The following is a 71,754-nucleotide window of genomic DNA, read 5'->3' as shown; positions in this document are numbered from 1 at the left end:
TTGGCGAGACGACAACGATGCTACGATGAAGATCAAGGTGTCGCGCCGGTGACGATGGTGATCATGACGGTGCTTCGGAGATGGAGATCACAAGCACAAGATGATGATGGCCATATCATATCACTTATATTGATTGCATGTGATGTTTATCTTTTATGCATCTTATCTTGCTTTGATTGACGGTAGCATTATAAGATGATCCCTCACTAAATTATCAAAGTATAAGTGTTCTCCCTGAGTATGCACCATTGCGAAAGTTCTTCGTGCTGAGACACCCCATGATGATCGGGTGTGATAGGCTCTACGTTCAAATACAACGGGTGCAAAACAGTTGCACACGCGGAATACTCAGGTTAAGCTTGACGAGCCTAGCATATAACAGATATGGCCTCGGAACACGGAGACCGAAAGGTCGAGTGTGAATCATATAGTAGATATGATCAACATAGTGATGTTCACCGTTGAAACTACTTTATCTCACGTGATGACCGGACATGGTTTAGTTGATATGGATCACGTGATCACTTAGAGGATTAGAGGGATGTCTATCTAAGTGGGAGTTCTTAAGTAATATGATTAATTGAACTTAAATTTATCATGAACTTAGTACCTGATAGTATCTTGCTTGTCTATGTTGATTGTAGATAGATGGCACGTGATGTTGTTCCATTGAATTTTAATGTGTTCCTTGAGAAAGCAAAGTTGAAAGATGATGGTAGCAATTACACAGACTGGGTCCGTAACTTGAGGATTATCCTCATTGCTGCATAGAAGAATTACGTCCTGGAAGCACCGCTGGGTGCCAGGCCTGCTGCTGATGCAACTGACGATGTTAAGAACGTCTGGCAGAGCAAAGCTGATGACTACTCGATAGTTCAATGTGCCATGCTTTACGGCTTAGAACCGGGACTTCAACGACGTTTTGAATGTCATGGAGCATATGAGATGTTCCAGGAGTTGAAGTTAATATTTCAAGCAAATACCCGGATTGAGAGATATGAAGTCTCCAATAAGTTCTACAGCTGCAAGATGGAGGAGAATAGTTCTGTCAGTGAGCATATACTCAAAATGTCTGGGTATAATAATCACTTGATTCAACTGGGAGTTAATCTTCCAGATGATAGCGTCATTGACAGAATTCTCCAATCACTGCCACCAAGCTACAAGAGCTTCGTGATGGACTATAACATGCAAGGAATGGATAAGACGATTCCCGAGCTCTTCGCAATGCTAAAGGCTGCGGAGGTAGAAATCAAAAAGGAGCATCAAGTGTTGATGGTCAATAAGACCACCAGTTTCAAGAAAAAGGGCAAAGGGAAGAAGAAGGGGAACTTCAAGAAGAACAGCAAGCAAGTTGTTGTTCAGGTGATGAAACCCAAGTCTGGACCTAGGCCTGAGACTGAGTGCTTCTACTGCAAGCAGACTGGTCACTGGAAGCGGAACTGCCCCAAGTATTTGGCGGATAAGAAGGATGGCAAGGTGAACAAAGGTATATGTGATATACATGTTATTGATGTGTACCTTACTAATGCTCGCAGTAGCACCTGGGTATTTGATACTGGTTCTGTTGCTAATATTTGCAACTCGAAACAGGGGCTACGGATTAAGCGAAGATTGGCTAAGGACGAGGTGATGATGCGCGTGGGAAATGGTTCCAAAGTCGATGTGATCGCGGTCGGCACGCTACCTCTACATCTACCTTCGGGATTAGTTTTAGACCTAAATAATTGTTATTTGGTGCCAGCGTTAAGCATGAACATTATATCTGGATCTTGTTTGATGCGAGACGGTTATTCATTTAAATCAGAGAATAATGATTGTTCTATTTATGAGTAATATCTTTTATGGTCATGCACCCTTGAAAAGTGGTCTATTTTTGTTGAATCTCGGTAGTAGTGATACACATATTCATAATATTGAAGCCAAAAGATGCAGAGCTGGTAATGATAGTGCAACTTATTTGTGGCACTGTCGTTTAGGTCATATCGGTGTAAAGCGCATGAAGAAACTCCATAATGATGGACTTTTGGAACCACTTGATTATGAATCACTTGGTACTTGTGAACCGTGCCTCATGGGCAAGATGACAAAAACGCCATTCTCCGGAACTATGGAGAGAGCAACAGATTTGTTGGAAATCATACATACAGATGTATGTGGTCCGATGAATGTTGAGGCTCATGGCGGATATCGTTATTTTCTCACCTTCACAGATGATTTAAGCAGATATGGATATATCTACTTAATGAAACATAAGTCTGAAACATTTGAAAAGTTCAAAGAATTTTAGAGTGAAGTTGAAAATCATCGTAACAAGAAAATAAAGTTTCTACGATCTGATCGTGGAGGAGAATATTTGAGTTATGAGTTTGGTCTTCATTTGAAACAATGCAGAATAGTTTCGCAACTCACGCCACCCAGAACACCACAGTGTAATGGTGTGTTCGAACGTCGTAATCGTACTCTACTAGATATGGTGCGATCTATGATGTCTCTTACTGATTTACCGCTATCATTTTGGGGTTATGCTTTAGAGACGGCCGCATTCACATTAAATAGGGCACCATCAAAATCCGTTGAGACGACGCCTTACGAACTGTGGTTTGGCAAGAAACCAAAGTTGTCGTTTCTTAAAGTTTGGGGTTGCGATGCTTATGTGAAAAAGCTTCAACCTGATAAGCTCGAACCCAAATCGGAGAAATGTGTCTTCATAGGATACCCAAAGGAGACTGTTGGGTACACCTTCTATCACAGATCCGAAGGCAAGACTTTTGTTGCTAAATTCGGAATCTTTCTGGAGAAGGAGTTTCTCTCGAAAGAAGTGAGTGGGAGGAAAGTAGAACTTGATGAGGTAATTGTACCTGCTCCCTTATTGGAAAGTAGTTCATCACATAAACCGGTTTTTGCGACGCCTACACCAATTAGTGAGGAAGTTAATGATGATGATCATGGAACTTCAGATCAAGTTGTTACTAAACCTCGTAGGTCAACTAGAGTAAGATCCGCACCAGAGTGGTACGGTAATCCTATTCTGGAGGTTATGCTACTAGACCATGACGAACCTACGAACTATGAAGAAGCGATGGTGAGCCCAGATTCCGCAAAATTGCTTGAGGCCATGAAATCTGAGATGGGATCCATGTATGAGAACAAAGTGTGGACTTTGGTTGACTTGCCCGATGATCGGCAAGCAATTGAGAATAAATGGATCTTCAAGAAGAAGACTGACGCTGACGGTAATGTTACTGTCTATAAATCTCGACTTGTTGCAAAAGGTTTTCGACAAGTTCAAGGGATTGACTACGATGAGACCTTCTCACTCGTAGCGATGCTTAAGTCTGTCCGAATCATGTTAGCAACTGCCGCATTTTATGATTATGAAATTTGGCAAATGGATGTCAAAACTGCATTCCTGAATGGATTTCTGGAAGAAGAGTTGTATATGATGCAACCGGAAGGTTTTGTCGATCCAAAGGGAGCTAACAAAGTGTGCAAGCTCCAGCGATCCATTTATGGACTGGTGCAAGCCTCTCGGAGTTGGAATAAACGCTTTGATAGTGTGATCAAAGCATTTGGTTTTATACAGACTTTTGGAGAAGCCTGTATTTACAAGAAAGTGAGTGGGAGCTCTGTAGCATTTCTAATATTATATGTGGATGACATATTGTTGATTGGAAATGATATAGATTTCTGAATAGCATAAAGGGATACTTGAATAAGAGTTTTTCAATGAAAGACCTCGGTGAAGCTGCGTATATATTGGGCATCAAGATCTATAGAGATAGATCAAGACGCTTAATTGGACTTTCACAAAGCACATACCTTGACAAAGTTTTGAAGAAGTTCAAAATGGATCAAGCAAAGAAAGGGTTCTTGCCTGTGTTACAAGGTGTGAAGTTGAGTAAGACTCATTCTCCGACCACTGCAGAAGATAGAGAGAAGATGAAAGATGTTCCCTATGCTTCAGCCATAGGCTCTATTATGTATGCAATGCTGTGTACCAGACCTGATGTGTGCCTTGCTATAAGTTTAGCAGGGAGGTACCAAAGTAATTCAGGAGTGGATCACTGGACAGCGGTCAAGAACATCCTGAAATACCTGAAAAGGACTAAGGATATGTTTCTCATTTATGGAGGTGACAAAGAGCTCATCATAAATGGTTACGTTGATGCAAGCTTTGACACTGACCCGGACGATTCTAAATCGCAAACCGAATACGTATTTACATTGAATGGTGGAGCTGTCAGTTGGTGTAGTTCTAAACAAAGCGTCATGGCGGGATCTACATGTGAAGCGGAGTACATAGCTGCTTCGGAAGCAGCAAATGAAGGAGTCTGGATGAAGGAGTTCATATCTGATCTAGGTGTCATACCTAGTGCATCGGGTCCACTGAAAATCTTTTGTGACAATACTGGTGCAATTGCCTTGGCGAAGGAATCCAGATTTCACAAGAGAACCAAGCACATCAAGAGACGCTTCAATTCCATCCGGGATTTAGTCTAGGTGGGAGACATAGAAATTTGCAAGATACATACGGATCTGGATGTTGCAGACCCGTTGACTAAGACTCTTCCACGAGCAAAACATGATCAGCACCAAGGCTCCATGGGTGTTAGAATCATTACTGTGTAATCTAGATTATTGACCCTAGTGCAAGTGGGAGACTGAAGGAAATATGCCCTAGAGGCAATAATAAAGTTATTATTTATTTCCTTATATCATGATAAATGTTTATTATTCATGCTAGAATTGTATTAACCGGAAACATAATACTTGTGTGAATACATAGACAAACAGAGTGTCACTGGTATGCCTCTACTAGACTAGCTCGTTGATCAAAGATGGTTATGTTTCCTAGCCATAGACATGAGTTGTCATTTGATTAACGGGATCACATCATTAGCACTCGATCGTTTAGTATGTTGCTATTGCTTTCTTCATGACTTATACATGTTCCTATGACTATGAGATTATGCAACTCCCGTTTACCGGAGGAACACTTTGTGTGCTACCAAATGTCACAACGTAACTGGGTGAATAAAGGTGCTCTACAGGTGTCTCCGAAGGTACTTGTTGGGTTGGCGTATTTCGAGATTAGGATTTGTCACTCCGATTGTCGGAGAGGTATCTCTAGGCCCACTCGGTAATGCACATCACTTAAGCCTTGCAAGCATTGCAACTAATGAGTTAGTTGCGGGATGATGTATTACGGAACGAGTAAAGAGACTTGCCGGTAATGAGATTGAACTAGGTATTGAGATACCGACGATCGAATCTCGGGCAAGTAACATACCGATGACAAAGGGAACAATGTATGTTGTTATGCGGTCTAACCGATAAAGATCTTCGTAGAATATGTGGGAGCCAATATGAGCATCCAGGTTCCGCTATTGGTTATTGACCGGAGACGTGTCTCGGTCATGTCTACATAGTTCTCGAACCCGTAGGGTCCGCACGCTTAACGTTTCGATGACAGTTATATTATGAGTTTATATGTTTTGATGTACCGAAGGTTGTTCGGAGTCCCGGATGTGATCACGGACATGACGAGGAGTCTCGAAATGGTCGAGACATGAAGATTGATATATTGGAAGCCTATATTTGGATATCGGAAGTGTTCCGGATGAAATCGGGATTTTACCGGAGTACCGGAGGGGTTACCGGAACCCCCCCGGGGGTTAATGGGCCATAGTGGGCCTTAGTGGAGAAGAGGAGAGGTGGCCAGGGCAAGGGCCGCGCACCCCTCCCCCTAGTCCGAATAGGACAAGGAGAGGGGGCGGCGCCCCCCCCTTTCCTTCTTCTCCTCCTCTTTCCCCCTCTTCTCCTAATCCAACAAGGAAAAGGGAGGGAGTCCTACTCCCGGTGGGAGTAGGACTCCTCCTGGCGTGCCCCCTCCTGGCCGGCCGCACCTCCCCCCTTGCTCCTTTATATACGGGGGCAGGGGGCACCCTGGAGACACAACAATTGATCGTTTGATCTTTTATCCGTGTGCGGTGCCCCCCTCCACCATAGTCCACCTCGATAATACTGTAGCGGTGCTTAGGCGAAGCCCTGCGTCGGTAGAACATCATCAACATCACCACGCCATCGTGCTGACGAAACTCTCCCTCAACACTCGGCTGGATCGGAGTTTGAGGGACGTCATCGGGCTGAACGTGTGCTCAACTCGGAGGTGCCGTGCGTTCGGTACTTGATCGGTCGGATCGTGAAGACATACGACTACATCAACCGCGTTGTGCTAACGCTTCCGCTTTCGGTCTACGAGGGTACGTAGACAACACTCTCCCCTCTCGTTGCTATGCATCACCATGATCTTGCGTGTGCGTAGGAAATTTTTTGAAATTACTACGTTCCCCAACATGCATATATTGACAGAGGTGTTCGGGTAAGTATACATGCACCATGGGTTAATCACCTTTTATTTGCTGACGATAGTCTCATCTTCCTTAGTATCAAATACCCAAAGTGCAGACCAGCTCAATGATATTCTTCGGATTTATGCCGAGTGCTCGGGTCAGGCAGTTAACCGGGAAAAGAGTTCTATTTTCTTCAGTGCAAACATAGGACAACCCATTAGAGAGATCCTCAAAAACTCTCTCGGAATTATGGTGGAAGCGTTTTCAGAGCGCTATCTAGGGCTGCCTACTGCCATTGGAAGATTACCAGTGGCACCTTCAACCATATTGGTGATCGTGTGCGCAACAAGATAGGTGGATGGTCAGAAAGGAACCTTGCGTGCGTAGGGAGGGAGGTCCTTATAAAATCTGGTGCACAGGCCATACCAATCTGCAGCATGAGCTGCTTTTTGCTGACAAAGAAAGTGTGCAAGAGTATCACGTCCCCCATGGCTAAATATTGGTGGCATAGCTCCCTCAACAAAAGATCTTTGCATTGGATGTCCTGGGACAAGCTGACTGTGCCAAAAGCCAAGGGGGGCATGGGTTTCCGAGACCCTGAAGTGTTCAATCTCGCTATGCTAGGCAAACAGGGCTGGCGACTTTTGACAAACCCGGACTCCTTGTGTGCTCGGGTATTAAAAGGCAGATACTTCCTGCAGACAGATTTCTTACACACCACGGCGCCAACCCGGGCTTCCGCTACATGGAAGGCCATCGTGGCTGGTCGGAAGGCGTTGGAAGAAGGCTTGATTCACAGGGTTGGCAACGGCACCACGATCTCAATTTGGACAGACCCGTGGATACCAAACACCACATCCCTCAAGCCTAGCGGACGCATTGGAGATGCCCCGCTTACAAAAGTTTCAGAACTGATTGATATTTACACAGGAAGGTGGAATGTGGATTTAATTTGCCAAAATTTTACTCCCCCTGACGCGGCAGCAATACTGAATATCCTTCTACGGGTGGCGGGTGGTGAGGACACTTTGGCATGGGCTTTGGAAAGGTCAGGACACTATACTGTCAAGTCGGCGTATCGATCTCTTATGACTCGTAACGAGCTTAGTTCTCTAGAGGAAGGGACGGTAACGGAGGCATCACCGAACAACAAACAGTTGTGGACTGCACTTTGGAAGCTAAATGTCCTACCGAAGATCAGAGTATTCTGGTGGAGAGCTCTGCGCGGGATTCTACCAGACTCTGTGACTCTACATCACCGGCACATCAAAGCGATGGGCCGTTGTGATATCTGTCAAGCTACAGATGAAAATCTGAAGCATGCACTGATGACTTGCACGCATGCAAGCATGTTCTGGGCGGCAGCTAGAGACCGTTTTGACTTATAGTTACCGAGGCTGCACCAAGACACCTGAGCTCGCGACATCACACTAGACAAGATGCTCTCTGATGATGCGCGGTGCAAGATTATTACCATCATGCATTGAATTTGGACTTCGAGGAACAAGTGGACACATGATCAGGAGGGGTTCGATCCTGCGACGGCCATGAAGTGGGTGCAGGAGACGCGTCTATTCTTGACGCACCAGGCCGACACACTCGGACGGCAGGCCAGTGCTGGCGTCCCCCGGAAGCGGGATGGATCACCATTAACACTAATGGGTCAGTGTTTGACGACCAGCCCAACGGAGGGGCGGGGGGTGCACATTCCCATCTGGCTTTCCAAGGCGTGTGGTGCAAACCTTTGCCGGGAGTCTCAGACCCCTTCATCACCGAGCTACTGGCTTTCCGGGAGGGGGTAATCTTTGCTCAGCTCTGAGGTTACTCACATGTGATAATGGAGGTTGACTGTCTTCACTTGGTTGATCTCTGGAACTCGCGAGGCAATTCCAGATCGATTGCATCGCCTATCTTTAGAGAATTATTGGACATTGTACCACATTTCATTTCCTTTTCGGTTTGACATGTCGGTAGGAACTTGAATGTGCCGACCCATCTTTGTGCCCAGCGTGCCTGTACGCTTGATGGGACGGACAGTTGGCTAGTTGTTAGCCCAGATTTCCTACGCGCTAGCCTACGGGCGGACTGTAACCGACTTTTGTTATTCTGAATAAAGTCCTAAATTCGCTGCAAAAAAGAATACAACAAATACGAAACATATCCCTCGTCGATAGCCTCTATACTCCAAGTAGCACTTCCGGCTAGTACCACTAACAAAAAAAAGACACATCCGTGACATTTTGGGCCAAACGAATTTTTTTTCTGTCATACATATGACACTTCTATGACGATAATTGTGACAAAACCCGGTATCATCATAGATGTGGTGGGCTCCTACTTCTATGACAAAAAATCATGAAAAAAAATGGGCTTTTCATCCTGGGCGGGCCGGAGACGCAGCTGCATGACATTCTTTGGGCCGTCCATGACGGAAAAAAACCGTGGTAGAAGCGAGGGGGAGGAAAATTTCGGGGAGTTCCCGGTTACGGTGGGAGGTCGGGGGCCGAGCGATGCGCGTTTCTCTCGTACACGTACGCACGTGTGTGCGAGGCGTTGGCTCTAACTGAACCCGAGCGAGGCGTTGGGCTCTAACTGAACCCGAGCGATTGCACTGCAGGCTACGCGTTACTGAACCCGAGCGATCGATCGATGGCTGTTAACTGAACCCGATCGAGCGATTCCTTCGCTACTGCTGCTAACTGAAGCCGATCGATTGGATGAACAGTGAGCGTTGCCGGGGGGGTTGGATGAACAGTGAGCGGTGGCGTTGCCTCTCGATGAACAGGACCCCGTGGTATGGAGGGCTGGATGAACAGTAGACGGTGGAGGGGTGGTTGAACAGTAGCCGGTGGAGTAGCGCGCGGTGGAGGCTGGATGAACAGGAGCCCGTGGAGGCTGGAGGAGGTCGACGGTAGCCCGTGGAGGCTGGAGGAGGTCGACGGTGGAGATGAACAGTATCCTGTGGAGTCCCGTTTTGCGGTACGCCACACCCCTCCCGATGAACAGGACCCCCGTTTCGACCGTAGGAGGTCCGTTTCGTCCGTTTTGCGGTACGCCAAACCCCTCCCGATCAACAGGACCCCCATTTCGACCGTAGGAGGTCTGTTTCGTCCGTTTTGCGGTACGCCACACCCCTCCCGATCAACAGGAGCCCCGTTTCGACCGTAGGAGGTCCGTTTCCTCCATTTTGCGGTACGCCACACTCCTCCCGATCAACAGGACCCCCGTTTCGACCGTAGGAGGTCCGTTTCCTCCGTTTTGCGGTACGCCACACCCCTCCCCATGAACACGACGCATTCCGTTGTCTCCCCATGAACACGACGCATTCCGTTTCCTCCCCATGAACACGACGACGACGATGTTTCTCCGTTCCAACCCAACCATGTACACGAGCCCTCGCCGTACGTATGCGCGAGTAGGCGTTCGAGACCCTGCCCGTATGTACGTACGTCGCCGTATTTGCTTTCTTGCACCCTGACCGCTTTACGTACGTGTACATGCTACGTGCGTGCCTCTACTACGACACGTACGCGCCTCTACTACGACACGTGCGCGCCTCTACATCGATCAGTATATATGTACGTACACGTTCGCGACCAGAATGACAACGCTACGTACGCTTCGACCAGGTGGGTCCCGACTGTCAGGCACTTTCTTGCCTGCGAAGATGTAGCTGGTGGGTCCCAGCAGTCAGGGGGGCGAATCATTTTGGTTTTTTGCCCGGACGCACTTCCTTGCGTGCGAAGATGTAGCTGGTGGGTCCCAGCAGTCAGGGGGGCGAATCATTTTTTTTGCCCGGACGCACTTCCTTGCGTGTGAAGGTGTAGCTGGTGGGTCCCAGCTTTCAGGGGAAAACATTTTTTTCACGAAATACGGTGGCCCGTCCGGTAGGTCCCTGCTGTCAGGTGGAGGAATCATTATTTTCCGCGTAATAAGGAGGCACTTCCTTGCTGCCGCCGTGGACCCAGCTGTCAGCCTCTCCACGTACAGTCCACGTCCGATGGAAGTCGTTCCTTGACTACGTTGACCACGCCGCGCCGAGAACACCAGGGCGGTGGACGACGGCGAGGCCTAGGAAGGGGACGACGCGGAGCCGGTGAAGACGCAGCAGTGGATGCCCACGCGGAGAGGAGTATGAGGGTTCACTCGTTCGGCTGCGGTGTGAGGCTGCCGTCGCCGCAGGGCCTGGCCAGCGGTGGGAATAGTAGGGGGCGGTGAGGCCTCCGCGGCAGCACAGCCGGCCACGGGAGGCAGGAGCAGGCGGCACGACCGACGCTGCTTTGGGCGGCTGGAGCAAGAAGACCAGAGGTTGAAGAAGCACTACGGTCGTTGGATGGACATCGTACGATCACTGGAGCTAGAATCGTTCATATTGACTAAGTTGACAAAGCCCTCCATCCCCATCAACTTAGTAGGCCCACAAGTCAGCCTCCCACCAAGGTGGGTCCCAGCTAGCAAGGGGAGTATTCATTTTTTTGTGGGTAATAAGGAGGCACTTCCGGTGGGTCCGAGCTGACAGCGGGGGGAACGTTTTTTCACGAAATACGGTGGCCCGTCCGGTGGGTCCCAGCAGTCAGGGGGGAAACGTTTTTTTCACGAAATAAGGTGGCCTGTCTGGTGGGTCCCCGCTGTCAGGTGGAGGAATAATTATTTTGTGCGTAATAAGGAGGCACTTCCTTGCGGCCGCCGTGGACCCAGCTGTCAGCCTCTTCACATACAGTACTCTTCCGATGGAAGTCGGTCATTGACCACGTTGACCACGCCGCGCCGAGAGCACCAGGGCGGTGGACGACGGCGAGGCCTGAGAAGGGGACGACGCGGAGCCGGCGAAGACGCGGCAGTGGAAGCCCGCGCGGAGAGGAGTACGAGGGTTCACTGGTTCGGCTGCGGTGTGAGGCTGCCGTCGCCGCAGAATAACAGGGGGTGTGGGTGAGTGGAGGGATGGCCTGGCCAGCGGTGGGAGTAGTATGGGGGCCGTGAGGCCTCCGTGGCAGCACAGCCGGCCACGGGAAGCAGGAGCAGGCGGCACGACCGGCGCTGCTTTGGGGGGCTGGACCAAGAAGACCAGAGGTTGAAGAAGCACTATGGCCGTTGGATGGACATCGTACGGTCACTGAAGCTAGAATCGTTTATATTGACTAAGTTGACAAAGCCCTTGGTACCCTCCAACTTAGTAGGCCCATAGGTCAGCCTTCGAAACGGTGCGCCCCAGATGTCAGGGGGAGGAATCATTTTTTGGGCGGCCGAAGCTAAGAATATCCGAGATTGAAGAAGAAGCACGACATCCGTTGGATAGACATCCAACGGCCACTGCTGCTAGAACCGTGTGTTGACTATAATAAGTTGACAAAGCCTTGCATACGCGTCAACTTATTTTTTTAGGGGACGCGTCACTTAGTAGGCCCACAAGTGTGTGGCAGAGAACTTATAGCCCATTTGCGTTTTGTAAGAATGTACAGCCCATTTTTGAATTCTAATGGAATTTACAACAGCCCATTTACAGTTTGTTAAAAGTACAGCCCATTTTCTAGCTAGGACAACGATTAATAATTTCAACCAACCGTTGAAGACAGAATTCAATAAAATTTCCCACATTTTGATGGGATCCGAAATATTTTTATCCCGAAATTTCTAGTCAGATTAAATATAAATTTGTATTACGTAAAAATCCAACGAAACATTGCGCGCGCAACAATGAAAATTTAAGATTTTCAAAATCCATAAATAATATTTTATAAACTAATTTCGTGTTTGGTGCATTTTTTATAGTTACTGCCCAGTTTTTATAATTACATCCCATTTATTATTTTTAAAGCCCATTTTCCTGTTAAGCCTAATGCATCCCTCCTAGGAAAGATTTGCAGCCCAGCGGGGCGGAGAATAACAAGTTGACCTTGCCTGGGTATTCCTCAAAAAGACGTATAGCTGGGCTAGCCATTTTCATCTTGAAAAAATTAGTATCTGGGCTGGATATCTGGCCTGGGCTAGACGGGCCACAGCCCGCCCAGTTAATACCCTGCTCTCCTCTGAACAACAACGAAATCATCGCCAAGAAAAACTCTGCAGTGCTCACGCCTCAAAAACACAAATACTGCTCGAGCTGCTTGGTCCCAGCTGTCGGCCGCACCTTGTGCAATTCTCTCGTTTATATTGACTACATAGGTTGACAATGGTGTGGGACCGTGATGTCAGGAAACCAGGAGAAAGCAAAAAAATATAGTTGTACATAATAAGGAGGCACTTGCGTACGTACGGCTATGGCCCTAGTGGGTCCCTAGTGTCATCCAGTCAAAATAAAGTCATCTCCTGAATCCTCATGTTCGTTGACGATGTTAACAATGCTCGGCGCCACGGCGAGCGCAACAACTCGAAGGACAACGGAGAGGGCCTCGCGGGCCCTACGGATGGTCTGATACAGCGCCCGCTGCTCATTCAGGAAGCCAGGATCATCGGACACCTATGAGCACCTTCGAGAAACTGAGACGGCATGAAACGGTAAGGCCGCGCTTGGGAGCTCTGGTTTATTTCAAACCTGTATTAACATACAAGTGTAATTTACTCGTCATCGGAAACAACACGTAAAATACAGGCGTAATGAAACCGAGGGCCCGAGGTCTGTAAGTAAAACCGGCGGGTTACGCGTGTAATTTGAGAGACCAGTGTATATTTTACGAGCACTGCTATATGGACGACATTACCAGACGATACATGCACGACGTGCGTATCATGCCATCCATGGGCAAGGCTGAAACAGCAGCTAACGGCTGGATTAGCAATCGTCCGAGTGTCGTTCAGCGTTTTTATCGTGTGTGAAGTACTTCCGATATTTTACTAGTCGAAATCGACCAACCAAGCGCCTTCGCCCGAGACCATCTGCTTTAATTTACAAGCGTCAGTTTTACAAGCGGTTTTGGTTGGAAAACGACGATCCAATCACGGCCTAATATCATGAGTTGGTCGGAAGATCATATGGTTTCACGTCTAACCTACCCGACTTGTCGTATAGGCTATGAATGAAACATCAGACGATGAACTTCTTAAGCACGGAAACAACAGAAGAGGATGATCTTCTTAACAAGCAAATCACTGGCATTAGATCGACATGCAAAACAATACGAAGCATTATTCTCAGGAGGCACGGTGAACAGCTCGTGATGCCGCATGCCACAACATTCCAAGCTCAACTTTGCAATCAAACACAAGGCCTGGCATTACATAGACAATATTCAGAACAAACTCTTAACACAGGAATATCTCAGCAGAGTAACTATTTACTTCTAAACTGAACATAGGAATAGGAAAAAACACTCGACGCTGCTCACAGCAAGGGCGTCCCACTCAAAAATATCAAATGCATGTCTTCTGGCTAACATCAATGAGCAAATTTTGACAAGGTTTTCCAATTCCAATATATTAAACTAACGTCTTCTTGCTAACATCAATGATTAAACTTTGACAAGCTTTTCCCATTCAAAATATGTAATGCCTATGATCGTGGAGTCCTGTCGTAGCTTCTTGTACTTGTTTGGGCACTTTTTGCCCAGGGCACTCCACGTGTTGTTAAATTGCCAATGGTCTCTGCAGACTAGTCATGTCACCGGTGTCTAATAATACTCTGTAAAGCTTCTCGGTCATTCCTTCTGTAATGTAGCGCAAACAGTGACTGCTTCTTTCTGCAAAGTGGAACGACCAACTGGACCCAGTAATGCAGCAGTTTGCCTTGGACACATTGGCTCCTTTTGTGCAGTTCAACTAAAATCGAAGTCGGAATAAAACCGAGCTTTAATTTTGATATCCCTGTAAGCAACAATAGGTATAAGGGAAACAATTACTGAGAAATAACGGTTGATGACTTGTACTCCCAGAAGAAAAGCATCTACTGATCTACTTTATCTTAATGGGAAACAAAGCAGGAGAGTAGCAATTCTCCATCAGTGTGATTCATTCATATTGACTGAGACATTATCTTAACAATGCCTTGTTTCAACATGTATAAAGAACGACAAAGCAGAAAAGTACCATTCCTAAAACAATGCAACTGATTCATTTTAACAGAGACATTATCTTAACAATACCTTGGTTAAACATGTAGAAAGAACTACAAAGCAGGATAGTACCATTCCTAACAAGTGTTGCAGTTTTGAACTAAGATTCAGTAGTTAATTAATTCTGAGAGTGGCATTGCTTAATTTTACCAGCGGCATTAGATTAACGAAAAGCATAAACAGTTCCAGGGGAGAGTGGGCGCAACAACAGTATGTGCTTCCATCTACTTATAAAGGGGGTGATGCAGAGTTTGTTGTAACAAAGCAACAAGCATCATGTCTGGGTTGGTCCCATTTTTGTTCACTACTTAATGGGAAAAGACAGCAATACAATAGCTTCAATTCAACATTTATTTAAAACAGTACCAATACAAGTAGCACAACATCTCAAAGCACACTGCACAATCATGTGGATGAAGGCCTGTACTGACCTTTCATGAGACGGACAAGATAAAATACGAATCTGCCAACACGAATAGGAAATCCAATCTCGTTTTGTGCAGTTGCACTGAAATCAAGCAAAGTGTTTCGCGTAGCGAAGCAAAATGTCGCAATAGCAACAAGTTGAATAGATATCCCTGTTTAAACAGAGGCAAAAAAGGAATCAATTACTGGCTAATAAAGGAGGATGAAACATGCGGCCACAAAAATGGTAATCCCGCCAATCCCTAACAAGTGTTGCAGTTTTGAAATAAGATTCAGTAGTTAATTCTGAGAGTGGCATCAATTACTGGCTTATAAAGGGGGTGATGCTGAATTTGTTGTAACAAAGCAACAAGCATCATGTCTGGGTTGGTCCCATTTTTGTTCACTACTTAATGGGAAAAGACAGCAATACAATAGCTTCAATTCAACATTTATTTAAAACAGTACCAAAACAAGTAGCACAACATCTCAAAGCACACTGCACATCATGTGGTTGAGACCAAGATTTGAAACAACTCGCCACGAAGACTGGAAACAAATCTCGATCTCCTTTTGTGCAGTTCCACCAAAATTAAGCAAAGTCACCGGTGTGACATTCAAGTTGAACTGCACAAAACACTCTTAAAACATAAGTGTTTCGAGTAGCGAAGCAAAATGTCGCAATAGCAACAAGTTGAATCGATAGCCCTGTTTTAACAGAGGCAAAAAAGGAAACAATTACTTGCCGATAAAGGAGGATGAAACAAACGGTGACAGAAAGAAGCATCTAACTTATCTTGGATGGAAAACAAAGTAGGACAGTAGCATTTCTAAAACGGTTGCATTGATTCATATTAACAGAGACATTCTCTTGAAACAACATTCGTTAAAAAATGTAATTTACTTTTAACAGTGGCATTGCTTCAATTTTCCGGCGGCATTCTTAGATTAACAACAGCAAAATAGCTGTATGGGACATGCCAGCACCATGTGCGTCCACACGTATAAATGGGTGATGCAGAGTATGTAGCCAAGCAGCATATATGCGCTGGTCCCATATTTGTTCTCTTTGAACCTTCTTCCTATGTGAGGGCAGCAAATCTAGTCCTGCACAAACTACCCGACCCCCAGTTTCTTTCCCTTTTCAACAAAGAGATCGGTTCCTTACAGATGTGTGTACTGGGTTACCCCCTTTTTCCCTTTTCGACCTACAAAGCGGCTGGATAGCCAGTCTATACTACTTTCCGCCCCTCCTTTCCTCATTGAACCACGTCCTAGATTCTTGCTCCAGCCCACCGCACCCTTCTTTCCTCTTTGAACCAAGACCTAGATTCGACTACAGATCGAAAAAGATCCACATGCAGCTAGAGCAACGACGGTTTCAAAGAAACTTATACCTTAGGGTCGTCGGGATGTGGCAAGGCGTGCGGCGGGAGGCCGGATCTGCCCACACTACGTACGGCAGCGAGGAAGAAGGGGTCGGTGGCCCTCCCGCACAGGCGCTGGGTGAAAGAGAACAGCGCAGCCGGCAGTGGATTGCCTCCCTCGCCGAAGGCGATAGAGTGAACGCTGCACCTCCTCCCCTTCCCGGTGCGACGGGATACGGACGCCTCCTTCACCAGCTGTGAGGGGGGAGAGAGAGACAAGAGGCCAACGCAGTCTTGTTTAGATCTGGTGAAGAGAGGGTGAGAGACTGTGAATATAGCAAACCCTAGCAAATGAACGCTGAGCCTCCAGCGTGTAACATATATGGAGAGGGTGAGAGAGCGAGACGCGAGAAACTCTATCAAACAAGAGGCTATAATGGAGTAAAAAAATCTCTCCATAGCAGTGGTTTTAAATAGAATACGCGCGTTCCCGGAAAAAAGAAACGAAAACTGGCGGACAATTTTTTAAGGGTCTGTCTAGGACACATCTAGATGTGACATAGTTATGTCACATCTAAGTTGATGTCCACTCTGTTTGTGGTCTATTTTTTTCCTAGTTTTTTTTGTTTCTTGTTGCTACATTATATACTTGTGGGAGCTTAGATGTGATATCCTTAAATAACATCTAGATGTGAATTAGACAAACTGATTTTCTAACGTACCAAGAAAGAAAACTCGATCAAAAACACGCCCCCGCTTCCAGGTCGCGAGAGTCGTCGCGCACACACACATAGACATAGACATGCATATCCGTGTTTACGTAAAATTCCATTTCCATCTCCATCTCCAATCATATTTGTCCAACTGGCACATTATTTACGTTGTTAATTATATACGCAGCAATATTAACGTACAACATCTCTTGTTTGCGCACGTCCGGACCGCTGCCACGGCCGGTCCTGACCAACCCGAACCCTCTTCATCACCCGCGCGTGCTTCCCGCCCGAAACGGTCAGTGCCGCATTCATGCCCGGCCAGAGCGGACGCGACCTCTCACTGGCGCCGGCATTGAAGCGGCGCGCCGGCCGAGAGAGCGTCGCCCGCGCCGCTTCCGGGTGCACGCGGCTGCTCCGCGTTCAAAGGTCGCAATAGCCGGCTACAACATGCATGTAAAAAGTTCTTGGGAGTCCGTGCTACAGCTAGCTGTCCTCCCCCAACTCGTCAATCTCTTCCAGTAGTGCTAGTACTCCATGGCGCGATCCATCGACAAGCAGGCGGGAAAGTTATCGTATACTCGGTTTGCGGTGAGTGGCATGCCGAGCGACCGTGTGGGGTCGAGCCGTGGAGGAGGGTGAGACACGAACACGACAGACGTGATTTAAACGTTGGTTTTGCTCGATGGCGCGATCCAACGAAACGAAACGTTGGTTTCTCTCCGTTTCCATTTTTTCTCCGGAAAAACGGAAACTTTCCACTCCATTTTCATTCCTATTCCAAGGTTGCCCCGTTACAACATTCCATCAAATACAAAGGAAAACTAACACGCATGCTGATGCATCTCAATGATTCACAGATCATAGCCAATATTTACTTCACAACTAAAGAAAAAAGTTGTGAGAGCGTGTACGAAAGAAAAACTACTGATGGGGTCACTACGACTTAAACCCTAAACCCTAAACATGATTTAATTTCCTGGCCAGGTAGAACCTGTCGAAGGAAAGACGGCTGGCACCCTCGGATCATACGATGCTTTTGTGCAGTTCCACTAAAATCGACCTGAGCATCCCTGATGGCAAAGATATTGAAGAAGTGTGATTAGAATAATAGTACTGGCACTAGTTCATGAGACATAAACTCATCACAAGTAGAAGCCGGTAGAAGTAGAGAAAGATCGACATGGAGATGGAGCTACGGCAGTGGAGCAAGCCGGCTCCAAAAGGAAGATGGACTACCTGGGACGTCGGGCTGTAGCTAGAAGGGCGGTTGGGACGCGGCATCGGCCCATACCGCGGTGACCCCCGATTGGGACGCACCGACTGTGGGTTTTCTCCCTCGCCGATGTCGACCGCGTCTACGCAGAACATTGTTCCCTTCCCCCAGCTGCGGGATCAGGCCCGTCGTTCTATGCTTGTGAAGAGAGCAACCTAAGCAAGCAGGCTTGTAGCTTAGGCTCCTGCTAGTGTATATATAGTGGTTTTCTTTTTCTCTCCATATCAACCATTTTATATTGCGTACGTGTCATTCAAGAGTGAAATGATGGTTGCTTCTTCCGACTAACTTACTGTGTGATTTGACTGCTCCTTAGTGGCCCCTACACGTACTCCCCCTACGTGTATGCAACAGTCACACGTACACATGGACGCAAAAACGCGCGCGACGCCCTAATGCATGCATGTCCGAGCACACGACGGAACACACACGGTCACGCTCAAGTGCTCAACCTACACGTGCATGCACACACATACTCAGTCAGGGTGAGCTAGTGACCGTATAAACACCGGAAAATATATATATTGAGCGCAATGAGCGTATTATGAAGTCCACTGACCGTATTTTTACAAATATACAGTGACAGACAGTGTATTTATCTCGTTTGAAATTAAGCCATATTAACCGGAGAGGAGGCAGTATGGACTAGCATTACTTTGCTGTGTCCCGTCAACTTGCCGAACGAGGAGAAGGTTGCAGGACGGGAGAAGCTTGCGCGCGGTGGCTCGCAGGACAAGGAGAAACTTTTGACTAATGCAAGCTCTCCCTCGCTCAGGCGGTGGACGTGCAACAGTTAATTCGGTGTCAGATTGCCAGAAGCATACACTATACTACTAGTGCTATTATTGTTCGACTTCCCGAATAGGCGAACAGCCAAGCGCAAAGTTTACTAGTACTACTACTATAGTCTATAAAGGTACGTACTATACTAGTACTAGGAACCGGATGGAGGAGCGTCTGCACTCTTATTATAATTTTAAAATGTGATAAAGCAATCTTCAACACATTTGGTTCTCTTCGAGGGTTCTCGCATGTGATAATGGAAGTTGATTGCATGGAACACTCGCCACAATTCTCGCTTAATTCTGGCTCATATCCTGTTACAAATAGTAGCGCTCGGTAATATTTCCTCTTTTTTTGTTATTCAGCATGTAAACAGGTCAGCAAACCTTGCGGCGCATCTTCGTGCGAACCGTGCTTGCTGCACTTTGAATGTGGCCGAGAGCTGGCTTGATGAAACACCTCGCTTCCTACTTCTTTTTTTGCGGGGTACCTCGCTTCCTAGTGACCAGTGTCTTGGCTGATCGTCCTAAGAATGCTTATATATGAATAAAGCTCTCTCATTTACCCGCAAAAAAGATTAAGCCATATTAACCGGAAAGGAGGGAGTATGGACTAGCACTACTTTTTGGTGTGTCCCGTCAACTCGCAGAACGAGGAGAAGCTTGCAGGACAAGGTGAAGCTCGCTTACGCCTTTTGACTAATGCAACCTACCCTCGGTGGACATGCATCAGTCCATTCGGTGTCAGATTGTCAGAGGCATACACTGTAGTACCCAACATGCGGAGTACCATCATTGTTCGACTTCACGAAGAGGCGAAGAGCCAAGCGCAGTAGTACGAGTAGTACTACTACTAGAACCGCATGGTGGAGCGTCTGTACTCTTATTTTTTATCTCTGATAAAGTACACGTTTATTCCGGAGAAGGGCGGAAAACGGCAGCCCAACATGTAATGAATGATATCGATCAACCAACCATGCTCGAATATATCTTGGCCTCCGTGCGAGCCCGTCTGTGTGTTCTCGCTCCTCGTCTCTCTCAAGGAACGGCGGGTTGGCTCTTTGCCGTCAATTGAGATCGGTTTGCTCACACTCCTGTCCCACATGTCAGTGATATGCCAAGAGGAGGTGCGTTGACCGACTGGCCATACGCGTACTTGGTTTTGCACCTTCATACTACTCCTCCCTCCGTCACAGTTTACAGGGCGCGCTTCATTATGATGCATTTCTCTCAATGCATTTCCACCACCAGAGAGACTTTAGACGCGTTTGGTTTAATGCTCAATTAATTAGGGCGTGGTAACCGCAATCAAGTCCACAATTTTCTCTCCATGTACTGTACTACTACGGAGTGGAGTAAGTGCATGCATGTGTGTACCCGGGGTGGAAGCACTGCATGCATGTGTGTACGCATTATTCCCTCTAGTAATAGACGCCGTGCTATAACTACCAATGCTATTTTTCAGGCCGATCGCTAGTCGCCTTGGTCCCACAGATTTTTTTCTTTTTTCTGAAGCGCGCTGTATAAACAGTGACGGATGGAGTAGTATGAGCGGATTCAAAGAAGAGCGTATTGATGGTTGCTTCTTCAGAGCAACTTACAGTGGGAAAGGTGGGGCTTATGATTTGACTGCTCATTACTCACTATTAATGCGGCGCAACGACCGGGCTGAGTCTCCCATGCGGTTGTGCACTACCCCCTCGGTTCTTAAATATACTCCGGAGTATTTGTCTTTCTAGAGATTTCAACGAGTGACTACTCAAATATTTGTCTTTTTAGAGATTTCAAATGGACTGGCACATACGGATGTATATAGACATATTTTAGAGTGTAGATTCACTCATTTTGCTCCGTATGTAGTCACTTGTTGAAATCTCTAGAAAGACGAATAGAATATTTAGGAACGGAGGGAGTACACATACGAAGCAAAATGAGTGAATCTACACTCTAAAATATGCCCGTTTGAAATTTGTAAAAAGACAAATATTTAGGAACGAAGGAGTATAATTTTGTGCATGGCACATGGACCCGGATGATGAAGAGGCTTCTGGCAATGCTATCAAGCTTCCATCATTTGTTTACATAATTGACGTACTATACAAATAATTTTCCAGCGACATGAAATTGTACAATGGTGTGAGCTTTCAGCTTTTGTTTCGCGTGTCTTGCCATCGATGCTCTTTCGGAAACAATAAAAAACTAACTTCCTTGCTAATGCATGTCAATTATTAGCAGATCAGAGCTAATAATTACATCACAACTGAAGACAGAGTTGTGAGAAGGTGTTAAATTAAAATTGATCCATGCTTTCATTGGCAGCAACGTCCCCCCAGCTCTGTCTAAATCAACAAGGCATGTTGGGAAAAAAGTAGCTGTCTGGAGCATGCAACATTCCGATCATTTTGTGCAGTTCCACTAAAATAGAGCTGAGCGTCCCTGTTCCAAAGATATTAAGTGTGATTACGATAATAGAGGACTGCTGATGAAACAATAAACACACAAATAGAAGCCGGTCACCTTTGCAGTCTCTCTTAAGACTAACTAGTTGGAGAAGATTAGGCTCGGAGTTGGATGAGGAGGATAGAGCAAAACCAATCTCCTTTTGTGCAGTCGCACTGAAATGTAGAGACGTTGCCCGTGTGACATTTTAGTACAACTGCACAAAACACTCTTAAGAAAAAAGTGATTTGTGCAGTTCACCAAAAGGTCGCAATAGCAACGAGTAGAAAGGAAACAATTACTGGCCAATAACAGTTGATGACACATGCGACGACAAAAAAGAAGCATATTCCTTGTCCTAAGGGAAGATAACAACACGGTTGTGTTTGTCTAAAACAGTGTGAGGACGAGAATGCAATATGCAAAGTATGCCGGACGAGCTACGTTTTGGGCAAAGAACTATGGAAGATCCACATGCAGCGACATGGGAAGACGGGCAGTGGAGCAAGGCCGGAGGGGATACCTGGAGGTCGTCGGGATGTAACTAGGTGAGCGGCGGCGGGTGGAATCTGCGAGCAGGTGGCGTAGGCCCTGCCGCGCCGGAGCTTGGTCAGAGAGAACGGCATGTACCGCAGGTCGGGACGTGCTGCCTCGGCGCCGTCAAACGGAGAAACGATGCACTTCCTCCCTTTCCCCCGGCGGATGGGATGCGGCCGGATCAGTGACCAACGGTGAGAGAGAGAGGCCACCGCACTCCCTTTCCCCCGGCGGACGGGATGCGGCCGGATCAGTGACCAACGGTGAGAGAGAGAGAGCCCACCGCAGCCTTGTGTGAGATACTCTGAAGAGCGACAAACCAGGCAGGCAGGCTCCATTGTATATAGTGAGCGGACTACCTTTTTCTCCATAAAAATCGTTTTATATTCTGTGTACGTGCCATTGAGCGCTATAACTTTATTTAAAAATAACGCGGCAACGCGTCAAGTCGAACTTTGTTTCGTGCACGCGTGGTACACGACCTCCCTAGGTAAACAACCGCTACAGGCGTTCAAATTAGCACGTGGGCTGCCATTTCGTAAAGAAATGAGCTCCACCGTGTACCCGCGCGGGTGTGGCTGGGCACGAAGCGTGAGTACGTGCACGGTGCACCTATTCTCTTCTTGTATACGTACACCACCTACGTGGGGTTGTGTGAGAGATACAACCTAGAGAGATATAGTGTGTGGGTTCTTGAGAGTTTTTTTGGGGGGGGGGTCAATCAAAAAATGTAACATATGCAATGTGTGTGAAATAGAGTCCTGGATATAACATATATATAGAGGGGGCGATCCACGAGAAGAGAGTGGAGGTATCATCGGCTTGAGGTGTCCATAGAATCGAAGAGAGGGATGATGTGTGTGTGTGTGCGCGCGCGATCGATAAAGAGTGCCATCGAATTTGTGTGTGCCCACGTCAAAGATATAGAGTGGCTGGCCTACTGGAACGTGAGAGGGGACATGTGCAGTTTGTCTCTGTGGCATGGATACCTACCTGCAGCGCTCGACTATCGGTGTGTGGTGGGGGAAGAGGGAGGCCCAATTAACTATAGAGGTACAATGGCTGGTATATGTGTGGAGGAGGAGAGAGGCCTACCTCATGTATTAAGGAGATCGATCTGCCTCATGTATTAAGGGAGATCGATCGGCATCCATGCATATGTGCAGGAGAGGAATAAGGTTGGGAGAGAGACAGAGCTAGAGTGTTGGAGGGGGTGGTAGTGGAGTTGCTTCTAACAAATGGTGGGATAGGCTTGCTAGACAAACGGAGGGCACGCCCGCAATATCAATAAGAGAGGAGATGGCTGCTTGTTGTCTGTGCACGTGCGTGTGAGAGACGGGTCAGGAGGCATGCACGAATGATGAGGGGGGACGATGTGGCTGTGGTAAGCAGACGTAACTACATAGGAAGATCAATCGCCCTTTGTTAGAGAAAGGAGAGACATAACTTGTGAGGTACGTCGATCGATGGGGGGGTAGTTAAAGTCGATCTAGGTATATGTTGGGAGATCGATCGGTATACATGCATGTGTGTGTTAGAAGCAAATGAGGCACGAGGAGAAGGATAGAGAGAGAGGGATGCATGTAGGAGGTGGTACGAGAGGCATACTATATCGAGGGGGAGGAGTGTGCGAGTACGAGAACGATGAAAAGAGTGGTGGGAGTGAGGCATGGACGGTGACAAGAGAAGAGGGGAAGCTTGTGTTTGTGCTAGGCACACCTGGCTAGAGAGGCATATCGATCGATGTGTGCCGTAAAGAAGGAGCTGGGGGCCTACACACACCGTGGGTGAACGACCTAAAGTGAAAAGACGAATTTGCGCGATGGAGCTAGAGAATGCTGAGGGAGGGTGAGAGGGATGCGGGCGTGTGCATGCACAAGAGAAAGTTAGCGCTAGCTACAAAGATAAGAGGGTTGTGTGGGTGTAAAAGACGAATAGAGATCATATATACTTCATTATAAAAAGCGAATTCGGATATTTGAAGAATTTATCATAGTGTTTCAAACCGACGCATGTGTGAATATATATAACGGTGATACACATGGTGTGGTTATGAACATGTTATACTACATTTAATATATTTTATCTCTACTCTTATAAAAAATGGAGTTGTTGATGATGGTGTGCCTGCCATCCTGCATTATAGGCCGTCCGATTTATATCTGGCGGATAGCAAGGAAACTATGATGGTTGAAGTTGGCAACAATCATGATTGTAGATTCTTATTGAAATAGAGAAACGAATTCAAATTTAGTTCGAATTGCAGCGGTAGTATAGACATTTGGAATGCACTAAAATGTTGGTATGAGTAGGTTACATGCATTATACAGCAAGCGAAAAAATTTAATCGGACATAACATGGATTCATACTCCCTCCTTCCATCTATATAGGGCGTAATGAGATTTTTAAGACCGCCTTTGACTATTGACAAGATTAATAGTACATGACATGCACAATGTGAAAATTATATCATTGAAAGAACCTTTCACAGACGAATTTAACGGTGTGCTTTGTGTAAGTTGCATGTCATATATCATTGCTCTAATATTTGGTCAAAGTTAGCATCGAAAAACGCATTAGGCCCTATATAGATGGAAGGAGGGAGTAGCTTTGAATAGCATTTGTATAGTAAAACGGGGCAAGACTCTCTCTTTGTGTGGTGTGAATAGTTTTATTTTTTTCGTTTTCTTTTTGGTTGAGGGAAGTGCGAATTGATTTGGTACGTACAAGTACAATATTACTACACGTTAGGCTTGTCCCTAAAATTCAACCCGCGTCTTGTTATATCCCGAAAATTCAGATATCGTGCTCCCAAAACTGGCGCCTTCACAACCCGCGCCTTGCTATCCCGAAATTACAACGCGCGCGAAAACTCCCTCCAGCTGCCAAATCCCGACACGCGAAATCCCCCTTCTAACCCTGAGCCGAAAGGGCCGCTAGTTCAAATCGGTGGGGGGTACTTTTGTAACACACCCTACATTTTGGACAAGCGCGTCCCTAAGTCATGCTTCACCCCCTCCCATCGCCCCCTTTTCGCCATTCGAAATCCCAGGCCGCCATAACCTCTCCGCTCCAGCCGCGAAACCCCACCCTCCTCCGTCCGCCACGTCACCGCTGCCCAGCCGGAGCCTCTTCCCCGACGACGTCGTCCACCGCAACAGCTCGACGTCCCTCGTCCACCTCCCCGGATGAGGATCCGTCGTCCATCTCGCCGTCCCGCCGGTTCAGCCGCCCCGTCCTCCACCTCCAAGGAGCTGCTCCGACGATCGCCTCGTCTATCGCGGCTGCTCCATCCCCACAGCGCCGCCTTAACCTGCTCCACCGGAACCGCAGCATCCTCACCGACTCCTCGGACGAAGCCGAGGCCTACTCGGCGCCACCAAAGAGGTTGTACACTCATCGCATCGCACCTTCTCCTTAACTCGACCTCCCGGCGCCGACGGTGCTCCATCCCGCACCCCCATGGAGCGGCTACCTTGAAGCCGGCGCCGCGGGCGACATCTCCACGGCGGCTCTCCCCCAGTGCGAGGCCCCTTCGGCGGCGGCGTCCATACCAGCCGGATCTGCTGCTGCTGCTCCGGCTCTCGCTCGCTCGCTCGCGCTGCTGCTGCTCCGGCTCTCGCTCGATCGCTCGCTCGCCCAGCTGCTGCTGCTGCTCTCCCCCTCGCTCGTGCTGCTGCTCTGCTCCGATTAAGCCACACTTCAGTCGACTGAATCGACTTTTGGGTCAGTCGATTTTCAGGGGTTGGGGGGGCTCGCCGGAGTTAAGGAAGAACCACCCGCAGCGGGGACGGGGGCTCGCCGGAGAGGTACCCCACTATCTATCTTAGGGTTCAGGGTGGGGGCGGGGGGCCTAGAGGGCTGGCCGGGGCGGCGGTGGCGAGTTGTTTCGGGGCGGCGAGGCGGCGCTGGGGCCGGCGGTTCGGCCGGTGGTGGCTGGCGGCTCAGGGGGGTGCAGGTTGAAGATGAACTGCAGGCCCTCCCTAAACTACATGTCAAGTGCCTCTCTGCTACCATTGCGTTCAGTTTCGACAGTAGCATTCAGATTCCACAGTAAATTTCAGTTTCGACAGTTAAGTTCAGAGTCAACAGTTTTTACCTCATCTGTTGTAGTCAGGTGGTTTTTGGTGATGTTAATTTTACATCCATTTTACATCATCTATTGGAGATGCTATTAGAATCCCACTTGAGATTGACGATGTCTGTCTTGTGCTGCTTCAGCCTTGACGTCTTACGGCTCACCGGAGCTGCTCCAACGACAGAACGATCCATCACAACAGAGCAGTGCCCTGGACGCCGTCTACAGATTCCTCAGATCTTCCTCCACACCTCCGACAGCCACCTCTGCCTCAACTGCTTCAGCGACCAACCCAATGATGCTGAGGTCGACACGGCTACGGCAAAGAGGTTGTACACTTGTTGCATCACTTATTACTATACATTCACGTCGATCCATTAGGGCTATTTTGGTTCAACGGAAAAACGTCGATCCACTGGTTGTTACCATCACTCTAAATTTCTGCATGCTCTCCTTACATAATCTCACCATATTTTTTTCGTATGCATGTCAGATATTGTACACAGTCATGCTGAACATGTAGAGAAAAAGAGAAGAGTTTTGCGCGGCAATACAATGTCATGCAGACATCGCTCCATGGTGGGTTCAATGGCAAACCCTCCCCACCCCTCTCCAGATTGTAATCCAGAGGAAGATATCTGTTCTGAGGCGGATTCAGACGCCGCTGACCACTCCTATTTACCCCCCAAGGTGTTTGCTCTACCTTGGCATGATGATGTTAGTCATATCATGCATATGTTGCCTTGCAGTGCCTACTTTTGACATCATATATGTCATCTGCTTAGTTTAGACATGTTCTGTAATGCCACCTGTTTAGTTTCTATATCATATATGGGAATTATGCAGTCTCATGTCTTTTAGCCAGCCATAATATATGTGAAATGTGCAATGCCATCCTGTTTAACCAGGCATCATATATTTGAATGATATCTTGCCCATCCTTTTCTTCATTACATTTCCATTTGTCGACAATGTTTGTACATTAAACTACTCTTCCTGTGAATCAGCCATTTGGGTGGGAGATGGAAAAATCTGGAGTGAAAACAAGGCCTTCAGAGCAGACAGTGCTACCTGTCGAAGCAGATCTCTTGTTGGGTCCCGATAGCTCCTCAGAGATGGATTCAGAGACAGATGACCAGTCCTATTCCCCCACTGAGGTGTATGCTCTAACTTGGCACGGTTATACTGCTCATATCATGCATACGGTGTCTTGCATTGCATAGTTTAGACATCATATACACAATATTCAACACCATGTTCTTAGTTCAGACATCATATCGAATGCCCTCTGTTTAGCATATAAATCACATATGTGAATTAAATGATGCGATCCTGATTACTTAGATAACATGTAGGTGAATTATGTCATGCGATCCTGTTTAGTTATTCATCATATCTTTGAATTATGTTATGCTATGCTATCCAGTTTAGATAGACATCATATATGTGAAATTATGTCATGCTATCCGTTTTAGTTAAACAATATACATGTCAACTATTTCATGCCCTCTTTTTTCCACACTATCTATTGCATCTGTCTCTCATACAATGTCTGTACATTCAACTATGTTTCCTGTTTATCAGCCATTTGAATTGGAGCGGGTGATGCCAGTATCTAGCGGACTAAAAACACGGTCTTCAAATAAAACAGTGCTACCTCTTGGTGGAGATAGCACCCCGGTTGTACATGCACAAGAACCAGCCCTACCACACATAACCCAAACTCTCGCAGATTGTACCCCTACTGCGATGGACAGAGAACCAGCTTCACCCAATCTAACCCCAACCCCAGCCGATAGTAACCCAGTTCCTGTTGACACAGCACCATCTCCACCACAGAGCTCCCAAACAAGAGCAGTTAGTAAGGCAGCTCCAGTGCCCAAAGGGCCAGTACTATCACGGCGAACCCCAACTCCACCAGTTAGTACGCCTATTCCTGTGGAGGAAGCACAACCAGCTAGTCGTAGTTTAGCATCTATCGCATTTGATGTTGTTAAATCGTATGTGCGTATCTTCCCATCTTGGAAATATTATACTGAAGATGAAGGAAAATGCCAGTTGCAGGTGTTTGTCCAGGAGTTATGTGTAAGTAATGTTATTCATGGCAATTACTTTGCTTCGTCCCATACATCCTACCTCCATGATGGTTATAATACAGCAAATTTTCCCATTTTTCTCTATAGAGAAGGACCGATTTGGAAACTCAGGATGAGGTAACCTGTGCTAATACCTCTGCTATCTTCAAGAATGCTTGGTGGCAGTATCGGAATTACCTGAAGAAAACGTACTTCACCGGCAAAGAAACTCATCAAATTCCCTTACGTTCTCCTGAGACACATTTACTGGACGATGACTGGGAACGCCTTGTTCTGTACTGGTCCCGAACCAAGAATGTGGTAAGGTCTATGAGCTCATTTTCTATTTTTAAGTATTATATTCTTGCGTCTTACTGTACTCTGTTCATGTAGAACAAGTGCCTAAACCTGAAGAACAACTGTTCTAATTTAAGATTCCATTGCTATCATAGTTCAAAAAAGCGCTAGGCGTTAATTGTGCGTTTTGCCACCGCCTTGCGCTTTACTGACCAAAGCGCATGCTTATGCGCAGTTATGCACAGATTATGCGTAGTTATGCGCAATGCGTTTTGCCAACGCCTAGAGCCTAGGCGCGCTTAAGCGCTCGCTTAGGCGCGCCTTTTTTAACTATGATTGCTTTGCTCTTGTATCACTGTATTTACTCATACAAACTTATTTTTAAATTGAAGGATCCAATCGAAACTCCAATGGCACAGCAGGTATGTTCACGCATGTTTCTTTAACAGGTTTGCTCTTATCAATAGCTCTGTTGATTTCAATTTCAATTGTGTATACAGTTGACTTTCATATCATGCACATTACTAGCATCACAACAGAGCCAATAGTGTTGTTGTACATGTAGACCCGTGGTACCCATCTGAAATCTTGTTGTGCCGTGTAGTTTCCCACGCTTTGTATTCTTTCACTGCTGCTTTGTCTTGAACTGATATGATTTGAACCGTGTCTCTATTTTGATTTGGCAAGACAATGCAGTGACCATAGGACATAGATATATGTTTGTTTGATGCTTTTATTATGTACTAGTACTTGGCAATAGAAGACTTGGTAGTTTAATCCTGTCCACCTTACTAATGAACTGGTTCACCGAAATGAGTTTCATATACTAGTACATGCTAAACTTGTTATGTGTCTGCTTGTTTCTTCTTTTAGAATGCTGACAGAATATTGGGGAAGAGTGCCTTATTAAGCAATGGTAAAGGAAGTAATGCAGATAAGGTTCAGGATAGTGACACATCCTTGTTGGTCTCCAACAAAGCTGATAAAACAGCTAAGGAAGACTATCTTGAAGACAGCGAGACAACCCCAAAGTCCTGTCTTGGTTTAGTGTTCGAGTTACTGGCCACTACCGCTTGCACAAGCTATTCAAACTCACTGTCTGAATCAGTTCGGTTTCTTGAGTCTCAACTACAAGCTGAAAGACATCGATCAGCTGTGCTGCGACAAGAAGCGGAAGGACTGCGGAAGTCCCTGGAGCATTCAGATGCATACTTTCTGGTGCAACAGCAAGCGTTGGAGGATTTTAGCGCCAAACAGGACAAAGCTAATCAGCTTGCTAAGCTTATTGCCAGCATGGTGGATACCCAGGATAACGTTTCTTGAGCTCTTCTGAAGTTGTTTCAGTTATGCTCTTGTTTTGCTGCCGCGTTTATTTGCACTGGTGGCCAATTTTGACGGCCAGTGTATGTAATGTGCTGCTTTGTTCCCTATATTTGCACTGGTGGCGAACTTTGATGCCCAGTGGATGTAATATGTGTAATAGCGGTAATAGGCTAGCGTTAATTGCTTGCTTATTTATTTCCTTATTGTCTTGTTTAGTTGTTTGCTTGTAGTCACTGCAGTTCTTTTTCTGTTTTTTTCTAGTGGCCACAATAGCCTATTTTTGGTAACTAGGCCAAAATAATCATGGCAACACACGGACTGTTGTAACCATGGGCCTCCTGCAGGCCGTATGATCCATGGGCCTTCGTCCGGCCGTAGGATCCATCGGCCTTCTATACGGGCCTTAGGGTCCATGGGCCTTCTACGGGCCGTACGATCCATGGGCCTTCTACGGGCCGTACTATCCATGGGCCTCATACGGGCCGTAGGATCCATGGGCCTTCTACGGGGCGTATCATCATTTCGCCAATCATGGGCCGTACTATTCGTGGACCATAACGGGCCGTTAATAGGCCGTATTTGATAACTCTATGAAAACAGCCCAACGGGTTTTTTACATGAAAACGGCCCAACGTATTAACGGTCCGCAAACGGGCCGACTGTAACGACGGGCTGAATTTGGCCCACAAGCAGAAAATGACAGTAACGGGCCGTATGTAACCGAATGCTGCAAATGAGCCCAAGAATCAATGGGCCCTGAGAAGGCCGAAAGATAACTTGGGCTGGAAACGGCCCAATGGAATAACGGGCCGTTAATGGGTATAAAGTGATACACTGTTCATTACGGGCCAGTTTCACCACGGGCCGTTAATGGGCCAAGAGTTACAAAGGTCCTCATATGGGCCGAAAGAAGTCATGGGCCACACATGGGCCGGAAGTTAAAACGGGCTGAATCATATTGGACGGCCCAGATGACGCTACTGGGCCTAATTCGGATAGGGCGTAACGGGCCCTGGGTTAGCGGGCTGTAAATGGGCTATATGCGAACAGGCCGTTAACAGGCTTTCCGTGGGCCGGCCCGCCACCTTTTGACCAAGTCAAACGGGCCGGCCTTTTCACAGGAATGGGCCTCTGTTGGGCCGTGCCACGTGTCGCCGTATCATAGGCGCCTTCGGTCCAATGAGCGGATGACATCTGTCCCAACGGTGAGCCGACACGTGTTTCCTCCAGCCAATGATGATTTTACACGTGGAAAATCCCCATTGGTCGGGGCTGTTAACGGGTTATCGGATCCAAAACCCGACCCGATAGCTTAACGGCGTTCCGTTACGGTGGATGCCACGTGTCGGTCACCCTTGAAGAAAGCACTTCTGTGACGCGCGATTTATCGTCATGGAAGTGGACACTTCCGTGATGATAATTTTGGTAATGTCATGGAATACTTCTACGACAGCACAGGTATGACTATCTTGATTCTGTCATAAAATCGTCATGGATGTACATGCATGACAAAAAACGCGACCTACTGTGACAAACACGTATCATCACGGAAGTGTATTTTTTTTGTAGTGTACTAATCGCGACGTGCAGCCAGCCGTGGATGGGTTGCGTGCAGCGGTACACTTCTCAACCAACGACCAACTATTTTAACTCAACTAGTAATTATATACGTGCAATGCACAATTATATTAGGTAGGATATTAGTTGCACGTTATATTAGGTAATATATATCTATTGCACGTTGGTATTTGGTAAGATATCAATTACTTTTTCGCGGAAATGATAAGATATTAACTACATGACAGAATTCAAGGGATAGCGTTGAGTCAAAACATGTTTATAACCAATAGCAGTGGTGGGTAATTAGAGTGTTAAACGTGTTTGATGCTTAACATTGGAGCGATTTGAACCGCTAGATAACATGATTTGACGGTCGAGATGGTTTGGATCTGCCCATTTGAGTCTTTTTAAATTGGTATAGATATAGATACAGTCTAGCCACTACAGCCGATCAGGTCGCGATGTCTAATAACGAACGTATATGTATTAAACGAGGACACATGTATGTGGAGCTTAAATGGCCTACGGATAGAGCGGCCTATTTTGTCCGCGCTATTTTTTAAAACATATAAACATGTGTAGTATATAAATGTGCATATTGCATATTTGTATTCAAAATTACAATGAAAAAAAACTATTTTAATTATACGAACATTTCAATAATTATATATATGCACACTAGTATAGTTTAATGTTTGCATAGTTAAAATTATTAATAATTTAAAATTTAAACTGTTAATATGAATATTCAGTTGTGGCTAATATTTAAGTTATATAACTTTTTTGAATATAAGTCATGAACAATTTTTTACACAAGTGAATATTCATGAATATTTAGTAAGTTTTTGTGTTCATCAGTTTGTATAACTTAAATATAAGCCGCAAGTGTATATTTCTTGGATTCATTAAACATATTTATCTAATAAACATTTTCAATGTCCATATTAACTAAATATTTTTTACAAAATACACAGATTTATATCTAAAGGTTTTTATTTACAAATGACCGTTTGCATGTATTGTATTTTTAACACAAATTTTTGAACATAATTTTATTACTTATGGTTTACAAATATCTTAAATGTTTTTATTACTTATGTTTTACTAAATATTAAATATATAATACATAGTTTTATATTTAAATGTTTTTATCTACTAATCATCGTCTATGTATAATATTTTTAACACGGGAATATGTGAACGTAACTTCATTACTTTTTTAAGGGGTCCGTAACTCTATTACTCCCTCCGTCCGGAAATACTTGTCGGAGGAATGAATAAAAATGGATGTATCTAAAACTAAAATACGTCTAAATACATCCATTTCTTCGACAAGTATTTCTAAACGGAGGGAGTACATTTTATTTAGAAACTTGCAACTTTATTACCTTTTTTTAGATCCACAATTTTATTACTTATGTTTTACAAATTATCTTTAAAAACATGGCGCACGCAAAATGGACCGTAGTATCTGTGGCCCAATTAAGCTGCACATGAGTCCTCGTCAAGTACATATAAGCTGCTTATCCATATAAAACATTCTGACTAGAATGTCCTATTGGCCAGACCATTTTGTGTTAAATAAATTGTCGGCGGGTTCGAGTCCTGGTGCATGCTTTTTTGTTGGTTACTTTTTGAATATATGTACAGTACCATGGTCCTGCTTTTTTGTAAATAAAAAAAATTGAGGGCATTTTGTGCAAAAAATGTGTCGTTGTGGTTGATATTTTTCACAATTTTTCTGGGTGTTCTGCGTGAAAATATATCACGCCCAGCACCTTCAGTTACTGACAAGTGGGGCCATACATATGGATACGTCCGCACATGCTTAGTTTTTTTGGTGTTCTACGCGAAAATACATCACGCCCAGTGCCATCAGTCACTGACAAGTGGGCCATACACATGAATACGTTCGTACATGCTTAGTATCACCGTATCTGCATGCTTAAATCAAGTTATGTGATCGCAAAAATCGTATTTTTAAAGTTCTACCACTAAACTGAACGTGTGATTCAAGTTCTATGACTTCCGGTGATATTAGCTCAGGGAAAAACTTGGATCAGCTCAGCCGCACACATGCCTCGTCCTCGGAATAACGGCTACGGACTTTACTGCCCGACAACCTCATTACTCAGGTCTCTAGCACTCTGCACAGAATTAAGGCTGCTCATAGTGAGGAGTAAATTATACTAGTGTCATGCATATGACACTAGTCTAAGTTACTACCTTTATAGTGCAAAGTAACATAGTAGTAGTATCATAAATGACTTCATTTATTAGCTTGTAGACTTTGTAGACTCATCCTTTCTCGGGAAACACTATGTTACAGTAACATATTATGTTACTCTAAACACGTCTTTCCTCATTAACTACATACCATATAAATAAATTTTTTCTAAAATGCGCTATGTTACTATCTAAATTACTGAAGGCCGCAGTAGAGACACCGTTGCGAGGGCCCTGTCCAGGTAGATTAACTGTCCATCGACTGAGCTAATCTGAAATGCCCCACCACAATGCTCAGCACGGCACACATCTCGGTGCAGAACGAGAGGTTTGATGTTTCAGGCCAATCTGACACGCCGGGCAGATGTTTTTTCCTTCTTTTTTCGGTGTCTTCGGTCAGAGAACTGTTAGAAGGCGACGGGTGAGTATGGTGTACAGTGGGTGGCGAGTGATGGGCCGATGGCTATATCTCCAGGGCTCTTGTTCCTTTCTGCAGGTTGTAGGCTAGCTTAAATTAGTTTAGGTTGGAGATAGAAAGTTGCTCCTTCTCCTTTAAAGCGAGCAGGAGGTAGGAATCTGCTGCCGCATTCGTCTTCCTCCGTGAGGAGAGGGAAGAACAGGCCTCAGCCTCACTCATCAGGTCTCTCCCTCTCCCTCTCTCTCTCAATTTGTTTGAAAATTTGCTTACCTTTGTCTCGCCAGTGGTTTTTCTCACGGAAATGACTCAAAATCGAGCTTCGCTCGGCACAGAACTGTTGTTGCATTGCATAACAATATGAACCTGAAAGCCCAGGCAAGAGATCGCATGTCGCAGTCTGAGCAACAGGTTGATCGCACGTCGCACGTCACATTCCATTAGTAGAAGGAACCCCCTTGCGTGCGCCGTCGCACCTTTCCCGAATTACTTCAGCTCAACACGGAAAGACGAAGAGGAAAAGTCAGCTTCTTCACCTCGCGTATTCAATTGTTCACCGTTCGGCAGAGAATCCATATCCATATCAATCCCAAGGGATGAGCTCCCGCGACAGCACCCGCGTCGGGTGAGCGCCCCCGGCGGCGGCGCCTCGATCTCCCATCTCCGGCTAGCTGTGCAGCTGCCCAGGCCAGATCCGGAGTCCCCTGCTCGCCCTCTCTCTTCTGCTAGGCTCGGCTCGGCTCGGCGGCATGCGTTGGGAAGGGATGGCGCTCTCGCGTCCGCGCAAGTTGCGGCTGGGCGGGCGCCGCCGTCGCCCGGATCTCCGGCCTCCGTCCTCCGTTGCGGCCGCCGTAACCGGATCCGGGTACCCCGTGAAGATCTCTCCCACGCCAGTCTCGGCGGCGCCCCGTCTCTCGGTTCGCCCGGCAATGCTGCTCACCCGAGCCTCCGCGGCGGCCACCACTCCGTCGGCGTCTCCGGCTGCTGCACCCGTCGTCCTTGCGCCGTCTGCGTCGTGCGCTCAGGCTGCAGGCACTACCCCGGTCGCCGGTGTTCTCCCTCGACCGCGGCCGCTGCCCCCAGCTTCCAGGTTCAGGAGGGAGGACGGGGGTCTTAAGGCTGCGTGCACGCCCTGTTCGGAGCCTGTGTCGACAACTGCTTCGGCCCCGACGCCTGGCTCCCCTGTCCTTGCCGATGCCGCCTCGGATGTGTTGCTGCCGGCCCCTGTTGCCTCTGTCAATGGGGACGACTGTCAATGGGGACGACGTAGGCTGTGAAGAGGAAATGGCCGTGACGCTGCCTCCACGGGCGGTGTTGTGGGCCTCCGCTGCTGACGACGATGAAGATGAAGATGACGAAGAGGAGTTGGCTCCCCAGACACCGCAGGCTGCCACCAAGGCCCTCGATTCTGGAGGGATGTGCGTGGGGCATGATGCAGACACAAATGAGGGTTGGCAGGAGGTGCTACCACGGCGCGGGCCGCGCCCGACTTCATCGCCTTCCTCGACAATGGCTCCTCGTCCCATCCCTGCTTGGCTTCGCGGTAGATGTTACAGATGCTTCGCTCATGGTCATCGCGCGGCTGTTTGCAAAGAGCCGTTGCGGTGCTCCCGTTGTTTGGAGAACGGTCATCGTGCGCGTGGATGTTGCAACCCATGGCGTCCTCTAAGCTCACTGCCATGCAATGATGTGCCGCTCGTGTCGCAGCTCGACATCGTGCATCGTCCTGCTCTTGCTTCATGTGAGGGTCCGATGAGATCCGCACTCCCATCCAAGGCGCTTCATCGTGGGTCTTGGGCGTCTGTCGTCTCTGGTATAGTTGGCTCACCAACCTCGTCGGAGCTGATGTTGCAGTCCGCTTTGGCTGATCAGACTGCGTTGCTGCAAGGTTGTCTGGCGCGTGTTGGGAGCTTTTTAGAGCGAGCGGAGGCTGCTCTGAGTAGACTCTCCCTTGCACCGGCTATGTTGCAGACCTCTCTGACGCCGCACTCTCCTTGTGCGGCCGGTGTTTGCTCCGCGGAGGAGAGGGGGGCGAAGTTATATGGCTCCTTCTCCCCTCGTGTTGGAGACAATTCACCCTCGATGCCTACCTCCCATCCTATGTTGTCTTCCACTAAGGGCGAGTCCATTGCCATGCTTGTGGCTCCGGTACTGCAGGTCATGCCCGAGCTTAGGGAGCTATGTCTGAGTTTGTCAGTGGACACGTCGACGACCTCGAGCGAGGGTCAAGATTCACCTTTGTCAAGTGAGCAGCTGGAGGTTCCTATGGTTGACGATGCGAGAGGGAAGGCATCCGTGATGTCATGATGGATGTGCTCGGTTTCTCATGTTGTCGGCGTGGCCTTGGTATTTTGAGTCATCATTGCCGTTTTCTCACCCCGGGTTCCGTTGCATTGTAGAAGTGTCGAGGGTTGTGCTTGTTGGGTGTTGGGAGCACTTGGCGGGCCATCTATGTGGCCGTGGTGCTTCGTGTTGAGTGAGTTTGTTTGTATCGGTTTTCGCCCGGTTTTCCGTAAATTATTTGGGCAATTCTCTTCTTCTTAATTAATCGATGAGGCAATTCTTTTGCCTCCGTTTCGGAAAAAAATAAAAATTGTTCACCGTTCGTGTCGCCGACCCAATTAAGGGTAGCACGTATTGCTTGCACATACAAACGCATCCAGTGCCTGGATTGTGTCTGTGAAGTCTGACTTCATATGGTAACCAACGCAAAGTTGTGCTAGTAGAAAAAACGTGCAGACAATTCCAAACAGCTTTTGTTTTTGCTTATCCTGATTGAGTTTTTCTTTCTTGTGCTGTCCCATCAGTCTACCCTATAGGACTTCCATATAGCGAGTTCCTGATAGATCGGCGAGCACAGAATTCTTCGCAGGAACTTGCAGGAAATATTTCTGAAGGCTAGCTCGAGAGTGTCGCGTCAGATGGAAGCGGCAGATGAGGAGCGGCCACTGCTGAACCATCGCCGCCTGCCTCCACAGCCACAGGTGACAGATAGTCCTCTGCTGAACAATGATCCCTGCTGTCTACTGTAGATTTCATTCTATAGTGTGGAATTGGAAACCAATTTTAGTATCTGCATTTGTTGTTCAGGACGAATGTTCAAGATACACGAGTGATGGCACAGTTGATATCTACAGACAGCCTGCTCTCAAGCGAAGCACCGGCAACTGGAGAGCATGCGTCTTCATCCTTGGTACTGCGTAAAGTTACAAACATATGCTTCCTCCAGCTTCTTGCGCCTTTCTTCTAAAGTAACCTGTATAGCTCAGGTGCCGAGTTCAGCGAATGCTTGTGCTTCTTCGCCGTCTCCAAGAACCTGGTCACCTACCTCACGACGGTGCTCCACGAGAGCAACGTCGACGCCGCGAGGAATGTATCCACCTGGGTCGGCACCTGCTTCATCACGCCGGTCCTCGGAGCCTTCCTGGCCGACTCTTTTTGGGGGCGATACTCGACAATTGCAATCTTCCTCTCTGTCTACATCTTTGTAAGTGAGACAACCAGAATGCTATCCGATCGGTTTAATCCGCAACGTTTCTGAATTTACTGCAAAATGATGTGCAACATTTCTGAAAAAATTCATTGACAATGTGCAATGTCTCTGAATTTTTTTGTCTCCGTCAGGGGATGCTCATCATGACATCATCAACGGCGCTTCCGTGGCTCCTGCCTCGTTCTTCCGACGAGAGCAGCGGTGTCCATCGCGCCGCCGTCTACCTGGGGCTCTACCTTGTCGCCCTCGGCACCGGCGGCATCAAGCCCTGCGCCACGGCCTTGGGCGCCGACCAATTCGACGTTGCCGTCCCGGCGGAGCGGGTGGCCAAGGGTTCCTTCTTCAACTGGTACTACTTCTCGATCAACATTGGCTCGCTTCTGTCGGCGACGTTGCTCGTCTGGGTGCAGGACAACATCGGGTGGACCGTCGGGCTCGCGATCCCCACAGTGCTCATCGGGTTCGGCCTCGCCGTATTCGTTGCCGGCGGGAAGATATACAGGTACAAGCCACTGGGAGTGGGAGGTAGCCCGCTGACGAGGGTCTCCCAGGTGGTTGTCGCAGCCGCAAGGAATCGCCGTCTCGAGCTGCCCGATGATATCTCGGCCCTGCACGAACATGGCGGGGCTGAGCATACCAGTCAATTCAGGTTCTTCGACAAGGCTGCGATCGTGATGCCGTCGCCGGAGAAGAAGGGCCCGTGGCGGCTCTGCACGGTGTCGCAGGTGGAGGAGCTGAAGATGCTGTTGCGGATGTCCCCCGTCTGGGCGTCGACGTTGGTCTTCTTCGCGGTCACCGCGCAAATGTCGTCGACGATGATCGAGCTGGGCATGGCAATGGACAACCGCGTCGGCACCTTTGTCGTGCCGCCGGCGTCGCTCTCCACCTTTGACATCGTCAGCGTCCTCGTCTGGGTTCCCATCTACGACGCCGTGCTGGTGCCGCTCGCGCGGCGCGTCACCGGTCAGGACGGGGGCTTCACGCAGCTGCAGCGCATAGGCGTCGGCCTTGCTCTGTCCGCGGCCGCCATGGCGTACGCCGCGTCGGTCGAAACTAGACGGCTGTCGGCGACCTCGATGAGCATCATGTGGCTAGCGCCGTGCTACTTCGTGCTGGGCGCGGCCGAGGTGTTCACCAGCATCGGCATGCTCGAGTTCTTCTACGACCAGCCCCCGGAGTCCATGAAGAGCCTGGGTGTGGCACTCGCGCAGCTCGCCGTTGCTGGCGGGAACTACCTCAACTCCGCCCTGCTCGGCGCCGTTGTGTCGGCCACGGGGTGGATCCCGGACAACCTCGACGAAGGCCATCTGAACTACTTCTTCTGGTTCATGGCGGCTCTGAGCGTGCTCAACCTGCTGCAGTTCGTCTACTGCTCGTCCAGATACAAAAGATAATGATCGATATTTTCGTAACTATAGATGTATAGTTTGTACGCAAATGGTGAGGAAAAGAAGCTTTATAGCGACAAAAAAAAAGTAAATTGCCTTGTAAAATCCATTAGTGTGTATGCATGATCTTGCCACGACGCCGGTCCGATCGTCACGTCTAGCCGATCCTTACCGACTCATGGAACGGTTCATGCCTCCTGCCCGAAGTGTCCAACACCACCGACCGCATCCGTGATCACCGCCATGCTCCACCTTGCACCGATCGGACATTCCCTGGCACCCGTCGAGCAATGCACCGAGGTTGTGTGGGCCAGTTTTGTTGGTAGATCACGTACTGTGGCGTGGCTTCAGACGAGAAATACGGGATCAGTGATCTTTTTCGTGAGGAAGTCGCAGAGAAAAATAATGGTGGTAAGACCGGCAGCAACATGTCGGTTAGATCGGCGTCGGGGTTCACAAGTTTGATGTGAAGAAATTCGATGGCACAGGTAACTTCGGCCTATGGCAGACAAGAGTCAATAATCTTCTGGCGCAGCAGGTAATCTTGAAGGGTTTGCAGGAGACGAAGCTGACCAAGTTTGACGACGATGCGTGTGAGGATATGCAAGTGCAGGCGGCCGCTACCATACGGCTTTGTCTTGTGAATTAGGTCTTGTATCATGGACGAAGATTCTCTTGAGGGAATTTGGTACAAGTTGGCAAGTCGTTTAATTGTATGTATAGGATAGAAGACATGAAAGATAAAACTTGCGATGTTCATCTCCGTGGTATGGTGAGATTTTTCAATAAATGTGGATTTTATTGCCTCAAAATGATGATTCAAGGTGAGATAGTGAGATGGTGGCGAGAAATATAATAGCAAGAAGAAGAGGACGCCGGTGGCGAAGTGGAGCGGTATGCCGAGAGGGGCGACGATCTACGGGTCCAGGAGGGAATTCGACTCCATTGCGGTAGCCGTGTAGAGCTCCCCCGATGGCCCCAATCCAACGTGGGGAAGGTGAACCGCAAACAGCCTAGAAAGCCTTTCATGCTTCACTACATGAGAGGAGATTAGTGCAATATTAGCTGGGTTACTTTATTTTGGATGTACCGTATGCATGTGTCACATCTTTTGTTCATTGTTTCTGATATAGCTTACTACTCATGCCAAGCGGTCTCGTGTCACATCTTTTGCTTTGAAAATTGTTGTTTGTTTCTATTAGTGTCACGTATGACCATTGGTTGTCAATCCTGTGATCATCGATGGCCCTATGGGCCTGTAGTGTTATGTACTTCAGCCTCGTTGTTGCTAGGCATTATGCTATTTATGATAATAGCGGGTAGAAGGCGCGGCGGCATGCTGCGCCCGTGCTGGAGGTTGTATGTGCATGTTTGTTATTTTTTATTTTAAGATGAGAGAAGGAATGACTATGGGTTTCAGGTCGAGCTGGTTGCAATGATATATATAGAGGAAGCCCTTTCATATAACAGTGGTGGCCATTGTCTGGTGGCTTGGGAGCAAGTGTGCAAGCCGTTCGAGTATGGTGGATTGGGTGTCCTGAACCTCAAGCTATTGGGCTATGCATTTCGGGCACGCTGGCTATGGATGCAGTGCACATCTGATTGCTGTTTTGCGGGCCTGCAGTCGGCCATGGAGCCTGAGGTGCAGGCTATTTTTGACTCGTCCATCAAGGTGACGCCGGGGGATGGTAAAAGGCTCTTTTTTGGATGGATTTTTGGCTCCACGGGCGTTCCATTCAATTTGAGACCCCGGAGCTATTCCTAGCGGTGAACGACGGTGCGCGGCGCACGCGAATGGTTCATGAGGCCTTGGCGGACCGCACTTGGATTAGACATCACAGGGGTGTTGACAGTTAGAGTGCTAACTCAATTCTTGATGCTCACGGACTTGCTTCTCGAGATGCACCTACTCCCTGAGATTCTGGATCACATAATCTGGAAGTGGACGCCGACTGAGGTATATTCTACGAGCTCAGCTTACCAGGTGTTCTTTGCTGGCCTCGAGAGGTTCCCGTACGGTCGGGCCCTTTGGAAGACTTGAGCTGCCAAGTGCAAGCTTCACTTCTGGCTAGCCATGAAGCGTCGGATTTGGACGGCCGACAGACACCTTTGACACGGCCTCCAGCCCCACGTCATGTGCCCATTATGCGAGCAGGAAGCTGAGATTGCAGACCACCTGGCACTTGGCTGTGTGTTTGCCAGGGAGGTGTGGCACTCTACCCTCGCACGATGCGGCCTCGGTCAGTTGGTGCCCACCATGGATGCAACTCTCATGGAGTGGTGGGCAGCCAGTCCTGCAATGATCCCGAAGGAGCGAAGGAAGGGTTTCGATTCGCTTGCCCTCCTCATCGTCTGGATGCTATGGAAGGAGGGTAATAGTCGCGTCTTCCAGCGGTCAGCGGTCGTTGCTAGAGAGCTTTGTCGTCGCAACAGTGATGAGGTTGAGTTATGGAAACTTTCTGGTGTGAAGGGGTTGTCGGACTTCTGGGGATAGTACCTTCTAGCATGTAGGGCGTTGTTGGGTGCCCCATGGTGTTAATGGCTGCCCACCATATGCTACCGTGGGATGGTTGTAACCGCGGCAAGCCGCCGGACTCTCTGTACTTCTATTTCTCTTCTTCTAACTAGTCAAAGTGTACGTGAAATGCACGTTAATTTGGAAGTATATTAAGTGCATACGGATATTAAGTAGGATATTATTTGCGTGCTATTATGTGATTAGCACTATACTTGGCATGAAATTAACTGCACGCTAAACGTGTTGAGCGCACGACATTGAAGCAGTCTAGGTCGTTGGATTGACATGATTTGATGAACGAGATTAATTGGATCTGCCCCTTTGGGTCTTTTTATATTGATATATAGATACATGGACGCGTAAAGCTTTTGCGCGTTCGAAAAAAACCCGGCTGAGAATAAGCGTTTTTCTTAGCTTATGTACATCATAAATTTAAATAAATCGCGAGCTTCTGTTAAACATGGCACAAAGCGTCACGGAACGCCACACTGATTATCTATCACTATGATGGAAGAGGCCAACTTTATTGTAATCATATAGAAAAGGATTTATACTTTAAACTCGTGTCAAGTGTTCACTCTTTAATGGCTACTCGCTCAAGATGCAGAGAGGTCCGGGGTCTTCCTCCTTTTCAAAAAGGAAGTGCCACTCTTTGGGGTGAAGAAGTTGTCTTCTCTCTACACCGCACGGAGTAGTGCACAAACTGCGCCAGGTTGAGTAAGCTGAGAGCAGCCACCATCCAGAAGAAATAGTCCAGATGCCCTTCGTTCAGGTTGTCCGGGATCCACCCAGGCGCCCCGCCACGCGTGGTGACCACCGCGACGACACCAAGCACAATCGTGTTGAAGTAAAACCCGGACGCGATCGAGAGCTGCGCGAACGCCGCACAGAGGCTCTTCATGGCGTGCGGGGCCTGGTCGTAGAAGAACTCCGTCATGCCGATGCCCGCGAAGACTCCCGCCGCGCCGTGCAGGACGTGCGACGGCGCCTGCCACAGGATGCTCATCGGCACCGGCACGTTCTGCCCGGCCAGGCCGCTGGCTCGCGCGACCGCCAGCCTCTTCGTCTCGAGCGCCGCCGAGTAGACCATGGTCAGCGCGGACAGCGCGAAGCCTATCCCGAGCCGCTGCGTCTGCGAGAAGCCCTTGCGGTTGCCGGTGCAGCGCCGGGCGAGCGGCACCAGCGTGGCCTCGTAGACGGGCACCCAGACGAGCACGCTGAAGACGCCGAAGACGGAGAGGGAGGCAGGTGGTATGGCGAACCCGCCGACACGGTTGTCCATGACCATCCCCTGCTCGATGAACGTCGACGACAGTTGGCCGGTGACGGCGTGGAAGATCACGAACGATGCCCAGACGGGGAACATCCGCAGCAGTATCTTGAGCTCTTGGACCTGTGTCACCGTGCATAGCTTCCACGAACTCGTCGGCGGCGCCACGCGTGTTTTGTCTGAGGGTGGCAGCATGATGGCAGCCTTGTCGAGGAATCTGAAGATTATAATCAGATAGTTGGCTCAATACAAATGAATTGTTTCCAAATGCACATTTAAACTACTGTTTATTTTGTTGCAATAATTGAAGTAAAGTACTCCCTACGATCCATATTAATGGTTGCTGATTTAGTATTGGAGGGAGTACTACCTGAATTGACTCGTATGCTGAATCGTGTGGCCTGATTCAGACGAACCGGTGAGCTCGTAGAAAAGGGAGACGTCATCGGGCAACTGCACACGCCACTTGCTGAGGGCCGCGACGACCACCTGGCAGAGGCTGGTGAACGGGCTCACTGTGGGTTCTCTAAACCTGTACACCCTCGAGCCACCAACAAACACTGCGAGGGCCAAGGCCAAGAGCGCCGTCGGGATCGCGAAACTGACCCCCCACCCGACATTGTCCTGCAGCCAGACAAGCACCGTGCTCGACAGGAGGGAGCTGAGGTTGATCATGAAGTAGTACCAGTTGAAGAAGGAGCCCTTCTTCGCCAGCTCCGCCGGGTTGGCGCTGTCGAACTGGTCGGCCCCGAAGGTCGACGTGCAGGGCTTGATGCCGCCGCCCCCGAGCGCGGCGAGGTAGAGCCCCGCGTAGACCATGGTGCGATGAACCTCGCCGCCGCTGGAGGAAGATGTTGGGGCTGATGCTGACACTGTGAGGACCAGCATCCCCTGACAGAATGAAGTGTTTATCACTATCAGAGTTGCAACTTGCAAGTATCATACTTACAATACAATCTGAAAACTAAGAGGTTTTTGATTGTTATCTTGTTGTACTACTTACAAGAATGTAGACTGGTAGTGAAGCAACCATTGTCCAGTATCTTCCTAGGTAAGTGTCGGCCAAGAAGGCTCCGATGAGCGGCGTGAGGAAGCTGGCGCCGACCCAGGCGGAGACATTTCTCGCGGCGGCGACTTTGCTTTCGTGGAGCACGGTGGTGAGATAGGTTACCAAGTTCCTTGAGACCGTGAAGAAGGCCACGCATTCGCAAAACTCAACACCTAGGATGCGTTCAAGTGGTGGATTAGCATAGTACTAGCATGTAAGAAGAGGACGAGATGGACAGGAGTAGTTTGCATGAATTGCTGTCTGAATTTTGATAGTACCTAAAATCATGTAGCATGCCCTCCAACGGCCTGTACTTCCTTTCAGAGCAGGGCGTTTGTTGATATCAACTGAGCCATCGCTGGTATATTCTGAACCTACATCCTGCAGCGCAGTACCAGAATATCTAAGTTGCAGAGAATCGAGAAGACCGAAATTACTCGTATTCTTCCTCCTAACTGAAGAGATTACTCTCATGATCATCTGCATGAGAGAAAAGAAGAGGAGGCGAGAGATTTACCTGAGGATTGGGTTGTACATTAAGCAGGGGCTTCTCCTCATCAAATGCTTCCATGGCTGTCTAGAAGATGGAGAAGGAGGGTTAGGCAAAGTGTTCAGCAGCTCACAGCAATTTGCAGGCAAGGCAAGCGCCTAAAAGCTAGTCTGTGTGATCTTTTCAAATCTCTGGTACAAGACTTTTAGGTGAGAGGGAGAGAGGTGGTACTGAGCAATGGAGAGAGAGAGAGAGAGAGAGCGCGCGCGCGCAACACGGATGGCGGATGCTTCGAGGGGCGATATCGCTCGCCCAACCAAAGGGCCGGCTTGGATTCAAAAAAAAAAGGCTGGCTTTATTCCCCTGTGTACTCACTCTGTTTTTTCTTAGTCTGCATATAAAATTTGGCCAAAGTCAAACTTTGTAAAATTTGACTAACATCATCTTAAAAAATATCAGCATTCACAATATGAAATCAATATTATCAGATGCACCATGAAATGTATTTTTATACTATATAGTTTTAGTATTGTAAATACTCATATTTTTTTTATAAATTTGATCAAACTTCGTGTAGTTTGACTCCGACCAAACTTTATATGCGGAGCCAAAAAGAACGGAGGGAGTACATACCAGGGCCCATGAAAAAATACTAGTTTTTAGATGTCAATCTTCTTAAAAAAACATTAGGGCATCTCCTAAAACTCATAAAACGACACATTGATGTCGGAGTTGACAATCCAACCATGCCCACATACATTTCAAACCGGATTAGAACAAAACCAGACAAATTTCATGTAAACATGCGGGAATTCACTTAAGTTCGGACATATTAATACATAAAACGAACGATATTTCGGTTCAACTAAAAATTAAAAAAAACAAGACTAACTTAGAGCGGACAGTGACCTTGTAGACGTGGCCGCTGTAAGGGCATATTTATCCCTAAGACATCTTGGTGATTGATGACAATGTTTTTGCGGACTAATCGTGTGCATTGAGTTTTTTCAGAGATTCATACTTGGGCACGAGACGATTCCCTCCCCTCGGAGTTTGAAGCGAAGACGGTGTAGTACTTTCGAATTAGTTTGGTGGACTAGTTTCGTAGGGATCACCGTACTATCAAGAGGAGGTCCGCTTTGGAAAGGCTAGGGTGGAATCATCACGTACACTTTCTTTGCACACCCTCCGAGCCTTTCCGCTTCATTGATGAGCTCGTTCCCCTCTCTCAGTGTGCCCTCTCTGGTCCCAGCGGTAGTACCGCGGGCCGGAGCGGTAGTACCGCTTGGGTGCTACAAGCGGCAGTACCGCTCCACAGCGGTAGTACCGCTGTAGCTCCCAGCCATAGTACCGCTGCGGCTTCATGCTAGTACCGCCTCGATTCGAGGGGTCTTTTTCCGTGTCGGGTTTTACGGTACTTGCCGCGGCAGTGGGGGGGGGGGGTAGTACCGCTCGTGTGCGGTAGTACCGCCCTGACCACCGCGGTAGTACCGCTCTGGGCCCAGCGGCAGTACCGCGGGAGGGAATGGTAGTACCGCTGGCCAAGCGGTAGTACCGCTCTCTGCGGGGCTGGAGTGGGGGGTAACGGTTGGATTGCTTCCCCCACTATAAAAGGGGGTCTTCTTCCCCAAAGTTGACTCACCTCTTCCCCCAAAAGCTCCATTGTTGCTCCAAGCTCCATTTTCGCCCGATCTCTCTCCCTAGCCAATCAAACTTGTTGATTTGCTCGGGATTGGTTGAGAAGGCCTCGATCTACACTTCCATCAAGAGAAATTTGATTCCCCCCACTTATCCCTAGCGGATCTTGTTACTCTTGGGTGTTTGAGCACCCTAGACGGTTGAGGTCACCGCGGAGCCATAGTCCATTGTGGTGAAGCTTTGTGGTGTCGTTGGGAGCCTCCAATTAAGTTGTGGAGATTGCCCCAACCTTGTTTGTAAAGGTCCGGTCGCCGCCTTCAAGGCCACCAATAGTGGAATCACGACATCTCGCATTGTGTGAGGGCGTGAGGAGAATACGGTGGCCCTAGTGGCTTCTTGGGGAGCACTGTGCCTCCACACCGCTCCAACGGAGACGTACTTCCCCTCAAAAGGAAGGAATTTCGGTAACACATCCTCGTCTTCACCGGCTCCACTCTTGGTTATCTCGTCCCTTTACTTTCACAAGCTTACTCGTGTTATATCTCTTATTTGCTTGCGTTCTTGTTGTCATTGCATCATATAGGTTGCTCACTTAGTTGCATATCTAGACAACCTATTTTGATGCAAAGTTTAATTTGGTAAAGAAAAGCTAAAAATTGTTAGTTGCCTATTCAACCCCCCTCTAATCAACTATATCGACCCTTTCAATTGGCATCAAAGCCTCGTCTCTTTATTAAGGACTTTACCATCCAAAGAGTATGGTTGACGTCGTAGACGGTGTGGTGGAGCACTCCGGTGTGAATCCGGTCTCGTCTACGGGAGATGGGGGAACCGCGGTCTCTCGTGAGGAATTCAATGTGGCGTTGGACACATTGAAAACCTCCATGACGACCGAGGTCGAAAGCATGTTTAATAAATTCTTAGAAGGGCTTAAACTTTCCACCGCACCGTTGAAAGTGGGTGATCCCGCTAACAAGGTGACGGATGCTACCTCCGACAAGGGGGAAGCTACTAGCGAGAAAGCTCCTTCTTCTAGTGGTAAAAATGGGACCAGCATCTTTGCCCATGTGGAACCTCCACCTGTCTATGGTGGACCGCTCCCTTCCACTCATTTGAATCATGTCGGCCCGGCCCCTAAGATTGAGAAGAATGTAGATTTTGATTCTTGGTTCTATCGTTTTAAGCGTCATTTAAATCATGTGAACACTAACCTTTGGAGAATCATTGAAGAAGGTTTTTATCCGCATGACCGAAGTAACTTCACTCCTAAAGAAGTTGTGGATCATCAATTCAATGAGAATGCTCTCTTCATCATCCAAGAAGCAATCCCACCAGAAGATCTTCCTCATCTCCGGCCCTACACCATGGCCAAAGATGCTTGGCTCCAAGTTGTTTCCCTCTATCGGGAAAGCGCAAGCATTCAACGCTCCAACTATGAAGTGGTGCAAGATGAAGCCGACGAGTTTGCAATGAAAGAAGATGAAGAACCTCGTGAGCTTTTTCGGAGAGTAACCAAACTCGCGGTCTCTCTCCGAGATCATGGAAGTAAGGACACGGATGACAATTGGATCAAGCGCAAATTCCTCAAGGCAATGATGCCCTACCACAAAGCCATGTCCTCCGTAATTCATCAAAGGCTGGACTTCCACACCTTGTCATCAAGTGAAGTGTTGGATGAGTTTGTTGCTATGAGCATCTTGGATAAGACTGCCGACAATGCGGTTCTTCGCTCTCAAAGAGTAAATAAGCCCAACCTTGCTCTAAAGGCCAAGTTTAGTATGGAGGAAGAGGATGAAGAGGAACAAGAGGAGGGCAACCTCAAAGATACGAAGTATGCCTATCATGAACACATGGCTCTTGCTTCAAGGCAATTTTGGAGCAAGAAGAACACAAGGCCAAACTTCAACAAGAGCAATTCAAGTGTAAGCAATGAGTGAGGACTTGCTTCAATTGTGGCAATGTGAGCCACTTTGTTGCGGAGTGCCCTTACGAGAAGAGGGAAGACAATGGTGGCAAGCTCATTAAAAAGGACAAGGTTAAGTCGTTCCCCAACAAGAGCAACTTCACCAAGAAGACTCCTCCCAAGGCATTGGTGGTACAAGAAGAGTACACGGATGTCTCTCTTCGACTCACCCAATGAGAACATCACCGCCCAGGTGTCTCATGGCTAAAGCCACCAACAAGGTAACCCCCAACATCAAAACTACCATCATTAATCATCCTGCTTCGACAGATAGCATTGATGAACATGAGGGGACAAATGTGGAGGAAAATGAGTTTGAGACCTTTATGGGTAAACTCAAGGGTAAATCCAAGAAGCACTTCGTTGCTCTCTTGGAACAACTTGGTGAAGCCAATGACATGATCGAGGCTCACGAAGATACCATCTCTAAGATGGAGGGGCATAGTCGTGACTATGCCGATGAGATTTCGGATCTTTCCAATGCTCTTGATGAAGAGCGTGGTCTTCGTTTGGCTCTTGAGGAGTCATACAACGATGATCATGCTAAGTTAAAGAAAGATCTTGATCATGCTCTTGTTGTGTCTCGTCTGCTAAATTTTGAGAAGGCAAAACTTGGGGTTGATCTTGCTAGACTTAAAGAGGAGTTTGACATTCTCGACAAGGCTCACAAAGTCTTGAAAGGTGTTCATGCTAGTCTCAAGGAGTCTCATGATCAACTCCAAGTAAAGCTAACTAAGGAGAAAGCCACCTTTCCTCATATGGTGTTAATTGATAATGCAAATGCTACTAACCCTTGTTGTGAGCATGTGCACCTTGTTGAGGAGAATGCTAAGTTGAATGAGCACCTTGAGAAAGGCCTTGTGTCATGCATACAAGGTGAGAAGAACCTCAACAATCTTTTGAGAAACCAAAAGGAAGTTGTGGCCAAGGAGGGGATTGGGTTCGCACCCAAGCCCAAGAACAAGAAGAAGAATGACAAGACCAAACGACCTCCTCCTCTCAAGCAAACTTTTGTGAAGGAGGGAGAGGGTGCTTCCAAGGAGAAGAAGAACAATGCGAAGGGTGACGGTGTCAAGAAGGGCAATACCACCCCATCCAACAAAGCCGGCGACTTTAATCCTTCTTATGTGTTATGTCGTGCTAGTGATGGGCATGTTTATGCCAAATTTGTTGGTTCTCCTCATGAGTATATTGAATGGTCCATTTGGGTTCCTAAGACCCTTGTTACTAACATCAAAGGACCCATTACAAAATGGGTACCTAAAACCAAGCATTGATCTCTTGTAGGTGTTTGCTTCCGGTGGGGGATCATGGTTGCTCGATAGTGGAGCTACAAATCATATAACCGGAAGCAAGGACTTGGTGGTGCACATGCACAAGATTCCATCTATGCCCACCAATGTCGAGTGGGGTGATGCCTCGTCTTCTAAGGTATTGGGACTCGGCAAAGTTTTCATTTCTCATGATCTCACGATCGAGAAGGTCATGCTAGTTGAGTCCCTTGCATACAATTTACTTTCCGTTCGTCAACTTGCTATCATGGGCTTTGCCACTTTCTTTGATATTGATACTGTGGCCCTCTTGTGGAGCAAGACTCTTAAAGTAGCCTTTGTTGGGCATGTCGAGAACGGTCTCTATGTGATTAACTTTTCAGAGCGACCCACTAAGACCGCTGAAAGAACATGCGGTGCCCCCATGTTTGGTTTTGGTAATTGATGACAATCTCTATGGTCTAATGGTTGCCTTGAGTTATATTTGAAGGATTTGTCCATAGGCATTTCTTGAAGTCCATGTGTTGCTTTCAAGGAGTTTATGTGGTGACCAAGGTGTTATTAAGGAATTATCCAAAGATTGGTCATGTGAGAGTTGAGCTTATTGCAAGCATGTCTTGGAGAAGAAGATTGTGTGATCATTCATGTATATCTTCAAGAAATCATCCAAATGAAGAGAGTTGAAAAGATTTAAGGTTGATCAAGACTAAGTCAAGAGTGAATCAACTTGATCAACTCACAAAGCGTAGAAGATGTACCGAGAGGGATCAAGCGATCCCATGGTGTGGTAAGCATTGTCAATTACGCTTTGTGTACTAACCCATGATCTTCGTGAGAGTTCTTTGTGGGCTTAGGTTGCGGTGTGCAAGTTCAAGTGAAGCATCATGAAGAGATCAAATGCTTGAAGCTTGCCATCCATTGTGGTGACAATGGACTTGTGAAGATGTTGCGGTGTGCAAGTTCAAGTGAAGCATCATGAAGAGATCAAATGCTTGAAGCTTGCCATCCATTGTGGTGACAATGGACTTGTGAAGATGTGTGGAAGGGTGGCTCACCCATAGTGGAGTATGGGGGAGCAATCAACTAGTCTTCATCGAGCCAACGCAATCAAGAAAGGTGGTCCATCTTTAGGGAGTCAAGATCGTCATCATCTAGCTCAAGTGGACCATGTGCAAGGCAAAGGTTTGCTCTTGATAGGTTTTCTATTTTACCGGTCTCATGATGGTAGTTGGGAGACCGGGTTATAGGATCGATTGCCGTACTATCAAGGGGGGCTCTCGATGAGTAGCTTGATCGTGTCGTTCATAGAGAGCTCAAACCATTGCATCCTTGCATCATCTTTATTGGTTCTTGTTTGGTTCTTCTCTTTGGGAGTTTTGGAGCTTATGGTCATCTTGATGACAAGCTCGATTTCATCGAAAACGGAGTTCACTCACATCTTCTATGATGTTTTCGATGTTGGAGGTTATGCCGGTTCTTCTCGGTTGGAGGTTTCACTCCTCTATTTGATGCTACTCGTCGTCTTGTATCCAACAAGCTTGAGTTTGCTCAATTCGAAGCTCATATGCAGAAGTTATGGCAGTTTTGGTTTCTCGTGGAGTATACTTGTTTTCGTGGAAGTGTGCCCTCTCTGGTCCCAGCGGTAGTACCGCGGGCCGGAGCGGTAGTACCGCTTGGGTGCTACAAGCGGCAGTACCGCTCCACAGCGGTAGTACCGCTGTAGCCCCCAGCCGTAGTACCGCTGCGGCTTCGTGCTAGTACCGCCTCGATTTGAGGGGTCTTTTTCCGTGTCGGGTTTTGCGGTACTAGCCGCGGCAGTGGGGGCAGTAGTACCGCCCGTGTGCGGTAGTACCGCCCTGACCACCGCGGTAGTACCGCTCTGGGCCCAGCGGCAGTACCTCGAGGGGGAGCGGTAGTACCGCTGGCCAAGCGGTAGTACCGCTCTCTGCGGGGCTGAAGTGGGGGGTAACGGTTGGATTGTTCCCCCCACTATATAAGGGGGTCTTCTTCCCCATTCTACCTTACCTCTTGAGCTCGTGTTCTTCCTCCATTGTTGACCTTCTTCGAGCTTGCTAACTCTCAATCCCTCCATGGATTCTTGCTAGTTTTTGAGGGAAAAGAGAGAGGAGATCTAGATCCACATTTCCACCAATCACTTTGTCCTCTGTGTGAGGGGAACCCCTTGGATCTAGATCTTGGAGTTCTTGGTGTTCTCCTTCTTGTTCTTCCTCTCATTTTCCTCCCTAGCATTAGTTGCTTCGGTGGGATTTGAGAGAGAAGGACTTGGGCACTCCGTGTGCCCTTGCCATTGCATTTGGTGCATCGGTTTGAGTTCTCCACGGTGATACGTGGAAGTTACAAGTTGAGAAGCTTATTACTCTTGGGTGCTTGGGCGCCCTAGACGGTTGGTGGTGTTCGGAGCTCAATCATTGTGGTGTAAAGCTCCGGGCAAGCGTCGGGGTCTCCAATTAGGTTGTGGAGATCGCCCCGAGCAATTTGACGGGTTCCGGTGACCGCCCCCAAGGGTTGCCGAAGTGTACGGGTTCGGTGACCGCCCCCAAGGGTTGCCATTTCTACGGGTTCGGTGACCGCCCTCAAGGGTCCCTTAGTGGAATCACGGCATCTTGCATTGTGCGAGGGCGTGAGGAGATTACGGTGGCCCTAGTGGCTTCTTGGGGAGCATTGTGCCTCCACACCGCTCCAAACGGAGATTAGCATCCGCAAGGGTGTGAACTTCGGGATACATCGTCGTCTCCGCGTGCCTCGGTTATCTCTTACCCGAACCCTTTACTTATGCACTTTACTTTGTGATAGCCATATTGTTTCTTGTCATATATCTTGCTATCACTTAGTTGTTTATCTTGCTTAGCATAAGTTGTTGGTGCACATAGGTGAGCCTAGTTGTTGTAGGTTTTGTGCTTGTCAAATTAACCGCTAGGTTTATTCCGCATTTGTTCAAGCCTAAACCGTAATTATTTTAAAGCGCCTATTCACCCCCCTCTAGGCGACATCCACGATCTTTCAACCGCGACATGCCTAATGGCTAAAGTTGACGTGGGATGGCTTTGGCATCGCCGTTTAGCCCATGTCAATATGAGATCTTTGCAAAGTCTTCTCAAGGGGGACCATGTCCGTGGACTAACGAACGTTAGTTTTGCTAAAGATCGTGCTTGCAGTGCTTGTATCGAAGGAAAGCTTCGTGAGAAGGCTCACCCTCCCACGACTCTCATTTACTCGAAGAGGCCTTTGGAGCTCCTTCATTTGGATCTCTTTGGACCTCCATCCTTTGATAGTCTTGGGGGTAGAAAGTATTGCTTGGTAATTGTGGATGACTATTCAAGATACACTTGGGTGTATTTCTTCAAGAGGAAAAGTGAGACCCAACAAACCGTCATTGACTTTGCAAATGAAGCCCAACGTCAACACAATGCAAAGATCTTGACATTAAGAAGAAGTGACAACGGCACCGAGTTCAAGAACTACACCTTGGATGAGTTTCTTAGTGATGAGGGGATCAAGCATCAATATTCCGCACCTTACACCCATCAACAAAACGGTGTTGCGGAGAGGAAGAATCGGACGTTGATGGATGCCGCAAGGACCATGATGGTGGAGTTCAAGTCTCCATACAACTTTTGGGCCGAAGCCATCAACACCGCGTGTCATGCATCCAATCGGCTCTACCTCCGCAAAGGCTTGAACAAGACTCCATATGAGATACTCACCGGTAACAAGCCCAACCTCAAGTACTTTCAGGTGTTCGGGTGTAAGTGTTTCATTCTCAAGAAAGGTGTTCGATTGTCTAAATTTGAGGCTAGAGCATATGAGGGCATATTTGTTGGTTATGCTACAAACTCTCATGCTTACCGTGTCCTCAATAAATCCACGGGACTTATTGAGGAGACGTGTAACGTGGAGTTTGATGAGAATAACGGCTCCCAAGTGGAGCAAAGTGGCACTTGTGATGTAGGTGATGAAATTCCTCCTCAAGCCATAAGAAGAATGGGTGTTGGTTTTATCCTACCCATTGAGGAACCCCTTGTGGCCGAAGGAGAAGGACAATGCTCCACTCAAGTGGAGCCATCACCAACCCAAGGCCCACACGCTTCTGAAGAACAAAGTGAAGGCCCTCAACCTCATGAACAAGACCAAGGGCAAAATCATGATCAAGACGGTGGAGACACACCAAGTGATGACCAAGGTCAAGTTCTCTCCTCCGAGCAAGTTCAAGATCAAGAACAAGCTCAAGACGGCGCTCAAGATGATCAAGTGACCGCTCCTCAACTCACCTCCGAGGAGGAATTGGAGCGTCGTGCCGCCAAGATTGCTTCCAAGCTCTCCACCAAGGGTCATCTCATGAAGAATGTACTTGGAAGCATTCAAAAGGGGGTAAGCACTCGTAGACAATTGGCAAACTATTGTGAACATCACGCGTTTGTCTCTTGTGTGGAACCCCAAAAGGTATATGAAGCTCTCGAAGATCCGGATTGGCTCAATGCCATGCATGAAGAACTCAACAACTTCGAGTACAACAAGGTGTGGAGATTAGTGCCAAGGCCAACGGGGAACCACAATGTCATTGGAACGAAGTGGATATTCAAGAACAAGCAAGATGCTCATGGGACCATCATCCGCAACAAGGCACGATTGGTGGCACAAGGCTACTCCCAAGTCGAGGGTATCGACTACGGTGAAACCTTTGCTCCCGTTGCTCGCCTTGAATCTATTCGTTTGTTGATTGCTTATGCTTCTCATCACAACTTTAAGTTGCAACAAATGGATGTGAAGAGTGCTTTTCTTAATGGACCTATTAATGAGTTGGTGTATGTCAAACAACCCCCCGGGTTCGAGGATCCCTACTTTCCCGATCATGTGTATCAACTCGATAAGGCACTCTATGGCCTTAAACAAGCCCCACGTGCGTGGTATGACCACCTTACCGAGTTGTTACAAGATCGTGGGTTTGAAGTTGGGCTAATCGACCCCACTCTTTTTACTAAGAAGGTCAAAGGGGAGTTGTTTGTGTGCCAACTATATGTTGATGACATTATCTTTGGTTCCCCTAACAAAGCTTTCAATGAGGAATTTGCCGCACTCATGACCTCAAAGTTCAAGATGTCTTCCATGGGAGAGTTGAAGTTCTTTCTCGGTTTCGAAGTAAAGCAAAGAAGAGAAGGAACCTTCATCAACCAAGCCAAATACACTCAAGACATGCTCAAGAGATTCAAGCTAAGTGATGTCAAGCCGGCGTCCACTCCAATGCCCACCAAGTGCCAACTTGACATCGATCCCAATGGTAAAGCAGTGGATCAAAAGGTATATCGCTCCATGATTGGTTCATTACTTTACCTTTGTGCATCTAGACCAGATATCATGTTGAGTGTGGGAATTTGTGCACGGTTTCAAGCCGCACCTAAGGAAAGCCACTTTGTGGCGGTCAAGCGAATCTTTCGATATTTGGCTCATACCCCAAACTTTGGCTTATGGTACCCAAGAGGAGCAAACTTCAAGCTTGTAGGTTATTCGGACTCCGATTGGGCGGGAGACAAAGTGGATAGGAAGTCCACTTCCGGAGGGTGTCAATTTCTTGGTTGCTCGTTGGTAAGTTGGTCTTCTAAAAAGCAAAGTTGTGTGTCTCTCTCGTCCACCGAAGCGGAGTATGTGGCGGCCGGGAGTTGTTGTGCACAACTCTTATGGATGAGGCAAACTTTAAAGGATTACGGTGTCATTTGTGACAAAGTGCCTCTTTGGTGTGACAATGAAAGTGCCATCAAGATTTCTCTCAACCCGGTGCAACACTTCAAGACGAAGCATATTGAGATTCGGTATCACTTCATCCGGGATCATATTAGGCGAGGGGAGATCGAGCTCAACTATGTCAACACTCATGATAACCTTGCAGATATTTTCACGAAGCCATTGGATGAAGCAAGATTTCGCGAGTTAAGGCATGAGCTAAATATCATTGATTCGAGCAATGTTGCTTGAGCACTTGCACTCCCCACCATACTCAACTTGTTATCTTGTTTAGGTGAGGCATAGACATAGGGGGAGTGTTTTTCTCTTAATGAACTCTCCCTCCCCTTATTATGCATAAATTGATCAACTCTTTCACATTAGCCATTTTTTATGGTACTTGTGCTTCAAAGACGAGTTTTGGTCATGGGCCCAAGGATAATTCTTCGCGGTGCCATACCAATTGACTCAAACATAGGTGGCCTCGGCCACCGCCCTCTCTTGTAGAGGTGTGGTGTTCTTGTCCTCGTGCTGATGCTTTTGTTGCTGTGTGTTTTGCTCTCTTTTCTTGCCGTTTGCTTCTCTCTTCTTTTGAGCTAAGCCTCTGTGTCTAGTCTGTGGAGTATTGGCTGGGCGGTACTACCGCTGGTGGTGCGCGGTACTACCGCTTATATGGACAAGCGGTACTACCGCCCACCCGAGCGGTACTACCGCTGGGGGGCGGGATCAGGGGGTTATGTCGGGGCAGGGGGAGGTTTCTCCTCCTCCATACCCATTCGCACCACCCCTTCGTCCCTCTCCCTCTCTCCAGCGACTCCTCACCACGGGAGGGCTCCGGCGGGCCGCCGTCTCCGGGCCATCCCTCTCCATTCCCTTCGGTGGAGTCGATCCCCACCTCGTCCTCTTGCCATGGATGCCGGTATTGCCCTCGTTCTTTCTCTCTTTTTGTCTAGTTCTCAGATCTAGTGTTTTGGGGCAATAGTGGTTGCATCTCTAGATTTTTGGCTAAATCTCGGCTTGAGTAGTTTGGAGAAGGCGTCTAGACTATGTGGATTAAGTTTTGGTAGGATTATTTTTGAATTTGGCAGTCCGGTAGTGCCGGATCTGACCACGGCAGTAGGAACCGCCGGTTCCCCGTCTTGCGCGGTACTACCGCTCCCGCTGGGGCGGTACTACCGCTTGGGCGGTACTGCCGCCTATGGCCAGCGGTACTACCGCTGTCTGCCAGATTCCATCATTCCCTACCTTTGTTTGATCCATGTTGTTTTGTTTGGAGGCTTACGCTTTTTCTTTCGTGTTGGTTTTCTGTTCGTGTGTTTGGTTCCAGGTGATGAACATCCTGAGCAGCAAGTCCGCCGTGTCAACCCCGGGCGTTCAACGTCAAAGCGGTACCGCACATCTGAGTCTGCTGGTGGTTCCTCCAGTGCTCCACCGCCGCCAGTGGGTGCTTCCTCAAGTGCTAATCCTCAACGTCAGAAGAAACTTGCCAACAGGCCGAAGCCAAGGGCCAAGACTGTGACTGAGATGTCTGCAAAGGAGTTCTGGGCAAAGCGTCGCCGCAACCCCTATGCGGAAGACCAAGAACCCAGTTTGGTCAACCGCCCGTTCTGGAACCGCTTTCAGTTTGCCATCTACTTTGATGTGATCAAGGCCAAGAAGAATCTCTTTGTTAATGTTCGCTCCATCGACACGGATGCCATGGAGAAGGATCCCGAATACTTTGGTGAAGCTCTTCAGATGTGTACTCAGCTCAACATTCTCAGAATCATGCAGTTCAACAAGGACTTTGATGCAGATTTGGTGGCTCAGTTCTTTGCTACTGTCCATCTTGGAACTGATGAAGAAAGGACTCTGACCTGGATGAAAATGGCAAGTTACTGTCTGTCAGTGGAAGGCCTTCATGGAGTTACTTCATGTGGAAGATCGCGGGCTTGAGACTCCTGTTGGCTTTCGCCCTCACCACAACGTCAACTCCACTCACAAGCAAGCCCTCTGGCCCTACTGCACTGTGAAGGTTCACCCTGTGACTAAGAAGGAGACCTATGAGTTGTCCGCCTACCTGTACATCCTTCATCGTATCTTTCGAGAGGCCCTCTTTCCTCGCACCGGGAATCTAGATATGGTTCACTCCTATCTCGTGGATATGCTTCTCTTCTGCCAGTGTGAGAAGGAAGAAAACACTGGCGAGTCCCTAGACATCTCTCATGTTATTGTTGGAAATATGCCCTAGAGGCAATAATAAATGGTTATTATTATATTTCTTTGTTCATGGTAATTGTCTATTATTCATGCTATAATTGTATTGTCCGGAAATCGTGATACATGTGTGAATACATAGACCACAACCTGTCCCTAGTAAGCCTCTAGTTGACTAGCTCGTTGATCAACAGATAGTCACGGTTTCCTGACTATGGACATTGGATGTCGTTGATAACGGGATCACATCATTAGGAGAATGGTGTGATGGACAAGACCCAATCCTAAGCATAGCATAAAAGATCGTGTAGTTTCGTTTGCTAGAGCTTTTCCAATGTCAAGTATCTTTTCCTTAGACCATGAGATCGTGCAACTCCCGGATACCGTAGGAGTGCTTTGGGTGTGCCAAACGTCACAACGTAACTGGGTGACTATAAAGGTGCACTACGGGTATCTCCGAAAGTGTCTGTTGGGTTGGCACGGATCGAGACTGGGATTTGTCACTCCGTGTGACGGAGAGGTATCTCTGGGCCCACTCGGTAATGCATCATCATAATGAGCTCAATGTGACTAAGGCGTTAGTCACGGGATCATGCATTGCGGTACGAGTAAAGAGACTTGCCGGTAACGAGATTGAACAAGGTATTGGGATACCGACGATCGAATCTCGGGCAAGTAACATACCGATTGACAAAGGGAATTGCATACGGGATTGATTGAATCCTCGACACCGTGGTTCATCCGATGAGATCATCGTGGAACATGTGGGAGCCAACATGGGTATCCAGATCCCACTGTTGGTTATTGACCGGAGAGGCGTCTCGGTCATGTCTGCATGTCTCCCGAACCCGTAGGGTCTACACACTTAAGGTCCGGTGACGCTAGGGTTGTAGAGATATATGTATGCGGAAACCCGAAAGTTGTTCGGAGTCCCGGATGAGATCCCGGACGTCACGAGAGGTTCCGGAATGGTCCGGAGGTGAAGAATTATATATAGGAAGTCCAGTTTCGGCCACCGGGAAAGTTTCGGGGTTATCGGTATTGTACCGGGACCACCGGAAGGGTCCCGGGGGTCCACCGGGTGGGGCCACCTGTCCCGGAGGGCCCCGTGGGCTGAAAGTGGAAGGGAACCAGCCCCTAGTGGGCTGGGGCGCCCCCCTTGGGCCTCCCCCCCATGCGCCTAGGGTTGGGAACCCTAGGGGGGAGTTCCCCCTTGCCTTGGGGGGCAAGGCACCCCTTCCCCCACTTGGCCGCCGCCCCCCCTGGATCTGATCTCCAGGGGCCGGTGCCCCCCCAGGGGGCCTATATAAAGGGGGGAGGGAGGGCAGCAAACAACAGCCTTGGGCGCCTCCCTCCTCCCCTGCAACACCTCTCTCTCTCTCTCTCTCGTAGAAGCTCGGCGTAGCCCTGCGGAGACCCGCTACATCCACCACCACGCCGTCGTGCTGCTGGATCTCCATCAACCTCTCCTTCCCCCTTGCTGGATCAAGAAGGAGGAGACGTCGCTGCACCGTACGTGTGTTGAACGCGGAGGTGCCGTCCGTTCGGCACTCGGTCATCGGTGATTTGGATCACGGCGAGTACGACTCCGTCATCCACGTTCATTGGAACGCTTCCGCTCGCGATCTACAAGGGTATGTAGATGCACTCCTTTCCCCTCGTTGCTAGTAGACTCCATAGATGCATCTTGGTGAGCGTAGGAAAATTTTAAATTATGCTACGATTCCCAACAGTGGCATCATGAGCCAGGCCTATGCGTAGTTACTATGCACGAGTAGAACACAAAGCAGTTGTGGGCGTTGAGTTTGCCAATTCTTCTTGCCGCTACTAGTCGTTTCTTGTTTCGGCGGCATTGTAGGATGAAGCGGCCCGGACCGACCTTACACGTACGCTTACGTGAGACAGGTTCCACCGACTGACATGCACTAGTTGCATAAGGTGGCTAGCGGGTGTCTGTCTCTCCTACTTTAGTCGGAACGGATTCGATGAAAAGGGTCCTTATGAAGGGTAAATAGAAATTGGCAAATCACGTTGTGGTCATACGTAGGTAAGAAACGTTCTTGCTAGAAACCTACAAACCACGTAAAAAACTTGCAACAACAATTAGAGGACGTCTAACTTGTTTTTGCAGCAAGTGCTATGTGATGTGATATGGCCAGAAGATGTGATGAATGATATATGTGATGTATGAGATTGATCATATTCTTGTAATAGGAATCACGACTTGCATGTCGATGAGTATGACAACCGGCAGGAGCCATAGGAGTTGTCTTTATTATTTTGTATGACCTGCGTGTCATTGAATAACGCCATGTAAATTACTTTACTTTGTTGCTAAACGCGTTAGCCATAGAAGTAGAAGTAATCGTTGGCGTGACGACTTCATGAAGACACAATGATGGAGATCATGATGATGGAGATCATGGTGTCATGCCGGTGACGAAGATGATCATGGTGCCCCGAAGATGGAGATCAAAGGAGCATGATGATATTGGCCATATCATGTCACTATTTGATTGCATGTGATGTTTATCATGTTTTTGCATCTTATTTGCTTAGAACGACGGTAGTAAGTAAGATGATCCCTTATAATAATTTCAAGAAAGTGTTCACCCTAACTGTGCACCGTTGCGAAGGTTCGTTGTTTCGAAGCACCACGTGATGATCGGGTGTGATAGATTCTAACGTTCGCATACAACGGGTGTTGACGAGCCTAGCATGTACAGACATGGCCTCGGAACACACGCAATACACTTAGGTTGACTTGACGAGCCTAGCATGTACAGACATGGCCTCGGAACACGGAGGACCGAAAGGTCGAGCATGAGTCGTATAGAAGATACGATCAACATGGAGATGTTCACCGATCTTGACTAGTCCGTCTCACGTGATGATCGGACACGGCCTAGTTAACTCGGATCATGTTTCACTTAGATGACTAGAGGGATGTCTATCTGAGTGGGAGTTCATTAAATAATTTGATTAGATGAACTTAATTATCATGAACTTAGTCTAAAATCTTTACACTATGTCTTGTAGATCAAATGGCCCAACGTTGTCCTCAATTTCAACGCGTTCCTAGAGAAAACCAAGCTGAAAGATGATGGCAGCAACTATACGGACTGGGTCCGGAACCTGAGGATCATCCTCATAGTAGCCAAGAAAGATTATGTCTTAGAAGCACCGCTAGGTGATGCACCAATCCCAGAGAACCAAGACGTTATGAACGCTTGGCAGCAGCGTGCTGATGATTACTCCCTCGTTCAGTGCGGCATGCTTTACAGCTTAGAACCGGGTCTCCAAAAGCGTTTTGAGAAACATGGAGCATATGAGATGTTCGAGGAGCTGAAACTGGTTTTTCAAGCTCATGCCCGGGTCGAGAGATATGATGTCTCCGACAAGTTCTTCAGCTGTAAAATGGAGGAGAACAGTTCTGTTAGTGAGCACATACTCAGAATGTCTGGGTTGCACAACCGCTTGTCTCAGCTGGGAGTTAATCTCCCGGATGACGCGGTCATTGACAGAATCCTCCAGTCGCTTCCACCAAGCTACAAGAGCTTTGTGATGAACTTCAATATGCAGGGGATGGAAAAGACCATTCCTGAGGTATATTCAATGCTGAAATCAGCTGAGGTAGAGATCAGAAAAGAACATCAAGTGTTGATGGTGAATAAAACCACTAAGTTCAAGAAGGGCAAGGGTAAGAAGAACTTCAAGAAGGACGGCAAGGGAGTTGCCGCGCCCGGTAAACCAGTTACTGGGAAGAAGTCAAAGAATGGACCCAAGCCCGAGACTGAGTGCTTTTATTGCAAGGGAAGTGGTCACTGGAAGCGGAACTGCCCCAAATACTTAGCGGACAAGAAGAAGGCCGGCAACACCCAAGGTATATGTGATATACATGTAATTGATGTGTACCTTACCAGTACTCGTAGTAGCTCCTGGGTATTTGATACCGGTGCGGTTGCTCATATTTGTAACTCAAAACAGGAACTACGGAATAAACGGAGACTGGCGAAGGACGAGGTGACGATGCGCGTCGGGAATGGTTCCAAGGTCGATGTGATCGCCGTCGGCACGCTACCTCTGCATCTACCTACGGGATTAGTTTTAAACCTCAATAATTGTTATTTAGTGCCAGCTTTGAGCATGAACATTGTATCTGGATCTCGTTTAATTCGAGATGGCTACTCATTTAAATCCGAGAATAATGGTTGTTCTATTTATTTGAGAGATATGTTTTATGGTCATGCCCCGCTGGTCAATGGTTTATTTTTGATGAATCTCGAACGTGATGTTACACATGTTCATAGTGTGAATACCAAAAGATGTAAAGTTGATAACGATAGTCCCACATACTTGTGGCACTGCCGCCTTGGTCACATTGGTGTCAAGCGCATGAAGAAGCTCCATGCAGATGGACTTTTGGAGTCTCTTGATTACGAATCATTTGACACGTGCGAACCATGCCTCATGGGTAAGATGACCAAGACTCCGTTCTCCGGAACAATGGAGCGAGCAACCAACTTATTGGAAATCATACATACCGATGTGTGCGGTCCAATGAGTGTTGAGGCTCGCGGAGGATATCGTTATGTTCTCACTCTCACTGATGATTTAAGTAGATATGGGTATGTCTACCTAATGAAACACAAGTCTGAAACCTTTGAAAAGTTCAAGGAATTTCAGAGTGAGGTTGAGAATCAACGTGACAGGAAAATAAAATTCTTACGATCAGATCGTGGTGGAGAATATTTAAGTCACGAGTTTGGTGCACACTTAAGGAAATGTGGAATAGTTTCACAACTCACGCCGCCTGGAACACCTCAGAGAAATGGTGTGTCCGAACGTCGTAATCGCACTCTATTGGATATGGTGCGATCTATGATGTCTCTTACCGATTTACCGCTCTCATTTTGGGGTTATGCTTTAGAGACTGCCGCATTCACTTTAAATAGGGCTCCGTCAAAATCCGTTGAGACGACACCGTATGAATTATGGTTTGGGAAGAAACCTAAGCTGTCGTTTCTAAAAGTTTGGGGATGCGATGCTTATGTCAAGAAACTTCAACCTGAAAAGCTCGAACCCAAGTCGGAAAAATGCGTCTTCATAGGATACCCTAAGGAAACTATTGGGTATACCTTCTACCTCAGATCCGAAGGCAAGATCTTCGTTGCCAAGAACGGGTCCTTTCTAGAGAAGGAGTTTCTCTCGAAAGAATTGAGTGGGAGGAAAGTGGAACTTGATGAGGTGATAGTCACCCCTTCCGAACCGGAAAGTAGCGCAGCGCGGGAAAATGTTCCTGTGGTGCCTACACCGACTGGGGAGGAAGTTAATGATGATGATCATGAAGCTTCGGATCAAGTTGCCACTGAACTTCGTAGGTCCACAAGGACACGTTCCGCACCAGAGTGGTACGGCAACCCTGTCCTTGGAAATCATGTTGTTAGACAACGGTGAACCTTCGAACTATGAAGAAGCGATGGCGGGCCCGGATTCCGACAAATGGCTAGAAGCCATGAAATCCGAGATAGAATCCATGTATGAAAACAAAGTATGGACTTTGACTGACTTGCCCGATGAGCGGCGAGCCATAGAAAACAAATGGATCTTTAAGAAGAAGACGGACGCGGATGGTAATGTGACCATCTACAAAGCTCGACTTGTCGCTAAGGGTTATCGACAAGTTCAAGGGGTTGACTACGATGAGACTTTCTCACCCGTAGCGAAGCTGAAGTCCGTCCGAATCATGTTAGCAATTGCCGCATACTATGATTATGAGATATGGCAGATGGACGTCAAAACGGCATTCCTTAACGGCTTCCTTAAGGAAGAGTTGTATATGATGCAGCCGGAAGGTTTTGTCGATCCTAAGAATGCTAACAAAGTATGCAAGCTCCAGCGCTCAATCTATGGGCTGGTGCAAGCATCTCGGAGTTGGAACATTCGCTTTGATGAGATGATCAAAGCGTTTGGGTTTACACAGACTTATGGAGAAGCCTGTGTTTACAAGAAAGTGAGTGGGAGCTCTGTAGCATTTCTCATATTATATGTGGATGACATATTATTGATGGGAAATGATATAGAATTCTTGGAAAGTATAAAGGCCTATTTGAATAAGTGTTTTTCAATGAAGGACCTTGGAGAAGCTGCTTATATATTAGGCATCAAGATCTATAGAGATAGATCAAGACGCCTCATTGGTCTTTCACAGAGTACATACCTTGACAAGATATTGAAGAAGTTCAATATGGATCAGTCCAAGAAGGGGTTCTTGCCTGTATTGCAAGGTGTGCAATTGAGCACGGCTCAATGCCCGACCACGGCAGAAGATATAGAAAGATGAGTGTCATCCCCTATGCCTCGGCCATAGGGTCTATTATGTATGCCATGCTGTGTACCAGACCTGATGTAAACCTTGCCGTAAGTTTGGTAGGAAGGTACCAAAGTAATCCCGGCAAGGAACACTGGACAGCGGTCAAGAATATCCTGAAGTACCTGAAGAGGACTAAGGATATGTTTCTCGTTTATGGAGGTGACGAAGAGCTCGTCGTAAAGGGTTACGTCGACGCTAGCTTCGACACAGATCTGGATGACTCGAAGTCACAGACCGGATACGTGTATATTTTGAATGGAGGAGCAGTAAGCTGGTGCAGTTGCAAGCAAAGCGTCGTGGCGGGATCTACATGTGAAGCGGAGTACATGGCAGCCTCGGAGGCAGCACAGGAAGCAGTCTGGATGAAGGAGTTCATTACCGACCTAGGGGTGATTCCCAATGCGTCGGGCCCAATGACTCTCTTCTGTGACAACACTGGAGCTATTGCCCTTGCGAAGGAGCCCAGGTTTCACAGGAAGACCAGGCATATCAAGCGTCGCTTCAACTCCATTCGTGAAAGTGTTCAAAATGGAGACATAGATATTTGTAAAGTACATACGGACCTGAATGTAGCAGATCCGTTGACTAAACCTCTCCCTAGGGCAAAACATGATCAACACCAGGACGCAATGGGTGTTCGATTCATCACAATGTAACTAGATTATTGACTCTAGTGCAAGTGGGAGACTGTTGGAAATATGCCCTAGAGGCAATAATAAATGGTTATTATTATATTTCTTTGTTCATGGTAATTGTCTATTATTCATGCTATAATTGTATTGTCCGGAAATCGTAATACATGTGTGAATACATAGACCACAACCTGTCCCTAGTAAGCCTCTAGTTGACTAGCTCGTTGATCAACAGATAGTCATGGTTTCCTGACTATGGACATTGGATGTCGTTGATAACGGGATCACATCATTAGGAGAATGATGTGATGGACAAGACCCAATCCTAAGCATAGCATAAAAGATCGTGTAGTTTCGTTTGCTAGAGCTTTTCCAATGTCAAGTATCTTTTCCTTAGACCATGAGATCGTGCAACTCCCGGATACCGTAGGAGTGCTTTGGGTGTGCCAAACGTCACAACGTAACTGGGTGACTATAAAGGTGCACTACGGGTATCTCCGAAAGTGTCTGTTGGGTTGGCACGGATCGAGACTGGGATTTGTCACTCCGTGTGACGGAGAGGTATCTCTGGGCCCACTCGGTAATGCATCATCATAATGAGCTCAATGTGACTAAGGCGTTAGTCACGGGATCATGCATTGCGGTACGAGTAAAGAGACTTGCCGGTAACGAGATTGAACAAGGTATTGGGATACCGACGATCGAATCTCGGGCAAGTAACATACCGATTGACAAAGGGAATTGCATACGGGATTGATTGAATCCTCGACACCGTGGTTCATCCGATGAGATCATCGTGGAACATGTGGGAGCCAACATGGGTATCCAGATCCCGCTGTTGGTTATTGACCGGAGAGGCGTCTCGGTCATGTCTGCATGTCTCCCGAACCCGTAGGGTCTACACACTTAAGGTCCGGTGACGCTAGGGTTGTAGAGATATATGTATGCGGAAACCCGAAAGTTGTTCGGAGTCCCGGATGAGATCCCGGACGTCACGAGAGGTTCCGGAATGGTCCGGAGGTGAAGAATTATATATAGGAAGTCAAGTTTCGGCCACCGGGAAAGTTTCGGGGTTATCGGTATTGTACCGGGACCACCGGAAGGGTCCCGGGGGTCCATCGGGTGGGGCCACCTGTCCCGGAGGGCCCCGTGGGCTGAAAGTGGAAGGGAACCAGCCCCTAGTGGGCTGGGGCGCCCCCCTTGGGCCTCCCCCCATGCGCCTAGGGTTGGGAACCCTAGGGGGGAGTTCCCCCTTGCCTTGGGGGGCAAGGCACCCCTTCCCCCCCACTTGGCCGCCGCCCCCCCTGGATCTGATCTCCAGGGGCCGGTGCCCCCCCCAGGGGGCCTATATAAAGGGGGGGAGGGAGGGCAGCAAACAACAGCCTTGGGCGCCTCCCTCCTCCCCTGCAACACCTCTCTCTCTCTCTCGTAGAAGCTCGGCGTAGCCCTGCGGAGACCCGCTACATCCACCACCACGCCGTCGTGCTGCTGGATCTCCATCAACCTCTCCTTCCCCCTTGCTGGATCAAGAAGGAGGAGACGTCGCTGCACCGTACGTGTGTTGAACGCGGAGGTGCCGTCCGTTCGGCACTCGGTCATCGGTGATTTGGATCACGGCGAGTACGACTCCGTCATCCACGTTCATTGGAACGCTTCCGCTCGCGATCTACAAGGGTATGTAGGTGCACTCCTTTCCCCTCGTTGCTAGTAGACTCCATAGATGCATCTTGGTGAGCGTAGGAAAATTTTAAATTATGCTACGATTCCCAACAGTTATGTGGTCTGATCTTCTCAGTGCCATTTCTGAGCGCAAGTGCCCGATCTATGGTCCATTCATCATGTTGCTCATTGAGAAGGCCTGGAGACGTTCCTTTCCCGCGGAGCAGCTGGAAACTGGAGAGTTGGTTTCTCATGAGATCAAGCGTCTGAGGAAGAAGGATAATTGGGGCACCTCCGTTCCTACATCTGGGGTTCCGTCTTCTGCTGCTGCCATGGAGACCGAGGGCGAGGATGAGGCCAATGATGACGATGAGGATTATGTGTCTTCTGGGACAGAGCCTTCTGCGGCAGAGCCCTCTTGGGCAAAGAAGCTCAAACACAAGATGAAGAAGCTGTTCTGCATGGAGTCTCACGGTCAGTAAATGACTCATGTGGCTGAGAAGAAGGCAAGGGGACGTCACAAGGAGCTTATGCGTCAGCTGGGTGCGACAGTCACCAGCGGCTCTGAGGGTCAGATCACTGACGAGGAGGAGTGGATCCAGCAGCACTGTCCGTGGACCGATTCAGATGCCGAGCAATTTCCGGCCGAGGATGGTGGTGCAGATGATCACGCAGAGTCCTGATGTTCGAGGTCCTCAGCATGCTCTCACCTGGAGCCGTAGGTTAGCTCTTTGCCCCTTTTGGTGTCTCGATGCCAAAGGGGGAGAGAGTTTAGGGATTTGCGTCGTTGTGTTTCGAGTGTGTCTTTGTCTTTGTGCTTTCGTTGTGTTTGCTGCCTTGTGCTTTGTTTGGTTTTGTGTTCCGTGAGACCTAAGTTCCAGTCATATGGTGTGAGACATATTCTACCTTATCCTTATCATATCGTTATCTATGTCTCTAGTCTTTTGGTATCTCATGAGTTGCATGCTTATTATGTTGTATATCCTGCTCTCTTGAATCGCTTAGGTTGTTAGTCTCTAAAATACAGGGGGAGTGTTGATCCTAGTATGTGTGTCGTGCAGTCCAAAGCACTTATCTTGATGGCACACATCTAGGGGGAGCCCGTCTATATTTTAGAGATTTGGGGGTTTGCTTATGTCCTTTGTCTTTTCCCGTTTGTGCAAATCCCGTATTGTCATCAATCCACCAAAAAGGGGGAGATTGTAAGGGCATATTTATCCCTAAGATATTTTGGTGATTGATGACAATGCTTTTGCGGACTAATCGTGTGCATTGAGTTTTTCAGAGATTCATCCTTTGGCACGAGACGATTCCCTCCCCTCGGAGTTTGAAGCGAAGACGGTGTAGTACTTTTGAATTAGTTTGGTGGACTAGTTTCGTAGGGATCACCGTACTATCAAGAGGAGGTCCGCTTTGGAAAGGCTAGGGTGGAATCATCACGTACACTTCCTTTGCACACCCTCCGAGCCTTTCCGCTTCGTTGATGAGCTTGTTCCCCTCTCTCAGTGTGCCCTCTCTGGTCCCAACGGTAGTACCGCGGGCCAGAGCGGTAGTACCGCTTGGGTGCTACAAGCGGCAGTACCGCTCCACAGCGGTAGTACCGCTGTAGCTCCCAGCCGTAGTACCGCTGCGGCTTCGTGCTAGTACCGCCTCGATTCGAGGGGTCTTTTTCCGTGTCGGGTTTTACGGTACTTGCCGCGGCAGTGGGGGGCAGTACCGCTCGTGTGCGGTAGTACCGCTCTGGGCCCAGCGGCAGTACCGCGGGAGGGAACGGTAGTACCGCTGGCCAAGCGGTAGTACCGCTCTCTGCGGGGCTGGAGTGGGGGGTAACGGTTGGATTGCTTCCCCCACTATAAAAGGGGGTCTTCTTCCCCAAAGTTGACTCACCTCTTCCCCCAAAAGCTCCATTGTTGCTCCAAGCTCCATTCTCGCCCGATCTCTCTCCCTAGCCAATCAAACTTGTTGATTTGCTCGGGATTGGTTGAGAAGGCCCCGATCTACACTTCCACCAAGAGAAATTTGATTCCCCCCACTTATCCCTAGCGGATCTTGTTACTCTTGGGTGTTTGAGCACCCTAGACGGTTGAGGTCACCGCGGAGCCATAGTCCATTGTGGTGAAGCTTTGTGGTGTCGTTGGGAGCCTCCAATTAAGTTGTGAAGATTGCCCCAACCTTGTTTGTAAAGGTCCGGTCGCCGCCTTCAAGGGCACCAATAGTGGAATCACGGCATCTCGCATTGTGTGAGGGCGTGAGGAGAATATGGTGGCCCTAGTGGCTTCTTGGGGAGCATTGTGCCTCCACACCGCTCCAACGGAGACGTACTTCCCCTCAAAAGGAAGGAACTTTGGTAACACATCCTCGTCTTCACCGGCTCCACTCTTGGTTATCTCGTCCCTTTACTTTCACAAGCTTACTCGTGTTATATCTCTTATTTGCTTGCGTGCTTGTTGTCATTACATCATATAGGTTGCTCACTTAGTTGCATATCTAGACAACCTATTTTGATGCAAAGTTTAATTTGGTAAAGAAAAGCTAAAAATTGTTAGTTGCCTATTCACCCCCCTCTAGTCAACTATATCAACCTTTTCAGCTGCCCTGGCCGGCAACACCACCATCGTCATCGTCGTCGTCACTGTCCTTCTAGCGGCGGAAGGGTGCGAGGACTCGGCAGCCATGCCCGGCCGCCGACTGGCACTCGTGAAGGAGCCGCTCCGCTTCCTCCTGCAACGTGCGGACCGCTGCCACGGCCAATGCCGGCCCCGGGCGGAGTGCCCTAGCAGCGTGCAGGGCGTTGGCCGGGGGGGGGGGGGCATTGAGCGACTAGACCTCAAAGATCTTAGCGAGCTCCCATCGAGACGGTGGCAGCGTCGTGCGTCTCCACAGTGGTTAGCGACCAGTCACGGATCACGCCACCGCGAGGTCGGGGTCCTCACGGATCCAGCCCGATGCCTCTCGAACTTGCAAAACATGGAGCGATGCGCCGCCTCCTTGGTCGTCCTGTCCTCGACCGTCACGATGGTCCAGGACGATCTGGGGCCGCCGCCGCGGCCACCCAGGTGGTGGTGGAGGTGGTTGCACGCCTTGCGATCACAGGCGGCACCTCCTCCTTGACGCCCTTGCCACGCCAGGCGCGGCACGGCGGCGATGCAGGCTGGTCGACACGATCGTGGTGGCAGTAAGGCGGTGACGGCGGCTTGTCATTCATGCGGCGTCCGATTTGGACATGGCAGTTGCACGGGAGGGGGACACTGCAGCTCCGCCATCACGGGACTTAGAGGCGGTGACGCCAGCTTGTGCTTCACGCGGTACCGCGGCGGCGGCTCCTTCACATGTGCTGGCGGTGGCGAGGGGTGGCACTGGATCACGGTCCCGGAGCGACCACTCTGTCACCACCTTAATCTGCTGCAAGAACTCGTCGTCTGTGACCACGACCTCCGAGAGGAGGCGCGGCTGTGGTGGTGGCGCCTGCTCCTCCTTATCAGAGGAGCCGACGATCGTTGAAGAAGAGGGCCCCAAAGATCGGGCGTGGCAGCCTGCTACTTGTGATAGGCGTTGGGATTTCCTCGAAGAGAAAGGGTGATGTAATATAGCAACAGAAAATATTACCCTTGGTTGAGAACCAAGGTTTATTGAACCAGTAGGAAATTCACACAAACAAAGGTAAACGGTACCTGCTCTTCTTGCACGCAACACGGGCAAGAGGGTTGTCAATCCCCTTGTACTCGTTAATTATAAGCATTAATTCTGGTAATGGTACATAGATAAATTATAAAATAAAATAAAATATAACAAATTGCAGCAAGGTATTTGGGGTTTTAATAGTATGATGTGAATGGACCCGGGGGTCATAGCTTTCAAAGGCATCTCTCTCATGAGCGTAGTAACGATGGGTACACAAATTACTGTTGGGCAATTGATAGTAAAGCGCATAGTTATGATGTTATTCCTGGCATGATAAATACATAGGCATTACGTCAGTGAAAAGTAGACTGAAACGATTCTGCATCTACTACTATTACTCCACGCCTCGACCGCTATCCAGCATGCATCTTAAGGTATTAAGTTCATAACAAGCGGAGTAATGCTTGGATCGTGATGACATAATGTAGACAAAGTAAGACCAAATAATATGTTTGAACCCCGTCGGTTTACCCTTAGTAGAAACAATACAAATAAGTGCCTCGCTGCCCCTTCTGTCATGAGGTGAGCACACCGCAAGATTGAACCTACTACTATGCACCACTTCCATTGAAGATCTACTCATCAACTTGGCCAAAGAAAACTCATACATCGAAAAGCATTACAGAGCTATAGGAATCACACATAATAAAGATCAGAAAAGATTCAATTATTTCCAATGGATCATCCAATCATAAACCCGCAATTCATCGGATCCCAACAAATGCACCACAAAAATATTACATTGAATCGATCTCCGAAGAGAACATTGTATTGAAGATCAGAGAGAGAGAGAGAGAGAGAGAGAGAGAGAGAGAGAGCCATCTAGCTACTGCTATGGACCCATAGGTCCTATGGGGACTACTCACGCATCAATGGAGAGGTAGCAAGGTTGATATAGAAGCCCTCCGCGATCGATTCCTCCTCCGATAGAGTACCGGTGGAGGCCTCCAGATGAGATCACGGAAGAACAGAGGCTTGCGGTGGTGGAATAATTTTTTCGAGTCTCGCTCTGGTAGTTTCTGGATTTTAGAGAATTTATAGGCTTGGAATTAGGTCAAACGTCCACAAGCTCAGGTGGCGCCCCTGGGGGTGCGCCATGGAGCTTGTGGCTCTCTTGTAGGGCTTCTGGCCTCCCCTCAAAGCTTCTAGGGTCTCTCCTGGTCCAGAAAAAATCACCATCGTGTTTGGACTTTGTTTTGTATGTTTTTTCTAGAAACAATAAAATAGGAAAAAAACAGGAACTGACACTTGGCACCAAGTTAATAGGTTAGTTCCCAAAATAATATAAAATTACATATAAAGCATACAAGATTGAATATAATAGCATGAAATAATAAAAAAATTATAGATACCTTGGAGACGTATCACAGCCCCAAGGTCCGGAGCCACCACCGCCTACCGGCATGGAGAACCACGACTTAGACATGGTGGATTGGTTGTCGGAAGCGGAGAGTGATGCGATGTGGACGGCACCGGAGCAAAACTTAAATAAGCTCGGTGGCTAGCCGAACGGACAGGAAGCCGACTTCAATGCGGCGAAGGTAGGCTTCCCGATCGTTGTGTCTACATTGAAGTGGCGCCGCCCGCTCGCCCGGTCGCACCGCTCTGACCAGCATCAATGTCGCAGAGTCACGTCCGCTCTGGAGTGGCGCTAACCGGCATGAATGCATGACAACCGGTTCGTGTGGAGAGTGTTTTCCGGGCAGGTATAGCCATTTCATTAGTTGCAATGCTTCCGCCAAGATTGCAAGGTTGGTATAGACATTTCATTGTGCAGAAGTGAAATTTTTTCTGTGTGTTGACCTGGCATTTTACTTTTGTCAAAACTTTTTTAATGAAGGCAAAAGCTTTGCTCATCTCATTAATTAAGAAGAGGTAGGATAATGCTTCAAGGTTGCTAGACCACGCAGGTCTGATTTAAAGGGATCACTCACCCGGAATTAAATTGCCCATAAAATCTCACGCGGGCAACTACCCAAGTCTTCGCCTCCTCCATAATTGCCGCAGCGACCCTCGTCGGTAGGGAGGCCTTGTTACGGAAAACCCGATAGTTTCTCTCATTCCAAACCTTCGAACATATGAGCATATGTAAGGAATTAGTCGCCTTACTGGAGTAGCCAGGCCGACCCTCGCTAGAAGTCAACCATTGTTTGAGTGTATGAAGGTCGCTCAAGGAAGGGCTTGCCGACTGCATTCTCAGCCAGTCATCGATTTCCAAATTCTGATAGTAAAATGACATTTGAACATCAGAAAAGGAGTTGTCAAAACCGTTGCGATGTTGCAAGATTTTTGTCTTTGATAACAAGAAAGCCTTTTGTCTTCGATAACCAGAAACTACCGTGCGGCAGGTCCGGTTAGCAACCACAAATCCTGATATTGAGGTAACCAGAAACTAATCAAGGCATTGCCATTTTTTCATGTGCAATCAAGGAGGGCACAAATATTGTTTCTTAGACAAGCAGCTGTCAGAGATACAAATTTGTGACCCTCAGGATATCCTTTG

General features: G+C 48.0%; 2 protein-coding genes across 3 annotated transcripts; one reads left to right on the top strand and one right to left on the bottom strand.

The window, feature by feature from the left end:
- The first annotated feature begins 33,966 nt into the window (after nt 1–33,966).
- Nucleotides 33,967–38,885, top strand: LOC123169803 (protein NRT1/ PTR FAMILY 8.3). Of its 2 annotated transcripts, XM_044587676.1 has the most exons (5): nt 33,967–34,120; nt 36,703–36,879; nt 36,986–37,088; nt 37,165–37,382; nt 37,520–38,885. In XM_044587676.1, the coding sequence occupies exons 2-5, from the start codon at nt 36,817–36,819 to the stop codon at nt 38,780–38,782; spliced, it is 1,647 nt and encodes a 548-aa protein (XP_044443611.1). In that variant the 5' UTR covers nt 33,967–34,120; nt 36,703–36,816; the 3' UTR covers nt 38,783–38,885. The 2 variants fall into 2 exon arrangements, with proteins under 2 accessions (XP_044443611.1, XP_044443612.1); XM_044587677.1 differs by lacking the exon at nt 33,967–34,120 and having other exon boundaries at nt 37,160–37,382.
- A 2,914-nt stretch (nt 38,886–41,799) lies between these two features.
- LOC123169802 (protein NRT1/ PTR FAMILY 8.3) lies at nt 41,800–44,404 on the bottom strand. Its single transcript, XM_044587675.1, has 5 exons — nt 44,130–44,404; nt 43,891–43,993; nt 43,568–43,785; nt 42,935–43,455; nt 41,800–42,781 (listed from the first exon to the last, which is right to left on the bottom strand). The coding sequence occupies exons 1-5, from the start codon at nt 44,181–44,183 to the stop codon at nt 41,926–41,928; spliced, it is 1,752 nt and encodes a 583-aa protein (XP_044443610.1). The 5' UTR covers nt 44,184–44,404; the 3' UTR covers nt 41,800–41,925.
- Nucleotides 44,405–71,754: the final 27,350 nt, after the last annotated feature.

The sequence above is a fragment of the Triticum aestivum genome, chromosome 7D, assembly GCF_018294505.1.
Source record: "Triticum aestivum cultivar Chinese Spring chromosome 7D, IWGSC CS RefSeq v2.1, whole genome shotgun sequence".
In the NCBI taxonomy this organism is placed as follows: domain Eukaryota; kingdom Viridiplantae; phylum Streptophyta; class Magnoliopsida; order Poales; family Poaceae; genus Triticum; species Triticum aestivum.
Note: the sequence above shows the minus strand (reverse complement) of the source record. Positions and strands in the feature narration are given on the sequence as shown.

What these genes read in the sequence shown, in the direction of transcription:
- LOC123169803 (XM_044587676.1), top strand. Translation starts at nt 36,817, where the DNA reads ATGGAAGCGGCAGATGAGGAGCGGCCACTGCTGAACCATCGCCGCCTG. An exon ending in GCCTGCCTCCACAGCCACAG is followed by an intron (nt 36,880 to 36,985) that starts GTGACAGATAGT and finishes TTTGTTGTTCAG; the next exon opens with GACGAATGTTCAAGATACAC. An exon ending in TCCTCTCTGTCTACATCTTT is followed by an intron (nt 37,383 to 37,519) that starts GTAAGTGAGACA and finishes TGTCTCCGTCAG; the next exon opens with GGGATGCTCATCATGACATC.
- LOC123169802 (XM_044587675.1), bottom strand. Translation starts at nt 44,183, where the DNA reads ATGGAAGCATTTGATGAGGAGAAGCCCCTGCTTAATGTACAACCCAAT. An exon ending in GGCATGCTACATGATTTTAG is followed by an intron (nt 43,786 to 43,890) that starts GTACTATCAAAA and finishes AACGCATCCTAG; the next exon opens with GTGTTGAGTTTTGCGAATGC. An exon ending in CAGCATACGAGTCAATTCAG is followed by an intron (nt 42,782 to 42,934) that starts GTAGTACTCCCT and finishes TATAATCTTCAG; the next exon opens with ATTCCTCGACAAGGCTGCCA.